Source organism: Notamacropus eugenii, chromosome 3 (assembly GCF_028372415.1).
Source record: "Notamacropus eugenii isolate mMacEug1 chromosome 3, mMacEug1.pri_v2, whole genome shotgun sequence".
NCBI classification, from domain to species: domain Eukaryota; kingdom Metazoa; phylum Chordata; class Mammalia; order Diprotodontia; family Macropodidae; genus Notamacropus; species Notamacropus eugenii.
In genome coordinates, this window is record NC_092874.1 from 296,475,852 (window position 1) to 296,546,189 (window position 70,338).

The following is a 70,338-nucleotide window of genomic DNA, read 5'->3' on the forward strand; positions in this document are numbered from 1 at the left end:
GAACGTGGGGCGGGCGGACAATGGGGCGCGGGGGCAAAGCGGTGGCGAGCTGGGGCGGGGGCGCGCGCGGGGAGTGGGTCCACGTAAACCTCGTGTGTGAATTCCACAAATACCTTAATACCTGTTTTATTTCTCAACATCCTTTATTTGGCTGCCGATTAGACTACCTTCTTATCCTCCCGCTCCAGCTCTTAAAAAAATGGAAATAACTTGAGAATGGTTGGAATCATTCGATTTCCCATAATTAGGTCTAACTCGCTTCAATATTTTAGATTCAAGTGTAAATTTCTGCGTGTGTGTGTGTGTGTGTGTGTGTGTGCGTGCGTGCGTGCGAGTGCATTGCAAGCAAGCTATGTTGCAGGTAAGAGAAAGTACAAGGAAGGGATTGGCATAAATGAGCTGATACAATCTTCTCCTTTACTTCTATTTTCTCTTTTGAGGAGAATGATCTCTGGGATAGGAAGGATCGGACACCACAATGGATAATGGGGAATGGAAGCCCCAGATCAGTGTGGAGGTGGTAAGTCCATTCAGCTCTGTATAATCTGAGAAGTTCTTGCTACATTGTAGGGACTGAGATACAGAAAGAGCAGTGAAGTGGCCTCTGTCCTCAGAGAGCGTCTCTTCTGTTCCGTGTACATGAATGAGTCAGTATGAGGATGGCGAGAACCCTGACAACTGGGGCAGGGAAGGCATCGGACAAGAGGAGGCTGCTGAGATAGGAGCATGAGGATCCTGAGCAGTCTTAGCTATGGGCTCGCCACCAGGTGGTGACTTTTGGCCATGGCAATTCCTAAACCAAAAAGACAAAATTTGTGGGCATCCCTCTTGCAGGACTCCAGTGATAACAGACAGTGTCAGAAAAGGAAGCAGAAGGTGGCTATGAAATTGCAGCTTTGAACCTCATTTTCTTTTGTATTTAAAAAAATACTTCTTTTCAGCATTCACTTTTATAAGGTTTTGAGTTCCACAATTATTTTCTCCTTTCGTCTCCCCTTCCCTTTCCCCAAGACAGAAAACGCTCTGATATAGGCTATATGTGGACAATCATATTACGCGCGTTTCCACATTAGTCATGTTGTGAAAGAAGAATCAGAAGAAAAGGGAAAAACGAGAAAGAAAAACAGAGAAAAATAGTGCTCTTAAATCTGCAGTCAGACTTCACAGTTCTTTGTCTGGAGGTCGATGTCATTTCTTCCAACGAGTCTTTTGGAATTGTCTTAGAGCCTTGTACTTCTCAGAAGAACGAAGTCTATCAAAGTTACTTATCACACAAAGTGGCTGTTACTGTGTACAATGTTCTCGTAGTTCTGCTCACTTCATTCAGCATGAGTTCATGTGAGCCTTTCCAGGTTTTTCTGAAATCAGCCTACTCATCACTCTCATAGCACAGTAGTATTCCACTCCATTCATACACCCCAGCTTGTTCAGCCATTTCCCAATCGATGAGCATCCCTTCAATTTCCAATACTTTGCTCTCACAAAAAGCTGCTATAAACATTTTTGTGCATGTGGGTCCTTTCCCTTCTTTATGATCTCTTTGGAATACAGACCTAGTAGTGGTATTGCTGGGTCAAAGGGTACATATAACACAGTTGTATAGTCCTTTGGGTATAGTTTGAACTTCAGTTGAACTGCACTTCCTTAAATGTGAGATCCTTCTCCATTGATTCCTATTCAGCATTCCATTGGAGGATAGCATGTGTATCAATATTGACATTTTTGCTATAAATGAAGCCACAGAAATCAGGAAATGGAAGGATGGCTCACAGGCTCTTTGAGAAATCAAGAAAAGGATTGATATCATTGGATCTAACAAACAAGAAGTGACTCAGGTGATTCAGCCTACTTACTTTACAGATCTCATTAGCCAAACGCAAATACAGCAGCTCCCGAAACCTCCTTGGAACTTTGGAGTCAACATCAGAGCAAAAGATGAGGTCAAGAAATTCTATGAAAAAAATGGTAGATTTCTCCAGATGAAGTCAATATACACCTTGATATTTGGTGATTTCAGTGCAAAGGTGGGCAGAGAAAATGGCAAAAAAGACATTGCAAAGTGTAACCTAGGATTAGGAAAGGAAAGAGTTCAGTCATCTATGTAGCAGAAATACTTGTTTCAGGAAGAGTTAGAAGAATTGAAAAAAATTTAATTGCAGGAATTTGAATTGTATATATTTATTATAAGGGTTTTTTTTCCCATAGATAAGGGAGACCAGAGGTGGATTTTCGTTAAAATGAAAAAACATGAGTGGGGTGGCGGAGCCAAGATGGGGGACTAGAAAAACACACTTATGTAGGGTCTCCCCACACAGCCCACAAAATACCTGTAGAGAGGGACTCTCAACAAATCGTGGAGCAGCAGAAGTGGAGAACAACAGACTGGAGGAGATTTTCAGCCTACGGTGACCTGAAAGGCCCACAGAAACTTCGTTTGTGCTAGACGCTGAGCGGAGCGTGGAGCCCAGCCTGGCCTTGCCCGCCTGATGTGGCGTGGAGCAACGCGATGAGACTCTGGAAGGAGGACACCTCAGGAGTGGAATTTCCAGTTGTGGAGTCTCCAGTTGCAGCAGCAGGTTCTCAGATCCCTCAACCCACAGGCGCCAAAGATCTGTGATGTGGTTTATTCAGTTGGCCAGGAAGGGAGAAGGGCCTTCCTATAGCTCCAGCAGCAGGCAGCAGCCACAGAGAGTGCACAGCAGCCCATACAGCGTAAAAACCCCTGGGGGCACTGAAGAGCTGAGTCTTACCTCAGCCCTGGGTGGAGGACCTGGCCTAGCTGGTCTTTGTCTCACACTGAATGGCGGCCCTGCCTGTTGGGGTCCCCTAGACCATTTACGGGAACCCCTGACCGCGACCCAAGGCTCTTGTCCAGCAAGAGGCCTTGATCTCGTGAGTAATGAAATGGGGCGGGAGACAAAGGTGGTGAAGACTCCGTTTATTTCATCTCATTCACATGCATATGTAGTCTTTATGTAAAACATTCCTAAGCCTTACGTTGAACCTATCAGCTATCACCTTTCACATTGAAACTATCACCTATCACCTTTCCTTATATGGGTGTCTTCTCCACTGGACATCCGGAGCCAGGACAAAGAACTGCCACGTTGCAAACAAAGACGAGACCCTTCCTCCTGAAATCCATCTAGTTCCACCCCTACTGACAAGCCCCTAGGTTATCTAGGCAGGCTCTCAGTATGGCGTCCTGAAATGGATAGGGGTTGGCTCTAACTCATCCCGTTACACCTGCCCATACAGCTTATCTGAAAATAAGCCCCCAGTGCTGACTTGATGGAACTGGAGGCTAGATGGCTGTGGAGAGGTAATTGCTAAGATTCTGGACATAAAAATCCCTTTCTGCGTCCAGAGCAGCACATGCTTGATCGTGCCACCTTGGAGCAACTGAGATCTCACAGATTCTCAAAGTATACCCTACTCTTGACAAAGGACCCAAGAGTCAAGTAACTGGTTGGGAAAATGCCCAAAAAATGGAAAAAAAAATAAGACCAGAGAAGGTTACTTTCGTGGTGAACAGACATCTCTTCCCATCCTTTCAGATGAGGAAGAACGAGGCTTACCATCAGGGAAAGACATAGAAGTCAAGGCTTCTGTATCCCAAACGTCCAAAATCAATATTCAAGGGGCTGAGGCCATGGAAGAGCTCAAAAAGGATTTTGAAAATCAAGTTAGAGAGGTGGAGGGAAAACTGGGAAGAGAAATGAGAGAGATGCAAGAAAAACAGGAAAAGCAGGTCAACACCTTGCTAAAAGAGAACCAAAAAGATGCTGAAGAAAATAACACCTTTAAAAATAGCCTAACTCAATTGGCAAAAGAATTTCAAAAAGCCAATGAGGAGAAGAATGCTTGAAAAAGCAGAATCAGTCAAATGGAAAAGGATGTCCAAAAGCTCACTGAAGAAAATAGTTCTTTCAAAATTAGAATGGAACAGATGGAGGCTAATGACATTATGAGAAACCAAGAAATCACAAAACAAAACCAAAAGAATGAACAAATGGAAGATAACATGAAATACCTCATTGGAAAAACACTGACCTAGAAAATAGATCCAGGAGAGACAATTTAAAAATTATGGGACTACCTGAAAGCCGTGATCAAAACAAGAGCCTGGACATCATCTTTCATGAAATTATCAAGGAAAACTGCCCTGATATTCTCGAATGAGAGGGCAAAATAAATATTGAAAGAATCCACCCATCACCACCTGAAAGACATCCAAAAAGAGAAACTCCTAGGAACATTGTGGCCAAATTCCAGAGTTCCCAGGTCAAGGAGAAAATATTGCAAGCAGCTGGAAAGAAACAATTCAAATATTGTGGCAATACAATCAGGATAACACAAGATCTAGCAGCTTCTACATTAAGGGATCAAAGAGCGTGGCATATGATATTCCCAAAGTCAAAGGAAGTAGGACCAAAACCAAGAATCACCTACCCAGCAAAACTGAGTATAATACTTCAGGGGAAACAATGGCCTTGCAACAAAATAGAGGACTTTCAAGCATTCTTGATGGAAAGACCAGAGCTGAAAAGAAAATCTGACTTTCAAACACAAGAATGAAGAGAAGCATGAAAAGGTAAACAGCAAAGAGAAGTCAAAGGGACTTACTAAAGTTGAACTGTTTACATTCCTACATGGAAAGACAATATTTGTAACTCTTGAAACTTTTCAGTATTTGGGGAGTTGGTAGGATTGCACACACAGACACGCACACGCACACACACACAGAGCACAGAGTGAATTAAATAGGATGGGATCATATCTTAAAGAAATGAAATTAAGCAGCAAGAGAAAAATGTATTGGGAGGAGAAAGGGAGAAATGGAATGGGGCAAATTATTTCTCATAAAAGAGGCAAGCAAAAGACTTTTCAGTGGAGGGAAAAAGAGGGGAGGAGAGAGAAAAACATGAAGCTTACTCTCATCACATTCGACTAAAGGAAGGAATAAAATGCACACTCGTTTTGGTATGAAAACCTATCCTACAATACAGGAAAGTGGGGGAGAATGGGATCAGCAGGGTGGGAGGGATGATAGAAGGGAGGGCAGTGGAAGGAGGGAGCAATTTGAAGTCAACACTTAGGGAGGGACAGGATCAAAAGAGAGAATAGAAGCAATGCGGGGCAGGATAGGATGGAGGGAAATATAGTTAGTCTTACACAACACGACTATTATGGAAGTCACTTGCAAAACTACACAGATATGGCCTATAGTGAATTGCTTGCCTTCCCAAAGGGAATGGTTGGGGAGGGAGGGATGAAGAGAAGTTGGAATTCAAAGTTTTAGGAACAACTGTCAAGTATTTTTCTTGCTACTAGGAAATAAGAAATACAGGTAATGGGGTATAGAAAGTTATCTGGCCCTACAGGACAAAAGAGAAGATGGGGACAAGGGAAGGGCAAGAAGAGAGGGCAGACTGGTGATTGGGGCAATTAGAATGCTTGGCGTTTTAGGGGGAAGGGGAGAAATGGGGAGAAAATTTGGAACCCAAAATTTTGTGAAAATGAATGTTAAAAGTTAAATAAATAAATTAATTTAAAACACAAAAACAAAAAACATGAGTGTAGGAAATCCCTGGATGTGGCAAATGCCAAACAATCTCAGCCTAAAATGTATCTTAATGGATAAGAAATGATTGGTTATCGATGTGGGAATCATTTCTGAATAATCTTTGCAGTCAAATCATCTTGTTAAAGCAGAGGACAAAACCCCCAAATTAGAGAGAAAGATAAGATGGCATGCAATCCAAATAGCTTCAACTTGACCCACTCAAGTAAGTGAAAAGTGGTGAAAAGTAGGAAACAGAGGAAGGAAAGGGCAGAAATTGAATCAACATAAAGCAATTGCCACCTAGAGGAGGTCAAAATATCCTAGAAAATATTTAGCCAAGCACCACCTGATCCCATTATCAAATAGAGAAATGTGGCAACCAAGGGCAACACAGGTTTAGAACATGACGTCGTTCCCAAAACCTGAATTAGGGCGATGGAAGATCATGAAGAAAGATCCCCTCTGCCTTTATAAAAACGGAGAAAAATTGTGGAAGGAAAAGCTAAATTTCCAGCAATCTAGGTGTGAGATTGAACCACCCCGAGAGTATATATCAAAAACGAAACTGCCAAGGAGATAACAAAAATACTAAAAATGCAACAGATGTGTTGGTGTTTGTGTAAGAAATGAGGTTACCATTGACCACATTTGGATGTTTCTGTCCCTCATGTCCTCTGCTGGATTGAGGAATGTTTATTGATTGGGTACTTTGTCTACAAGAGGCACATTCACTTCCTTTCTTTCACTCTCTTTATCCTCTGTAGTCTGGCCTCCAACCTCATTATTCCACCCAAACTGGTGACTTCTTGACTGTCCGATCCTCTCTCAGTCCCCTCTCAGTCCTCATCCTCCATCCATCACTCTGCAGCTTTTAATAGGATCATTCAGTCAATAAATATTTATTAAATACTTATCATGAACCAGGTGTGTTAAAAGGTAGGAATAGAAAGAAAGACAAAAACAGGGTGCCTGCCCTCAAGGGCCTCACAATCTGATGAGAGAGACAATGTGCAAAAAATGAGTACAAAGAATGTACTGAAAAAGAGGAAAAAGTCAGCAGAAGATAGAATTAAGGCGAGTTGGGGGAGGCTTCTTGTAGAAGGTCAGATTTTAACTGGTGCTTGAAGGGAGCTAGGGAAGCAGAGAAAAGGAGGGACAACATTCCCAGCATGGAAGATGGACGGTCATGTGCAAGGAAGAGTCAGGAGGCCTGTGTCACTGGATTGAAGAAGTGGGGAGTGAAGTGGGAGATGAGTGGAAAGGCAGGAGAGGGCTAGGTTAGGGAGGGTTTTGAACTCTCGTTCAGAGAGGATTCTGTATTTGATCCTGGAGGCAATAGAGAGTCACAGATTTATTGAGGAGTTGAGTGGCATAGACCTGCACCTCAGGAAAATCAGTTTGACAACTGGAAGGAGGAGGGAGAGACTTGAGGGAGGCACATCCACCAGGAAATACTGCAGTAGTGCAGGCATGACCTATCCTGTCTCTAGCTTTGACTTCTTCTAGTGGGTGGAATGCCTGTTAGTGAAGGTTGTTGTGTAAAGATGGCTAACTCTAAGAACCATACCAGCCACAACCAATCACAAAAATGGCACAGAAATGGCATCAGGAAACCTAAGTCACGGTGATACATGTCTCTGAGATGGGTCAACTCCAAGTTTCTGAGAAACACATGCTTTGCCAAGAAACACAAGAAGGAGCTGAAGAAGATGTAAATCAAAAAAACCAAACAATTCCCAAGGTCCAAGCAGAAGCCATGAAGCCACCAAGGCCTTCGAGGTCAAACTTCTTAGGGCTAAGATCCCTGAGGCGAGTGCCCAGCATGCTGGCCACAAGGTGGCCACTAAGCATCCAGGCCCTAGGGTTGCCACCAAACGTCCAGGCTTCAGGATCATGAAGCCTGACTCTAAGGCTCCAAAGCGCACTGACCTTAAGGTCACCAAGTCTGCCATCAAGGTCACCAAGTCTGATCCCACGGCAGCCAAGTCTGATTCTAAGGACACAGAGCCCAGTGATTCCAAGGCTGGGAAGCCTGCTGAGTCCAAACCCAAAGATGCTGGAGCTAAAATTGCTAGTCCCAAGCCTTCAAAAGAGATGTTTCAAAATGAAAGAACTTGTTTAAATCCTAAAACATCATTTTCCCCCAGCCATGGTATGATTCTTCACTACTTTGTACAAATAAAATAAATGGTGAGTCATAAGAAAACAACAGTGCACAGGAGATGAGGCCTGGACTAGGGTAGGGGCAGCATCAGAGAAGAAAGTTCTGTTTTTGAAAGATGCTGCAGAGGTGAGCCTGAGGAGAGATGGTGCCAAGGTGAAATCTGCAAGAGACGTTGAAGGGTGAAATCTGCATGACATATTGGAGAGGTGAAACCGATGAGAGATGCTGTAAAGATGAAATCTGTGAGAGATATTGGAGAGGTGAAATTGATGAGAGGTGCTGCAAAGCTGAAATGGACAAGAGATGTTGGAGAGGTGAAATTGATGACAAATGTTGCAAAGCTGAAATGGACAAGAGATGTTGGAGAGGTAAAACTGATCAGAGATGCTGCAAAGATGAAATCTGAGAGATGTTGAAGGGTGAAATCTGCAAGGGATGTTGGAGAGGTGAAACTGATGAGAGGTGCTGCAAAGCTGAAATCCACAAGAGATGCTGCAGAGGTAAATTGGACAATCTTTGGCAATCCCTTGGACAGAAGTTAGGATTTGAAGATGATGCCAAGGTTAGGAGCCTGGAAGATGGTGGTGCCCTCTACAGTAATAGGGAAGGTAGGAGGGGAAAGAATAGGGGGAAGATGAAGAGTTCTGTTTTGGACATGTTGAGCTGAAAATATCTACACGACATCCAATTTGTGGCATCAACAAAGCAACGAGAGATGAAAGACTGGAGGTCAGCACAGGGTTTTAGGCAGAATAGGTAGATTTGAGAAATCATGAGCATGGAGAGGGTGATTCAATCCATGGCAGCTGATGAGATCACTGAGTGAAGTAGAATGAAGAGAGAAGAGTAACGGACCCAGGATTGAATCCAGGGTCTTCTTCTCCTTCCCACTCTTTTCTCTCCAGGTTTTCATGAGTCCAACCTCACCTGTTTTTCTTCCTTCATGTTTGACTGCCCTTTCTCAGTCTCCTGGTCGGGATCTTCATCCAGGTCATGCCTGTTAAGAGGCTGGGCTCCATAGAGCTCTGTAAAATCTCTGCATCTCTGCCTACTGGATTGGACAGGTTACCTTTAGGTAATTGTAGGACCCAGATTAACTTACTTTCCTTTTTAAACTCTTCCCCCCCACCACTCCCCCCTTAAGTTAGAAGCATAGAGGCAAAGGTTTATTAACCTCACTCTCCCTTCTCTCCCATCTCAAGGTGAGCTCCAGCCTATTCTAAATGTCCCTTAGGTAACCCTGATTTTATGTTCTTGCCCCATTTGTGCTTTGTGCCTCAATGAGACATTATGGGCAAGTGACTCTGGACAGAGAATCCTGAACTCTCCCTTCCTGTTCACTGCTTTATATAAGGTGCATGAGTTCATCAAGCAGGTGGGAACTGCTCCATCAAGAAAGCCATTTCCAACCTCAGTTGAACAAGCACTTTTTCAGACTCTGAGCACTATCTCTCCTTTGGTCCACGAAGCAGTTTGTTTTCGTGACAGGAGGGCAGAACTGCACAGGATAAAAATGTGCATTTCCTGCCTACGCTGCCAAGATCCCAGATCCCTTGTAAAATGGTGTCTGATGAGCTGCTAGTCTTTGCTTGGATCAGAGCAATTCTGCAAAGTGCAGTCAGATTTTAGCAAAGTCTGAATCTCAGATGACAGGTGGATTTGGAAAGGGTTAACGGGTTACATTGCCCTACCTGTCGAGTGCTGGCTAATGAGCTGATGCCAGCTCCCTGGGAGGTCTCAGGGGAATTGTCCTGATTGCCCCAGGGATCTCCCCTTTTCTCCGTGCTTGTTCAGCATTTTTATCAACGACTTCAGTGAAATAGCACAAGGTGTGCTTGTCCAAATGTGCCAATGCTAGAGCTGGGAGGGAGGGGTGGAGATGTCACATGACTGATAGGATGGAGGAGGTTTCAGCTAGCTAAAATTTAGGATTCTATCCAAATGAAAATATCCAGTGGAGGTAAAAGCAGAGTCCTCAACAAGAATTAGAAAAGAAAAACCAATGAGTGGGGGAGGGTGATGCAGCCATGGCTCCTGTTAAAGGATTTGGGGATTTTAGGGGATAGCAGTGTCTGTGTGAATCACTAGTTAAACTTGATGGTTGGAATGACCAGTGCCTTCCTGAGGGGCATGGAGAGGCCTACGATCTAGGAAGGGGGGTCAGTAATAGGTCAGCCCAAGTCTGTCCTGAGGAGACCACAGCCAGAGGGCAGTGTTCAGGCCTGAGCATCACAGTGTGGGAAAGAAATGACCAAGGTGAGGTGCATTCAGAGAAGGGTGAACAGAAGGATGAAGGGCTCCAAGAACATGGTGTAAGGCCCTTGAGAAGCTGTCAGAGGACCATGAGAACTGTCTTCAGGTGGCACAGGAGATGGAACTCTGCACCTGGAAGCAGGAAGATCCAAGTTCAAATTCTCCCTCAGATACTTACCAGCTGTGTGACCCTGGACAAGTCATTTCACCTCTGTGCCTACATTTCCTCATCTGCAAAATGGGTCTAGAAATGGTGCCTACCTCACAGGGTTGTTGTGTGGATCAAAGGAGATATTTGTAAAGTGCTCGGCACAGTGGCTGGCACGCAGTAGCCACTCTCTAATGCTACTATTTGAAAAGTGATGTGGAAGGGGGATTAGCGTGTTCTGCTTGACCCAGGATGAAAGAACGAGGAATAGTGGGTGGAAGATGCCCAAAGATAGATTTCAGCCTGATTTCAGGACAAATTTCCCAACAACTTGAGCTGTCTGAAAGTGGAAGAGGACGGCTGGCAGTTTGTGATGTGTTTAACCCTTGCTGGAGCTGTCAAAGGCATGCTGGTGACCCCTTGTTGAGAAGGCTGTAGAGTATATTCTTTCTTTACACCTGAGTTGAAGTGAATAGCAATGCTCAGATAAAGTGTCTGCTGGGTGGCAGGCCTTGTGCTAGCTATGGGGGAGACCAAGGCAGACACAAAGCTCTTTTCCTTAGAAAGCTGTCCTGCTCCTGAAAGATGGAGCAGGCACACAGAGGAATGTCTGTCTGGATAGGTGTGTGTTTATGTATGGATATGCAGACACACACAAGGAAGTATAAAACATCAATTTGGGCACACTGAGGGAGGATTAAGACCAGGAGAGGCCTTGGGTGAGCTTTAAAGGAGCAGGCAGAAATGAGAAAGCCTCCTCTGGTTCCCTTACCCAGCTTTGCTTCTCCCAGCCCAGGCCTGGGCTTAGCTCCCTCTCGATGCCCAGGACAATCCCTCCCAGGCCTCACTCAGCAGCAAGGAAGCCGCCCTTTAACCAGGGAGTTTCTACCAGAATACCACCTTCTTTTCCCCACTACTCCAAGTTGGCCTCAAGAGCAACAGGTGGAGAAGGAGAAGCCACAGATCCCAGAGAAAATTTATATTTGCATAGGCATAAATTAGAATTTGTTGATTAAAAAATCAAAGTAAAGAATTAAACAGTAGCCTTTGTGATGGGGAAGAACTAAGACCCCATCTGTAGGTTCTTATGCAGGGCTGCTCAGACGCCAGCTTCCTGGTAAGCGAACAGAAGCAGAGGGAGCAAACTGGGTTGAGGGCCAGCTAGGGGTCAGCCTGCCACTGTCTGCTGGTGACCCCCAAAGCCTGCAGATGAGTGAGTGCCCCTGCTTGCTTCAGGGACCAGTGGCCAGCCCTGTGGTGTGAAGGCCTGCCTTCCCTCCTACAGTAAAAGGCAGGAAGGATGGCAATGTCACTGTGAGGATCCGTGCCTGACAGCCTGCCCCCCAGCCCAAGCTGGAGCTGGAGTGAATATCACCCTGGGCCCCAGGGGGAGGAAGCCGGAAATGAAGCCCATAGCTTTTCTGTCTGATAACAAAGAACAAAGAGATCTATGTATAAATATAAATATCTATCTATATACATAATACAATCGGCCCGCAGGGCCAAAGAATTTGCCCTTCCCCTCCCATCCCAGCCTTAACTCCAAAAAACTAACCCCGACTCTATCCCAATAAACTTAACACCAGGGAATTGTGGCCAGTCCCAGATACTTCAGATTTCAAAGACTGCCCCCATCATGCCCCATGGTAAAGAGAACTATGCATGCTACCATGGACGGGAGCTTTAGCCACCTGCTGGGGCATGCCCAAGACAGACTGTCTACCAGTCTGCCCTTTGGAACTGCCCAAGTTGTCATGCCCTCAATAAACCAAGTTCTTTGACCTAGACTCTTGGGCAAGGTAAGCTAAGGTGGCCTAAGCTGTGGTTCTGAGTGCTGCTGAGCATAATAAGGCCCTCATGATGTCTTGACTCACACCTTCAAGATATCATACATAGCTGTGTATACACCTCCTGAGGGCAGGCAGGGCCTGGTAGGGAGCTGGGCCACCTGACCCTCAAGAGGATGGGGAGTGAAACAAATAGCTGAGCTGGTGATCTCCTCTCCATCAGAGAGGGCAGGGTGGGGCCAAACTGCTCCATGGTGGTAGGCTCCCACCTTGTATCTCTCCCAGAAGCCACAGTGGCCATAAGGGATGAAGTGTGGGAGAGGGCGAGAAAGTGGGATGAAGTGCTTGCTGGGGGAGGGGAGGGGCTGAAGGGGGAAAGAGGGGAAAGGCCCTGGGGGGGAGAGGCTAATTGGCAGGCTTCCCATGGACCCGGAAGCGGTAAATGCAGGTGTACTCAGGGTGACCCCAGTTGCTTAAGATCCGAAGTTCGACCACCTGGTATGGGGCTGTGTCATTGCCCTGTGGGAAGAGGAGACTGGGGTCAGGAAGGCTCGTGATCCCTTGGTGGACATCCTGACCCCAGAGCCCGTCCCCCCCAGGCCTTCTTCAGTGGCTGAATGTTATCCCTCAGGTTGCTATCAGAACCATGGGGTCCTGGCTCAAACTGCAGCTCCTAGCAAAGCCACAGCATCCCCATGGCTGGTGAACTAGCCTTCAAGAGCACCAGCCTCCCTGGGACACTGTGGGGCCAGCCCTCCATACCTGAAAGTGGAAGGTCTGAATGGACTCCCCAGCATTATCATAGGTAAAGTGCCCGAGGGCCACCCCTTCCGACTGTGAATCTTCATTTAGCCCCTACAGAGAAGGAAAAGCAAAGGGAAGGGATGGATGGATGGATGGATGGATGGATGGATGGATGGATGGATGGATGGATAGATGGATGGGAGGGGGTTAGAGGAAAGGTCATGCTGTTAGGACATGAATCCAGATCAATCCAGGGAGGCAAAGGAAGGGGAGGTTGTGGAGGAGGAGGTGGAAGAGGAGGAGGAAGGGGGTGTAGGGGGGGATACATTGGGGAGAGTAAAGGGGAGAAAGCAAAAGCCACCATGATGTTTCCTTCTTTGGTCCCCTCACCTTCCAGCATCTCTCACTAACTCAGTAGACAGATCCTTTTCCCTCCAAGCCCCTGGCCTCCTTCTCTGCCTCTTCCCCTAAGCTGCTGAATGGCTTGGGACACACAATTTAATTGTAGGTGCCTCAGTTTCTTCATCTATCAGGATTTAGGTCCTGAAGCATCCTGTTCCCCTACACGTTTCTTCTTCTCCTCTGGCTCCACTTTTTTCACCCACATCCTCCTTATGAGGACATTCCAACTCTGCCCTAAGGAGGTGACTGTAGGGAATGGTGCTCATCATCCCCACTCAGCTCCCCCATGGGACACCTGGCCATGGAGGCACCCATGTATAAAGGAGTTGTATAAAAGGACCCTGAGACAGCATTGAAATCTTGACTGCTGTCAGCTGTCCTCTTCTGGCTTCTCTCTAAGAAGAGGGGGAGCAGGGAAAGGGCTGGTTGTGGAGTCCAGAGACCAGCCTCAATATCCCAGCTGTAAAATGGGCACATCCTTCCATTCCTCACCTCACAATGCTGCTGTTAAGAAATGGCTGTCAGGCATACTGGAATGGAGAGCTGCAAGGCTCAGATACTCACCAAGATGACAAAATCCTTGGGGGCGCTAGGGATGTTGCTGATGGGAGACAGGGCTTTGGGTACATGCTCCAAGGTGACAGCAGTGAGGTGGATGCGGGCAGATAATCGAACCACAGCAAAGCCCTGGGGGCCCCGGAATGCCCAGCAGTTGCCAGGGTAAACATCTGGCTGTGGGCAGAAGACAAGTCAGGTGACAAGTCAGGTGGGCAGCCAATGGAATAGATTTCCATTGTGTAATCCTCCCACCTTGAGAGCCCAGCCCCCACAGAAGGTGGGAGATGGCAGAGAGCCAAGCTGGGGGCCCTTTGTTCTGTCATACCTGGAGGATGGCTCTTGGGGACTGGAAATAGTACCACAAGGGGATGCCAAACAGACTGAGAAGGGCCGTCTTGGTATCATAGGTCTCTGAGCAGCGGCTACTGATGATGCTGGCCCCTGAAAGAACAAGAGGGAGAGAAGTGAGGTGGGGGCAGCTGAGGGCTGGCAGGACACAGAGGTAGTCCTGAAGATGAGGGGTCACTGCCAGGGCATCAGCCCTTCAACTGCCCCGTCCCATAAGGGGCATCATGAGTTTTTAATTCCTGCTGTCCCTTAATGGGCAACCATCATGTCCCCAGCCCTCTGGCTTTCTACAGGCTACCTACCTGAGGACTCCAGGGCATAATCCACTAGCCCAATGCGGTCTTCACTGTATCTCTTCAGGGCCTCATTCACAATCTGGTGCACATCCTAAAAGACAGGCATGGATGGACTCATGGGCCTAGCTGCCTGCAGAACTGGCCCAGCCCTTTCACCAGAGGGCCACGTGTGCTACCTGCTCTGCCAGGGCTTCCCCTTCCTTCCCTGGAGGCTCCTCTCAGGGCAAACCCATGACCTCCGACAGGCAGACAGGGAATGGGGCAGGCCTCACCTCCTCTGTGACCCCAGTCACTCCTTCCTTGTGAAGGGTCAGCCTCAGGCTGGCAGCAGCTTCACTGGCAGATTTGACCTGCCCTTCTGCCACCTGAGTGAGGATTCTGTGCTCCAGGTCCCGAAGTTGGGCCTGTACCTCCTCCAGCTGAAGAAGCCCAGCCTTAGCGCCCTTGTCTCGAAGAAGGTACTGACTGATCCAGGCTGGGAACTGAGACTCTACCTAGAAACCACCAGAGACCATCCACAAAACAGTAGAGGTAAGGAAGAAAGAGGGCCGGGACAGGGGACCTGGGGAGGGGGTGTCTAGAAAGACTCTGAGAGCTCAGAGCCTATGCATGTCTTCCTGGTGCCAGGGAAGGGACGGCTGTGAACCAAGTGACTGGCATTTTTCCACTGCTTTCAGGTCTACCAAAAAAGATCTCATTGGACCCCAGTGGACACCTTAGAGGGTTGGGTCTCCCTGGGCAGATGCTCAGGCAGCCCACCTTGGAGAGAGGGGCACATGTGGTCTAAGTGGTGGACTGGAGGACTCACATCACTGCGCAGGGCTGCCATCTTCTGTGGCCAAAGGTCTACTTCCTCTGCCACTGCAGCCTGTCTCTGGCTCAGGGCTGCCAGTTCCTGTCTCAGGCCAGCCAGCTGGGCCTCCAGTGGACCCATAGCCTTTAATATGTTTTCCTGGAGGGCTTCTTGGGCCAAACTAGACAGTGACAAAAGGAAAAGGGAAGGGCAGCCACTGGCTAGTGACACAGGATAGAGTCAAGCAGAACCACTATCAAAGGGAAAGAACAGAACCAGAGATCTGGGTGCAAGTCTTCCCTGACATTTACTCCCTGTGTGACCCTGGGCAAGTCATTTCCCTCCCAGGCCTCAGGACCCTCATCTGCTCTCTGAGGTCCTTACCAGCTGGGATTAATCCTATGGACATGCTAACCCAAGTATTCTGGCTCTACTGACACCCCCCCAGAGAATCTCAGTGGTGCTTTCTCTGGTCTAGTTTTCTAGCCTTCCTTCCCTCCTCTTCTCTTTGCCAGTTAGTTTGGGGCCTTACCTCTGCCATTCAGATTTTAGCTGGAGCACCCAGCTTTCCAGCTCCTGTAAGGAAGATGATGGCACAATGAGACTGATGAAAACACCAAACCACACTCTGGGGACTCATTGTCTCCTCTGGGTGGACCCTCTGTCTGCTAAGGAGGATCTGAGTCTCTGCAAACTGTTGGGCTCCAGAAATCTTGACCTTGAGTTTGGGCTAGACCTTTCAAAGACTGGACTCCTCTCTTATCATCCCACCAAGAGGAGGCATCTGACAGAGACCCCAACTCAGCTGAGATTAGGCATGAACCACTTTCCCTAGAGTGGTGAGGTCACTTCTCAGTCCCTGAAAAGAGTTTCAAACTCAGCTGTTGAGTTACAGTCTTCTCATTGACAATCTTATCCCTCCCTAGTCTTCATGCATGGATGTGCTCAGTACAGGAAAGGGGTTCCAGAAAGGAGCTACAGGAGGAGGCTTAGGTTGCTTTAGATCAGTAAGCTCTCTGCTTATCCTTCGGACAAGGGGATCCAGAGTCCTCAGACAGGAGCTCTCAGGGACAATGAGTCAATCGAATATGCTCCCATACAAGTATGGAATCTGGCCAGAAACCTGTAAGCAAGTGTTAGGTCTACTGACAGCAGCACCAACATTTCCAGCTACAAGTGACCTCCCCCAAGACGTCTCTGCCCCCTCTCCCCCCCCCCCGCCCCCCTTCATTCCCCCCCCCCCCCCCCGCCCTCCATCCCCTGTGTCTCTGCCTCCAGAAGCGTCAGAGCTTCTGGATTACCTGGGATGCCTGAGAAATCTTCTTTAGAACATTATCCAAATCTTGCCGATGTTCTGCCCTGAGGGTGGTGAGTGCTTCCTGGAGACCACAAAAAAGGAGACAGGCGTTCAACAAGACCCAGAGAACTTGGCAGGTCCTGCCAAGCCCAGAGTGCTGCCTCACCTCAAGACCTCTATGCCTTCCACTAGCTGGGCTTGCCGACCTGGTCTTCTTAGCAGAGCGTTCTCCTCACCTGGATGTGGGCAGTGGTGTCCCTACGGAAGTCCTTCTTCAGGGTGGGTTCCCATCGGCTCAACAGGCCCTCCAGGAGAGTTGAAATATCCTCGTGGCTCAGGCTTTTTCCACCTCCATTCCCACTGGCCCCCTGCAGCTCCAGCAACTCCAGCCTGATGGCCTCCTTCTGCCAACGTGCAGAGTATTCAGAAGCCAGAGTTTCCAGCCGCCTTTCTAGGGCATGAACCTTGGACAGGACATGCTGTTCAGCCTTGGGAACAAGGAGGAAAACACACAAAGATGAAAAGTCTCTTAGGAGGAGGAACAAGGAGCACTGGGCATTTGTTAAGCACCACTGTGTGCCCGAGGTGGGGCTGAGTGCTGAGAACACAAGGACCAAGAAGGAAACCTTTCTTGTGTACGAAGAACTTCCATTTGAATGGAGGAGACAAGGACATTAAAAGCCACCAGGTCGTTTAACTGCTGTCGGCAGATTTCTTCATTTCACACTTACGCTATTTACAAAAACGTAAGCATTGTTGGTCTCCGCCTGAGAATGGAAGTTCCTGGTCAATGGGAATGGTTTCATTTTGTGTACCTGTGTCCCCTAGGCCGGGACCCGGCACTGAGGAAGTGCTTAATAAATACATGTGGGTTGACAGGCTGACTGGAAGAAAGAGCACCAGAATGAATTCTCAGCATGGGGGCAGCCATTTGGGTAGGGTCACCGAGTGTGAAAGGAGTACAGAAGACCAATGAGGCTAAGGCTGGAAAGACAGGGTGGGGCTGTTTTCCTCTGGGGGGCAAAGGGGAGGCCCTGCCATTGACTGAGGAGGGAAGTCACTTGGTCTGCTCTGTTCTTAAGGAAAGTTCCTTTGAGAGCAGAGTGCAGAACAGACTGAAGGCAGGGAGGCCACTCAGGACACTGCGGCAGTGAGCCAGGAGAGTGATGAGGGAGGGCCAGGGTCACCAGGGTCGAAATGGCAAAGAAGCTGGGAGAGCTCAGGGCAAAAAGCCAGGTCAGAGACCTCCCCAAGAGGTACAAAGGAGGCTAAGCATGCAGAAGGTCCCCTCCCCACCAACCACACAGCACAGGGGCAGAACCAAGAGAACAGAGGGAGGGTGGGCATTTTTGATGAGCCCAGCCCACCTCCTCTCTAACCATCTAGATAATGTGCCAGACCACATTCTCATGAGGAAAGCCAAGAAAACATCCCTGTGTGTCATTTCTCCAGCCCAGGGAAGCTTAAGAAATAAGAGAGCTGTGGACACTGAGGTGGGGGCTGGCCAGGAGCCCAACATAATGGCAGCCAGGACAGTGGGAAGCATTTCATTGCCCAAGGATGGTAAAAGGGCTAGAACTGAATCCCTGAGCAGGAGCAGATCCCAGGCTATCCTGGGAGCATGAAGGGGGCCAAATGACTCTTCTAGGCTGAGAGGAGCAGTTATGAGTGAGCGAGGCCCTAGCTGAGCACTGATCAAGAAAGGGGTTCTGCAAAGAGGTTCTGGACCTGAGCCCCAGAGCACAGCTGGGGGCTCAATGTTCACTTTTAGTCCTGCAGTGGGATACCTCGGGTAGGAGACCCAGGCGCAAGAAGAGTCAATAAGTTCGGTCCCTCTGAACCTGCAGAACCTCAAAGTGTGCTAACAATGACTGAGTCCAATAACATTCTACAGAAACTCCAGCACCTGCAAGCCAGAAGACCTAAACCTGAGTCAGGAACTTGCACAACTCAGACAAGAATAGCAGTGAACAGATATCACCACTATGGAAGCACTGAAAGTTTGCGGACTGAACTAAGAAAGCCCAGAGGTGAGCTGAGCCCAATGCCAACATCAAGTTCATAGTCAAGAAATAGGCTGGAAGAATGAGTAAACAAAACTGAACCTGACCACAAAGGGCTACTATGGCTCAAGACAGAAAGACAGAAGAAGCCAATGACTTGAAGATATCTTTAAGCAAATCCTCCAAGAAAAAGGGTAGATTGGATAAGAGTTGAACAAGAATTCCTAGAAGAGTTAAAGAATGAGATAAAAATGAACAAAAAGTGATTTTAAGAGTGGAAGAGGAAAAATTTTTAAAAAGCGGTACAAGAAAGATATGAGAAAAGAATGAATAATTAGTAAAAGAGGCACAAAAATACTGAATTCCTTAAAAATTAGAACTGAGCAAATAGAAGCTAATAACTCTAGGAGACAACAACAAAAAATAAAATCAATTCAAGAGAAAATGTATAGGATCTCATACAAAACTCCAATGACCTAGAAATGGATTGAGGAGAGAGAATTGGAGAGTCATTTGTCTATCCAAAAGCCAGGAACAAAAAAGGAGCTCAACATAATATTTTAAGATATTACAAAGGAAAATGCCCAGATGTGTTAGAATCAGAGGGCAAAGTAGAACTTGAAACCACAAATCATTTCCTGAAAGAAACCCCTACATGAAAACTCCCAGCAACTGTTCTAAATCCAGAACTGCCAGGTCAAGGAGAAAATTCTGCAAATAGCCAGAGAGAAATAATCCAGTACTGTCAGGACACATGAGATTTAGAAGCTTCCACATTAAAGGAGTACAGGGCTTGGGATATCATATTCTGGAGTGGAAAAGATCTAGGATTAGAGCCCACAATAAGATTAAACTACCCAGCAAAACTGTGTATCGTCCTACAGGGGAATAAGGACCCTTCCTGAAATAGAGAACTTTCAAGCATTCCTGATGAAAAGACCAGAACAGAATAGAAAATTTGACATTCAAACACAGAACTCAGGAGAAGAATAATAAGGTGAACATGAGTGAGAAATCACAAGTCACTAAAAAAGGGCAAATTGTTTAGATCCCTTGTGTGGCAAGATGATACATGTAACCACTTCAGAATTTTATGATCACCACGGGTCCTAGAAGCAGTCTAAATAGATAGCGACCTGAATGACTGTATTATGTTGTGAGGATCTCAAAAGAATGGAAGGGTGGAGAAGAGAAATGCACTGGAAGGTTGTGGGGAAGGAGAGAAAGAATGGGGAAAGTTATCTCATAAATGGGGTGCACTAGAAAGAGTTTATACAATGGGAGGGACAGAAGAGGGGAACAGGCAACACGAACCTTATTCTCATCTGAACTGGTTGAAAGAGGGAAGAATACACATACACACACAATGAGATGGAGAGATTCATTTTACGCAAGGAGAAGTAGGAGGAAAAGCGTCTAAGAGAAAGGTGAGGGGGAGGGAAGAATGACGGGATAGATTAAGGGAGGCAAAGGTCAGAAACAAAAGACTACTGAAGAAGGGACAGAGTAAAAAACAAAAGGATGAGTGTAAAAGAATAGCATGGAAAAAAATATACATTTAATGAACACAACTGTGAATGGGAATGGGATGAACTCACTCATAAAATGGAAGAATACAGTTGAATGGATTAGAAACCAGAATCCAACAATATGTTATTTACAAGAAATATGCTTGAAACAGAAAGATACACAAATAGAGGAGTTGGAGAAAAAGAATGGATCTTACAGAATGGATCCTAAAGAATGGATGAGTCAAAGAACAAATCATAGAAATGGTTAACAATTTCATGGTGACAATGACATAACTAAATTTTGGGGATGCAGTCAATGCAGGACTTAGAGGGAAATGTATATTTTCAAATGCTTACATCAATCAAAGAGACAAAGAAACAGATTAAAGAATTAGACATGCAACTAAAATATTTAGAAAACCAACAGATTAATCCCTTCCCAATTAAACACCAAAATTAAAATCTTGAATCGATAGAAAGATGAACGAAATTGAAAGAACAAAACCCCAATGAACTAATAAATAAAACTATAAGCTTTGAGAAAAACAATTAAATAGATAAATCCTTGGCTAATTTAATTTTTACAAAAGAAAACCAAATTATTACATCAGAAAATGAAAACAGTGAATTTACAATCTATGAAGAGAAAATAAAAGTAATTACTAGGAGCTTTGTTGCCCAACTACATGCCAATAATAAAAATGAAAATCTAAATGAAATGAATTTTTCAAATATAAATAGTCCTGTTTAACAGAGCCCTTAAATAACCCCATCTTAGAAAAAGGAACGAAACAAGCTATAAATGATCTCTCTAAGAAAAAACCCCAGGACTAAATCAAATTTTTCCAAATGATTAAAAAGTAATCAATTCCAACACTAAATAAACGATTTGAAAAACAGGTAAAGATAGAATCTTATCAAATTCTTTCTATGACAAAAATATAATCTTGATACCCAAACCAAGGAGAGTCACGTCTCCCCAAGAGAGGGAACTATAGATCAATTTCATTAATGAATATTGATGAAAAATATTAAATGCTAAGAAAGGAGATTACAGGAATATATCACAAAGATATATTGTGACACTGTGACCAAGCTGGATTGATACCAAGAAGTTGGGCCTGGGTCAATTATTAGGAAAACTATAAATGTAACTGATTATATCAATAACATAAACAACAAATTTATATGATTTCAACAGGTGCAGACAAAGCTTTTGACAAAATGCCTCATCCCTGTTGAAAAACACTAGAAAGCACAGGAATAAATGGAGTCTTCTTTAAAATAAGTATTATCTAACTAAAACCAAGAGCAAGCATGATATGTAATGGGGATAAGCCTTCCCAGTAAGATCACGGTAAAGGAAGAAAGTCCATTGCCAACCATTGCTATTCAGTGTTGTACCAGTTACAGCAACTGCTAGATATAGCAATAAGGCAGAAAAGAAACTGAAGGGAAAAAACTGCAATGAGGAACCAAAACTATCTCTTTTGGTAGATGATACAATGGTTTACCAAGAGAACCCTAGAGAGTCATCTAAAAAACCAGTTTAAAACAAAACCAGTTCAAACAATTACTTAAAGAAAGTTGGAAGCCCATCAAAACCATCAACATTTCTATACATTAATCAAGAAAATCCAGCAGGAAGAGATAGAAAGAGAAATTCCATTGAAAATAACTGTATACAATTGTATACTGTATACAACCTGAGAGTTTGCCTGCCAAGACACACACAGGAACTATATGAACACAATTACAAAACATTCTTCATACGTAGAGATCTCAACAGTTGGAGATGTACTCACTCCTCGTGGGTAGGTCAAGCCAGTAGCATAAAAATGATAAAACTACCTAAATTAACTTATTCAGTGCCATACCAACTGAACCACTAAGAAAGTTCTTTGGTAGCAAAGAACTCATTGACAGAGGAGTGGCTTATGGATACAAGGAAATATGACTATGCTGTACGAAGCCACAACTCTGCTTAATTAGAAGACTTACATGAACTGGGGAAAAGTGGAATAAATGAATGAGGAGAACAAGAAAACAAGCACCACAGACAACCATGGAAATGGAAAGAACAGAGATGACACATGAGGATCTTCTTCCCTTCCCGTCCTGGCTAGGGTGGGAAATACTGGCAGGGAACCTGCATCTAATGCTGGGCTCGCCTGCTGTGTTCTGCTGAACTTTTCTTCCCCTTTTTGGTTTATTCTTTTGCTTAAGGGCTGGCTCTGTGGGAGGGCAAAATGGGAAGGATACACTGAGCAAGGTGGGTCACATGAAAGCAAAAGCTAGAGACAAGTCTTCAAAGTCAGTGGGATGTGTGCGTGTGTGTGTGTGTGTGTGTGTGTGTGTGTGTGTGTGTGTGTGTGTAAAGATGTACCTAATTCAAAATGATTTTCACTAGTAGATCACACAAGCTTTGCAGGGTTTTTCCAAATTCCCTGCTTCTCTTTCTGAGAAGACACACTGGGAAAGGTAGGTTAAGTAAAAACCAATGATATCAAGAAAACTTTTGGAAACACACAACACGATGAGGAGACATGAAAATGGTTTTCAGACTTTGTGGACATGGACAGGGTTAGAGTTGCTTTGCTTGTCCTGGCAAGGTAGAAGTTGTGGCACATTTCAGAGGCAGGAACAGCTTCCTAACAAGGTGAGTCACTGAAAGGGGAAGGAGCTGCCTCAAGAATTTGGGGGCCTCCACTCTCAGGAGTGAGCTGAAGAGGGAGGCTGAGGGCCCTTCCTGATGTTTGCCGTTTCACGGGGCCACTGTTTGTATCCTTTAGTCACCACCCTCTTCTTCTCTTGCGCCAGTGGCCTATTTTCAGATCCAGTGTTGCCTTTGGTTTCTTTGCTTGCCAAGAGCCGCTGGTCTCTGAGGGAGGCAGCCTCTAGGATTGCTGGCCTTCTCACTGGAATGTGATGTTTTGGGGCAGCAGTCAAACATCCTTAGGAAACGATGCTATGAGTCAGTGTTCCTTTTGCCGTGCCTGAGTGGTTGACACATCTGAAGAGGAAGGACTGGAGCTGTTGGAGCTGTACGGTATGTTTTTTCCCCTTTTGTCCCCCTTTCTTCTAACTTGCTGGATTTTGACCTTTGTGGGGCCCAGTCACTGATCTGGTCCTTGATGCTGAAATGATTCGTGTAACCAGCATTTCTCATTCCGTGAAGATGGTCCTTTGGTTTCGTTGTGACATCTTTTGGTGCTGATCATGTATCCTGTGCCTGGGGACTTTCTTACTGACAAATAATAGTTGTGTCTTCTTCCCTTGCACGTTGTTTTGTGGACTTAGTACAAGGACAGCCAACAAACACTGATACACTCCCACTAAGTGTAACAGGCTATGCCGAGTGTTGGGGTCACAAGGACAAAATGATCTTCTCAGCTTCCTCCTGGACTTCCTTTGCCCTCTGTTGCCTTATGCTCATTTGGAATAGCAACTATGGGGTTTTTTAGTTGCCTTTAAAAATGTGATGAAATCTAATCCTTGAGGCTGATTTGCCTCCTCCAAATTCTTCTGCCTGTGAGTGATCATTCCACTGATTGTTTTCCCCCCCACATCTGAAAAAAAAACTCCTTGCAGCTGACATGAGAAGTCAGACAAATCAAATTCTGACACTGGCTGTGTCCAAAATCGTGGACCTCATTGTGCATCTGACATCCAGCACCTCATCTGTTGCTGTTTCTAGAGCCATGTCCTTTATCCCACCACTCCATGTCACCCCTCAGATTACACTGGAATAATGTCAACCACTTAGACTGTGGTTGGACTGTGTGAGGACTGAGGGAGACCAAGTACTCTTTGTCCTTCTCTGAGGTCCCCTGACCTCTGTCCACAACCAGAAGGTGGCTGCAGAAGGCAAAGGTTGTTTGGTCTTTTTATCTGCTTCCCAAGTCATCATGACTCCCCAAATCCAATCACCTGGTGGCCAAGCTTCTGGTGGGCAGACACCAGGATCTGCACACAGCCTTCAAGTCTTCCCAGCTTGATCAACTCTGATAGTCTGGGCTCTGCTACCAATTTCTGGAGACCCCCCCCCCTCCAGAATCACTTCACTGTGTGACAAAGTGTTAGGGAAGGCCTTTTGGGGGAGGCAACTATGATTTCAGTTGAAGGCAGCGGGGGAACGCGGGAGGCTGAGTCTTGAGAGGTTGGCATTGAACTGCCCCAGGTCCCAAAGCTAGCAAGTGGCAAAGCTCAAACTTGAGCCCAGGTTTTCTGACCCTGGCTCCCCAGGGATCTGCATATCCAAGGTGAGAGAGTCTCCTAATGCTGCTTGTGAGTGGCCCTGGTGCAAAGATTGATGAGTTTGGAGATGGAAATCCATGGATAAATCGAGGTTACTAAATGAAGGCTTCATTATAGCCTGGATTTATATTCTCATCTCTTGCCCCACAGCACAGACCATTAAGAAGAGACTGTCACCACTGAGATGAATGACCTATCTTCTGCATGACACACACTTGGCACCCAAACAGCAAAGACAAAGAAATGGAAACTACTGGCTTGCCCCCGAACTGGGCAAGAGCTGAATAAATTATGGTGTAAGGATTGAATACAACCGTGCTCTAAGAAACAATGAAATAGGTGGTATTGAGAGAAACCTGAGAAGACTTTGTATGAACTGGTGCAGAGCAGAGTGAGAAGAACCACAAAGAAGCAACTTTGAAAGACTTTAGAACTCTGATCGATGCAGTGACCAAGTACTTTTCTGGAAAATGACCCAACTTCTGACGGAGAGATGGCCTCAGGAGGCAGAAGGAGACATAGATCTTTTAGACATGGCCAAAAAGGGACTGGTTTGCTTAACTCTGCACATTTGTTACAAGTGGTTTGCTTTTCATTTTTCTGAATGGGTGGGAGAGGGAGAAGGGAAATAAAACAGACTTTTGTTCATTACAAAATGGAAACAAAAGCAGCTTCCTCTGGCTAATCCTGCTTCCCCCTCCTCTGATGCCTCATAGTGCTGCAGAGCTGTTTCAAAGACAGCGCTAGGAGAGGACACCACCTGGAAGATCCTGCCAGGCCAGAACTGTCTTCAAAGATGGTATGGTAATAGTCTGTATGGCTGCCATAGAAGAAACAGCATAGCCAACTCCCTCTACTGCTTCACTCCCATCTGTCCTGGTAGATCTCCATTGTACCTAGTTGTTTCCTCATGACTCGGGGACTCCTTCAGGGCAGGGACTGTGGGCTTGTTTGTTTGGGTTTGAATTCTTTGTTTGAATTCCCATCCCTTAGCACAGTGCCTGACACACAGTAGGCCACACTTAAGAAATGGTAGTGGACTGAGTGATTCTGGGGTTGATTGGAACAGACTTGGTTGTGAGCAGACTGTCTGCCTGTCCTGCACAAAGTGTTCCTGGCACTCACCCAGGCACTCACCTGGAAATATGGGGTGGATTCTCCTGCTTCCCACACCTCCTCTCTCCTGTTGCTGCCCTTTGCTGCCCACCAGGACAGCATAGCAGGGTGGAATGTCTGTAGTCCATAGGGGTAAAAATACCAAGCACCTAGCACATGGGAGGAAAGGCTAATGAAGGCAGAGGCTGAGGCACCAGAAGGGAAACATGTCCAGGATGAGGACCTACACCTGGACTGTGTCTGGCAGTGTCACATCCACATGGGCTCAGACCCTGGCCCAAGGAAGGTGCATGCATTATGGGCCCCATGATCTGGAAGGCAAGACCCTTCAGGAAAGGCATCTCTCATGATCCTTTCAGGAGTCATTACACACTTTTGGATTATGAGAAAAATGAGGGACAAGAAGCAGCTGGGGAGAGGACATGGAGAAGTCCTGCCTCCTGGTCCCAAGCCTGGTCCACATACAGCCCTGTCTCTTCTGGAGGATCAGAGTGCTTTCAGGAGATGCCAGCTGAATAGAGGTCCTGGTAACTGACAGCTTGTGGTGTCACCATTCCCAAGCTGGGCTTCATCTCATAGTAGGGGGTAAGTGATGTCATGGTTCCTGAACAGAGTACAGCTCTTTTGGGACCATCCAGGGAGGACCACCCTGTCCATTCTCCCCAGTGAGAAGGGGCAAAGGCCTCCAGAGCTGGCATTGGCTGTGTCCTGCCCAGCTAACCCATTCATTGTGGACTCAGCTCTTCTACCAGTTCCCCCACCCTCAAGTGCCTTGACAGTGACCACTGAGGGGGCAGATCAAACACCCATGTAAAGCCAGCACTGTCATAGTAGGCATGCAGCATGAGTCTGGGAGGCCTGCATACAGAAGATGCACAAGAAAGGCTTGTGGGATTGGATCAAGAGGAGGAGACACAGGCCGTCTATCCCATTTCAGGCACAAGAACTTTCCCATACAAGGCCTGGGTCCCTTTTCCCCTAAAGGCTAAAGGCTCCCCTTCAAAGCTCTGTCTTCCAGACTTGCGTTCAGCAGCCCTGCCCCCAAGCCCTTGTCTGTCTGGGCTGGCAGGGTGCCCTGGGGACTCAGCAAGGCTCACCGTAAGCCAGCGAAGCCAGAAGCAACAGCATCAAGAGAAGCAGAAACAACTTCTTCAGAGTTGAAAAGCTCCTGGATTTCATGGGGATGAAGGAGGAGACATTAGTGCCTGGTCTTCCCCACCAGATTCCTGTGCGACCCTCCCTGAGCTGCTGAGGAAACCAACAAAGGGTGTGCCCCCACCCTGGGACAGCTACGATGGGGAGCTCTGGGCTTTTATGGACAGCCCTCGAGGTCAAGTGGAAGGAGAAAATTTGACCTTGGTCAAATGTGTGAATGTTGTTATGAAAGGTGACAGGGCTGGTGGAAGGCATCTCCCTCCCAGGGCTCTCAGGAATGTGCTTATATGCTAGTGAATTGGGCAGGCTTCTTTTGGCTAAATCATTTCAGTGCTTGTCAAATTGGGACTTGGAAGGAGTAAGCCCTGACAAGGTTGGCTAGTCTCCCTGGGCCTAGCCTGTGGCCCCAAGAATCCAGAGCTAGATAGGGAACCTGCAGCCTGGAGATCACATGTGGCACTTGAGGTCCTCAAGGGTGGCCCTTTGACTGAATCTAGACTTCCAAGAACAAATCTCCTTAAGAAAAGGATTTGTTCTGTAAAACTTGGCCTCAGTCCAAAGGTTGCACCCCAGGACCTAGAAGGCTACATGTGGCCTGGAGAGCGCAGGTTCCCTACCCCTGCTCTAGAGGCTCCTGGACACAGCCCTGGAGGCTGCCTGGAAACCTGGACATGACCCCCCACAGAGAAACTGTAAGGATGGCCTGGCTACCCGAAGGACTGGGAAGAGACTACAACCCCTGGGAGCTCAGGACTTTCCAACTGGCCAAGGTGAAGCCACCAGAGTCAGTGGAGATGAGAGGCAGGAACTACTGAGGGGACAGCTCCTCCAAGATACTCAGGAATAGAGCAGCACCTGTGCTCATGGGGATTGGCATGTGCTGGGGAAGGGTTAACAAGCAGTTCTGAAGGAGGTGAAGGCACACACAACTTGTCCCATCTTCTTCTTCAGTCTAGATACCCAGAGGAGCCCTGACTGGTAGCTGACACTCAGGAGCAGGTTCAAGCTGGTTCCAGCTGATTCCAGCACACCCCTGACCCTGACCTGACCTTCTGTCATAAGATTCATGGCACAAAAGTCTCAAAAGCTGAACTGAGCTCAAGCGTGGTGAAGCTTTTTCAAGCATGGGTTCTTTGGTTCTGGCAGAGCCCAGGGAGGCCTCACTGACCTGGTTAAGACAAAGACGTCCAGCAGGGAGGCAGCTGTGGTCAGGCGGTAGCAGGTAGTGCCCAGCCACCAGTAGAACAGGCCAAAGAGCCAACCTGTAAAAGTCCCAGCAGAGGGGTTCAAAGGCTTCGCCCTCCTATCCCAGAGTTAGCTTGCTCCCAGCCTGCCCACTCTGCAGCTGCTCCTTGAATCTCCCAAGGCTTTCTAGCTGTGCCTGGGGATCCTGCCATAAAAGCCTGTCTCCACACACTGTCCTAGGGTTAGCACCCAGGCCTGGTGTGCCCCAGCATAGGAATGAGGAAGCTCTTATGGGCCCACAGCAGGGACTGCCCTGGGCAGTGTGCCCACCCACTCCCAGAACCCACCTGGAAAAGTGATGGCCACCCACAAGAAAGCGCCAACTTGGGAGGCAGCATTCCTTAATGAGGATGCTGAGCCAGGCTGGTCCATAAGTGTGTGCCCTGCAGGAAAGTGAAGACATGAGGAGCCACCCAGAAGGAGACACAAGTGGGCCTCAGGCATCCCCATTACCATGCTGAGGCTTGGGCCCTCCCAACCTCCAAACCCCCACCTGGAGCCAGACTGCAGAGTTCTCTATCCTTTTATCTGAAATCTATGTTCTCCCCATCCCCCCTGGATGGGGCACCCTTCAAAGTACACGGGGCAGCGTCCAGGGGATGGAGTTCCAGTAGGCAGGAAGTGCTGCCTACCTGCAGAGTCATCCTCCGAGGAGTATCCTGAGGAAGATCCATAGATATCATAGGTGACTTTGCCCTCATTCAGTCCATTGATTTTACTCTTCTCAGCACCTCCCAGGCCTCTCCTCCTCCTCACCAAGTCCCCACCTGCACAGAGCATGGAGGTGCCTGATAAGCAGGGAGCTTCAGGCTTCCAGCAACAGCAGCTGCCAGAGGTGGAACACCTGGCAGAACTTTTCAGAATTCAGACTTCCCACCCCTTTGGGGGTCTGAACCCAGAAGCCCCCCCATGTGGTTTAGGGCAGGAATGGAGTTCTGCACAAGGGCAAAATCTGGCCCCCTTCCTATTTCTGTATGAGGTAAGAACACTTTTTATGTTTTTAAGTGTAATGGAACTTTACTGAAACATGTAAAGATGATTTTTAGCTCATTGGCTGCACAAAACCAGGTGGCCTTCTGCCTTAGGAGGCATGGTTATTGTCACCCAGATCTGGAAAAGTGCCATCTATGGGACTGAGGGGCTTCAGGAGAATGGAAGGATCTCCCACCTGGGAGGATCCAGGGAGATGAGCCAACCTGGAGGAGTAAGGTAACTCCCAACAGACACTAGCCTCCTTAGGAATCTTTAGAAGACAGGGAGGAGCTTCCTTCCTTCTCCCCAGCCCAAGCCCTCGGGTTTGTCAAGCTCTGGCCAGAGCTCACCACGTTCACTCCAGTAGACATCGCTGTCCAGCTGATCTTGTAGGATGGAGCTTTTGTCCACCGAGGCGACCCGGGGGCCCCTGACGTAGGACTCGCTGACCACTGATTCACTGTAGTAGGTAGTGTGAGGATTGGAAGCAGGGCCCAGGTGAGGGGCTGGTGAGAGGCGTTTCACACTGCCAGATTTCCTCTTCAGAGTCCTGGGGGGCGCCAAGCATGAAGAGCAAAGGAAAGAGGGTGAAGGAGATGAAGCAGGAGAAAAACAGGGGGAGAAAGGCCTGGAGGAGGAAGAGACTTTCAAGGAGCTTCTAGGATGAAAAGAAATGATCCCCAAAGCCCTCTTCTGTTCTTATTCCTTCAACAGATGAATCCTTTATAACATTGGAACAAATCCCCAGCTCCCATGGGCCAGGCAGGGCCTCTTTCCAAATGGAACCACCATGATGAGGTACAAGAGGAGCTAAAGCCACCTGAACCTGTCTCCTCCCCCACAGGTCCATCACCCCCATGGCTTCCTATGCTCTTGCTAGGCCCTGCAGCTCACCCCAGAAACCGTGGGTACTGGGCCACATGATGGTTGTTCCCTGCCCAGCTTTAAGCCTCAGTTTCTGGCCCTCTCAATGCTCAAAGTCACCCCTCCCTAGTTCCTGTTCTCAGAGAGTGAAGGCAGCAGCAGCCCAGGTTGGGGTAGAAGGGGAAGAGACGGTGCTGGGGACAGGAAATTCTCGCATTTGTGGGGAAAGAAAGCACTAGAGTGATGTTTCCACCAAAGATGGGGGCAGGAAAGAAAGGTGCACATGGAAGCTGGCCAGGCCCTTGGCTGCCCTGAGTGGTTGTGATCTGGAAGATGACCTAGGGTCGCTGTGGAGTGGCTTACCTTAAGGGACTGTCCTTGAAGGCAGTGTGCTGACCAGCCACCAGGGAACTTCCTCCACTGCTGCTGCTGCTGCTGCCTCCATCATCATCAACATGGTAACGATGGCTCAGGCGCTGACTGCGTCGAGACATCATCAAAATCTCACTCTAGAAGTGCTAGAAATTCCTGGAAGAAGCAAAAAGTAATGAGAAGCTGTGCTTACTGACTGACTAGGTGTGATTTTCTGGGACCCCCTGAGAAGAGCCTGATGGGGGAGACGTTGAAGGGGAGGGATGGATTCCTCCAAAAGGAAAGCTGGCTGCACTGGGACAGAGAGGCGCTTTCCTAAAGAGTTTCTGAAGTGTCTCCCAGACGCTGAGGGTGGCTGCTCACCAGGGCCAAGCCTGCCAGCTTTGTGCCTGAGCTGGCCGTGACATCTTCTTGCAGGTGGCTTCCCTGGTGAAGCGCTGCCCCCACTCTCTCTCCAGCCTCCATTTGGAATGTCTCCCTTGGTGTCTTTACTGAATCTGGGGTTTTGACACTTGCCTTGGGATTGTTCTCAGGTCGCTTCGCACACACACAATTTCCTTCTCGCCATAGTTGTTAACTCTGAGGGAAAGGCCTGCTTTCCCTTCCATGTCTTTGTTTCCCCTCATCCCCAACAGCACCCAGTTCTGTGATCATTCTGGAGGGTGGATGGGGTCCAAGCTAACCATCAGATACTAACCCCACCCCTTAGGTCATGTGTTTCTTTAGTAAGAGCCCTCAATGGACAACTGGATTATTGAACTCATTTTACAAATGAGTAAACAGACAAGTGGTAAATTCTCCAGGGGTCCCCATACCTCTTTGGAGGAAGAGCCTCCAAAGCAGGCCCTGGGCCTTCCTGTCCCCCAGCTCCCTCAGCTCCAACCTCACTGCCTCCTCAGGGATTTCTGAATTGTCAAGGATTGCACAAGCAAAGTTTCAGTGACAGAGGGCTGATACAAAAGGGAGGCTGTCCCAGCCTTAGGAGACATGGATGTCATGAACATGAATTAGACCACCCCTAACTCAGATTACAGACGAGACCAGGTTGTAGGGGATCTCAGCTTGGTTTCCTAGTCTATCCATGCTATAAAACCATCTCTAATATACCCAACCTTGATTTTGGAGGGCCTGTGACCTTTGCCAGAAGCTGTATTCTGGGGGTTACTGCTTTCATTTCCAAGATGCTTGCTTGGGTCGTGGGACAGAGACCCCAATGGATGTCTCTGCCAGTTGGGAGAACAAGAAGGCCTGGTTTGGCTAGCAGGGAGAGTTCCTACTAGACTTGTCCTAAAAAGCAAGAAACCACATGTCTCCCTGGCTAAGGAAGCCCATTTGGTCGACCCGTGAGCTTCTCTGAAGATGGGGTGCCCACTTGGCAAGGACAGGAAGAGGGAAATCGGCAGCAGCCAAGGCAGACAGCTGGCCTGATGTCCCTTGCTAGCTTCCACCCCCACATGGTAATCAAGTCTGCCCCACTGGAGTCTTTGAATGCCCACCCACTCGGGCATCAGCATCAGCTCTCACCCTCCCTCCCCCATGCTTGGGTGGAGTCTTTGCCCGAGGCCTCAAACAAAGCAGTACAGCTAGTAGTCAGGCTGTTGTGGATACAAACCTAACCACATCCCAGGGGAGGCCTGAAAAGGCTGTATGGGCACCCCCTAAATTGCCAAGGAAAGCCCCCGGTCTGCCAGGTAGCCTTATCTTCAGCATTCCAGTATCATAAAGACAGAGAATCTAAGCTCTTGACTATTCTGAATTCTACAGTCAAAGGGAAAAGCCAACCCTACCCTCTGTCATCATAATCTAATCCCTGCTCTGCCCTCCCCCCCTCAAAAAACCCCCATGTTTTGAACAGCACAAGGCATGGTTGCAGGCCCAGTAAAGGCAGAACTCTCTCTCTGCTACTACTTCCTATGCTGACCTACAACCATAGAATATTAGTATTGAAAGGGCCCTTGGAGATTTCAGAGGCAGTCACAGTACTGGCCCCCAATAAGGTGGCGCTCATCAAGAAGAGTCCTTTGTTTTCATGTGAGAGGATAAAAGCCCAGTTTAGAAAGATACTGCCTCATCTGCCATCACATGGTCACCAGCAGGGCCAGGGTGGTGTTAGAACCTGGGGCACCTGCCCCCTACATCCCTCTGCTTTATCCTGACTCACCCCACTCCATCCTGTTATGTGCAAATGAGAGCTGATTTTACCCAGAATCTCACTAGTCTCCCACAGTCTCCTGGGGACTGTCAGGCCAAGATGCTACCATCCCCCTGCCTTGAACCTTCACATGCCTCCCCAGCCAAGTGACTTTCATCTGAAGGCCACCTACTGTCTTGCTCTGGCAGTCACTGACCCACAGGGATGGACTCCTGTTGGCTCAGGCTGGTGAGCACACAGGATCTGCCCAGACTGTGAACAGAATTTGCAGGGCCAGAGATGGACAGACTCTTCCAGGCTGCCCAGAAAGGGCCTGGGGGATTGGTAAGGTTTCAACCACAAACATTGACACTTATCAATAGCTCCAGTGTGGAGCAGCCTGGCCTTCTCTCATCTGCCCAGCAATGACCCACAACACCCTCCACAGTCCTTTTCAGGAGCTGCTAACCCAACGAAAAGGGATCACTTGCACGTGCCGGGAGTCTGAGTTTGGTTCAGCTCTGCAAAGTTCAGGGGAAGTGGAGGGAAGTGGCCAGTGGCCTGAGAGGATTTCCTTCAGGGAGGAACTAGGAAGGGGGCCATGATGCTCCGGCAGGGTCACCCAGTGAGCCAGGGGCAGCAGGGCCTTCATCCTGGGAGGATCATCCCCGGGCTGGGGTTGCCCCACGTTAGAGGGTAAGCTGGAGGGCAGCTGGCCTCTGGCACTGGGAGGATGAGCCTGGCCAAGACCAGGCAAAGAGTGGGTGATGAGTCCCAGTCTGGCCAGCCAAGGGGGGCATCTGGGGCCAGGGGACAGGGTGCATCAGGTCTGGGCACGGGACTGTTGCCAGCTCTCCCACCCTCTCCAAATACACACAAGTCACACAGACACGTGTATGCACACACTCACTGGGAAAATCAACACAACTTTGGCCCAGAGGGAGGTGGAAAGGCATGCCAGGCCTTGGCACTGGGAAGTGAGTCCGGGCCTGGGCAACTCCATTTTGGGGTTGTTTGTGGGGAGAGGAAGCAAGGGGGCAAGCAGGCCTGGCACCGAGGGACCCAACTCGGTTACCGACATCCCTGGATGCTGGGGATTTGGGGGAGAGGTTAGGGGATGAACCAGAGGCAGCTGCACCAGGGGCAACTCTGGCGGGAGAGCTGTGCCCAGGTTTGGGGGGCAGACAAGGGGAGGGGCCGCCTCTGTGCCCAGGTTTGGGGGTGCGGCCGTGTCCTGGCACAGAGGAGGGCACCGTGCCCGAGCCCTGGCCCCTCCCCCGCCCCCTCCTCTCCCGGCCCTGACCCGCCCGGGTACATGCAGAGAAGGTACCTGCAGAAACGGCTCCGACCCTCCCCCGCCCGCCAGCCGCGATCGCGTCCGCGTCGGCCGCTACCGTGGACACGCGGGAGGAACATTGGGGGAACGCGGGGCGAACGTGGGGCGGGCGGACAATGGGGCGCGGGGGCAAAGCGGTGGCGAGCTGGGGCGGGGGCGCGCGCGGGGAGTGGGTCCACGTAAACCTCGTGTGTGAATTCCACAAATACCTTAATACCTGTTTTATTTCTCAACATCCTTTATTTGGCTGCCGATTAGACTACCTTCTTATCCTCCCGCTCCAGCTCTTAAAAAAATGGAAATAACTTGAGAATGGTTGGAATCATTCGATTTCCCATAATTAGGTCTAACTCGCTTCAATATTTTAGATTCAAGTGTAAATTTCTGCGTGTGTGTGTGTGTGTGTGTGTGTGTGCGTGCGTGCGTGCGAGTGCATTGCAAGCAAGCTATGTTGCAGGTAAGAGAAAGTACAAGGAAGGGATTGGCATAAATGAGCTGATACAATCTTCTCCTTTACTTCTATTTTCTCTTTTGAGGAGAATGATCTCTGGGATAGGAAGGATCGGACACCACAATGGATAATGGGGAATGGAAGCCCCAGATCAGTGTGGAGGTGGTAAGTCCATTCAGCTCTGTATAATCTGAGAAGTTCTTGCTACATTGTAGGGACTGAGATACAGAAAGAGCAGTGAAGTGGCCTCTGTCCTCAGAGAGCGTCTCTTCTGTTCCGTGTACATGAATGAGTCAGTATGAGGATGGCGAGAACCCTGACAACTGGGGCAGGGAAGGCATCGGACAAGAGGAGGCTGCTGAGATAGGAGCATGAGGATCCTGAGCAGTCTTAGCTATGGGCTCGCCACCAGGTGGTGACTTTTGGCCATGGCAATTCCTAAAACAAAAAGACAAAATTTGTGGGCATCCCTCTTGCAGGACTCCAGTGATAACAGACAGTGTCAGAAAAGGAAGCAGAAGGTGGCTATGAAATTGCAGCTTTGAACCTCATTTTCTTTTGTATTTAAAAAAATACTTCTTTTCAGCATTCACTTTTATAAGGTTTTGAGTTCCACAATTATTTTCTCCTTTCGTCTCCCCTTCCCTTTCCCCAAGACAGAAAACGCTCTGATATAGGCTATATGTGGACAATCATATTACGCGCGTTTCCACATTAGTCATGTTGTGAAAGAAGAATCAGAAGAAAAGGGAAAAACGAGAAAGAAAAACAGAGAAAAATAGTGCTCTTAAATCTGCAGTCAGACTTCACAGTTCTTTGTCTGGAGGTCGATGTCATTTCTTCCAACGAGTCTTTTGGAATTGTCTTAGAGCCTTGTACTTCTCAGAAGAACGAAGTCTATCAAAGTTACTTATCACACAAAGTGGCTGTTACTGTGTACAATGTTCTCGTAGTTCTGCTCACTTCATTCAGCATGAGTTCATGTGAGCCTTTCCAGGTTTTTCTGAAATCAGCCTACTCATCACTCTCATAGCACAGTAGTATTCCACTCCATTCATACACCCCAGCTTGTTCAGCCATTTCCCAATCGATGAGCATCCCTTCAATTTCCAATACTTTGCTCTCACAAAAAGCTGCTATAAACATTTTTGTGCATGTGGGTCCTTTCCCTTCTTTATGATCTCTTTGGAATACAGACCTAGTAGTGGTATTGCTGGGTCAAAGGGTACATATAACACAGTTGTATAGTCCTTTGGGTATAGTTTGAACTTCAGTTGAACTGCACTTCCTTAAATGTGAGATCCTTCTCCATTGATTCCTATTCAGCATTCCATTGGAGGATAGCATGTGTATCAATATTGACATTTTTGCTATAAATGAAGCCACAGAAATCAGGAAATGGAAGGATGGCTCACAGGCTCTTTGAGAAATCAAGAAAAGGATTGATATCATTGGATCTAACAAACAAGAAGTGACTCAGGTGATTCAGCCTACTTACTTTACAGATCTCATTAGCCAAACGCAAATACAGCAGCTCCCGAAACCTCCTTGGAACTTTGGAGTCAACATCAGAGCAAAAGATGAGGTCAAGAAATTCTATGAAAAAAATGGTAGATTTCTCCAGATGAAGTCAATATACACCTTGATATTTGGTGATTTCAGTGCAAAGGTGGGCAGAGAAAATGGCAAAAAAGACATTGCAAAGTGTAACCTAGGATTAGGAAAGGAAAGAGTTCAGTCATCTATGTAGCAGAAATACTTGTTTCAGGAAGAGTTAGAAGAATTGAAAAAAATTTAATTGCAGGAATTTGAATTGTATATATTTATTATAAGGGTTTTTTTTCCCATAGATAAGGGAGACCAGAGGTGGATTTTCGTTAAAATGAAAAAACATGAGTGGGGTGGCGGAGCCAAGATGGGGGACTAGAAAAACACACTTATGTAGGGTCTCCCCACACAGCCCACAAAATACCTGTAGAGAGGGACTCTCAACAAATCGTGGAGCAGCAGAAGTGGAGAACAACAGACTGGAGGAGATTTTCAGCCTACGGTGACCTGAAAGGCCCACAGAAACTTCGTTTGTGCTAGACGCTGAGCGGAGCGTGGAGCCCAGCCTGGCCTTGCCCGCCTGATGTGGCGTGGAGCAACGCGATGAGACTCTGGAAGGAGGACACCTCAGGAGTGGAATTTCCAGTTGTGGAGTCTCCAGTTGCAGCAGCAGGTTCTCAGATCCCTCAACCCACAGGCGCCAAAGATCTGTGATGTGGTTTATTCAGTTGGCCAGGAAGGGAGAAGGGCCTTCCTATAGCTCCAGCAGCAGGCAGCAGCCACAGAGAGTGCACAGCAGCTCATACAGCGTAAAAACCCCTGGGGGCACTGAAGAGCTGAGTCTTACCTCAGCCCTGGGTGGAGGACCTGGCCTAGCTGGTCTTTGTCTCACACTGAATGGCGGCCCTGCCTGTTGGGGTCCCCTAGACCATTTACGGGAACCCCTGACCGCGACCCAAGGCTCTTGTCCAGCAAGAGGCCTTGATCTCGTGAGTAATGAAATGGGGCGGGAGACAAAGGTGGTGAAGACTCCGTTTATTTCATCTCATTCACATGCATATGTAGTCTTTATGTAAAACATTCCTAAGCCTTACGTTGAACCTATCAGCTATCACCTTTCACATTGAAACTATCACCTATCACCTTTCCTTATATGGGTGTCTTCTCCACTGGACATCCGGAGCCAGGACAAAGAACTGCCACGTTGCAAACAAAGACGAGACCCTTCCTCCTGAAATCCATCTAGTTCCACCCCTACTGACAAGCCCCTAGGTTATCTAGGCAGGCTCTCAGTATGGCGTCCTGAAATGGATAGGGGTTGGCTCTAACTCATCCCGTTACACCTGCCCATACAGCTTATCTGAAAATAAGCCCCCAGTGCTGACTTGATGGAACTGGAGGCTAGATGGCTGTGGAGAGGTAATTGCTAAGATTCTGGACATAAAAATCCCTTTCTGCGTCCAGAGCAGCACATGCTTGATCGTGCCACCTTGGAGCAACTGAGATCTCACAGATTCTCAAAGTATACCCTACTCTTGACAAAGGACCCAAGAGTCAAGTAACTGGTTGGGAAAATGCCCAAAAAATGGAAAAAAAAATAAGACCAGAGAAGGTTACTTTCGTGGTGAACAGACATCTCTTCCCATCCTTTCAGATGAGGAAGAACGAGGCTTACCATCAGGGAAAGACATAGAAGTCAAGGCTTCTGTATCCCAAACGTCCAAAATCAATATTCAAGGGGCTGAGGCCATGGAAGAGCTCAAAAAGGATTTTGAAAATCAAGTTAGAGAGGTGGAGGGAAAACTGGGAAGAGAAATGAGAGAGATGCAAGAAAAACAGGAAAAGCAGGTCAACACCTTGCTAAAAGAGAACCAAAAAGATGCTGAAGAAAATAACACCTTTAAAAATAGCCTAACTCAATTGGCAAAAGAATTTCAAAAAGCCAATGAGGAGAAGAATGCTTGAAAAAGCAGAATCAGTCAAATGGAAAAGGATGTCCAAAAGCTCACTGAAGAAAATAGTTCTTTCAAAATTAGAATGGAACAGATGGAGGCTAATGACATTATGAGAAACCAAGAAATCACAAAACAAAACCAAAAGAATGAACAAATGGAAGATAACATGAAATACCTCATTGGAAAAACACTGACCTAGAAAATAGATCCAGGAGAGACAATTTAAAAATTATGGGACTACCTGAAAGCCGTGATCAAAACAAGAGCCTGGACATCATCTTTCATGAAATTATCAAGGAAAACTGCCCTGATATTCTCGAATGAGAGGGCAAAATAAATATTGAAAGAATCCACCCATCACCACCTGAAAGACATCCAAAAAGAGAAACTCCTAGGAACATTGTGGCCAAATTCCAGAGTTCCCAGGTCAAGGAGAAAATATTGCAAGCAGCTGGAAAGAAACAATTCAAATATTGTGGCAATACAATCAGGATAACACAAGATCTAGCAGCTTCTACATTAAGGGATCAAAGAGCGTGGCATATGATATTCCCAAAGTCAAAGGAAGTAGGACCAAAACCAAGAATCACCTACCCAGCAAAACTGAGTATAATACTTCAGGGGAAACAATGGCCTTGCAACAAAATAGAGGACTTTCAAGCATTCTTGATGGAAAGACCAGAGCTGAAAAGAAAATCTGACTTTCAAACACAAGAATGAAGAGAAGCATGAAAAGGTAAACAGCAAAGAGAAGTCAAAGGGACTTACTAAAGTTGAACTGTTTACATTCCTACATGGAAAGACAATATTTGTAACTCTTGAAACTTTTCAGTATTTGGGGAGTTGGTAGGATTGCACACACAGACACGCACACGCACACACACACAGAGCACAGAGTGAATTAAATAGGATGGGATCATATCTTAAAGAAATGAAATTAAGCAGCAAGAGAAAAATGTATTGGGAGGAGAAAGGGAGAAATGGAATGGGGCAAATTATTTCTCATAAAAGAGGCAAGCAAAAGACTTTTCAGTGGAGGGAAAAAGAGGGGAGGAGAGAGAAAAACATGAAGCTTACTCTCATCACATTCGACTAAAGGAAGGAATAAAATGCACACTCGTTTTGGTATGAAAACCTATCCTACAATACAGGAAAGTGGGGGAGAATGGGATCAGCAGGGTGGGAGGGATGATAGAAGGGAGGGCAGTGGAAGGAGGGAGCAATTTGAAGTCAACACTTAGGGAGGGACAGGATCAAAAGAGAGAATAGAAGCAATGCGGGGCAGGATAGGATGGAGGGAAATATAGTTAGTCTTACACAACACGACTATTATGGAAGTCACTTGCAAAACTACACAGATATGGCCTATAGTGAATTGCTTGCCTTCCCAAAGGGAATGGTTGGGGAGGGAGGGATGAAGAGAAGTTGGAATTCAAAGTTTTAGGAACAACTGTCAAGTATTTTTCTTGCTACTAGGAAATAAGAAATACAGGTAATGGGGTATAGAAAGTTATCTGGCCCTACAGGACAAAAGAGAAGATGGGGACAAGGGAAGGGCAAGAAGAGAGGGCAGACTGGTGATTGGGGCAATTAGAATGCTTGGCGTTTTAGGGGGAAGGGGAGAAATGGGGAGAAAATTTGGAACCCAAAATTTTGTGAAAATGAATGTTAAAAGTTAAATAAATAAATTAATTTAAAACACAAAAACAAAAAACATGAGTGTAGGAAATCCCTGGATGTGGCAAATGCCAAACAATCTCAGCCTAAAATGTATCTTAATGGATAAGAAATGATTGGTTATCGATGTGGGAATCATTTCTGAATAATCTTTGCAGTCAAATCATCTTGTTAAAGCAGAGGACAAAACCCCCAAATTAGAGAGAAAGATAAGATGGCATGCAATCCAAATAGCTTCAACTTGACCCACTCAAGTAAGTGAAAAGTGGTGAAAAGTAGGAAACAGAGGAAGGAAAGGGCAGAAATTGAATCAACATAAAGCAATTGCCACCTAGAGGAGGTCAAAATATCCTAGAAAATATTTAGCCAAGCACCACCTGATCCCATTATCAAATAGAGAAATGTGGCAACCAAGGGCAACACAGGTTTAGAACATGACGTCGTTCCCAAAACCTGAATTAGGGCGATGGAAGATCATGAAGAAAGATCCCCTCTGCCTTTATAAAAACGGAGAAAAATTGTGGAAGGAAAAGCTAAATTTCCAGCAATCTAGGTGTGAGATTGAACCACCCCGAGAGTATATATCAAAAACGAAACTGCCAAGGAGATAACAAAAATACTAAAAATGCAACAGATGTGTTGGTGTTTGTGTAAGAAATGAGGTTACCATTGACCACATTTGGATGTTTCTGTCCCTCATGTCCTCTGCTGGATTGAGGAATGTTTATTGATTGGGTACTTTGTCTACAAGAGGCACATTCACTTCCTTTCTTTCACTCTCTTTATCCTCTGTAGTCTGGCCTCCAACCTCATTATTCCACCCAAACTGGTGACTTCTTGACTGTCCGATCCTCTCTCAGTCCCCTCTCAGTCCTCATCCTCCATCCATCACTCTGCAGCTTTTAATAGGATCATTCAGTCAATAAATATTTATTAAATACTTATCATGAACCAGGTGTGTTAAAAGGTAGGAATAGAAAGAAAGACAAAAACAGGGTGCCTGCCCTCAAGGGCCTCACAATCTGATGAGAGAGACAATGTGCAAAAAATGAGTACAAAGAATGTACTGAAAAAGAGGAAAAAGTCAGCAGAAGATAGAATTAAGGCGAGTTGGGGGAGGCTTCTTGTAGAAGGTCAGATTTTAACTGGTGCTTGAAGGGAGCTAGGGAAGCAGAGAAAAGGAGGGACAACATTCCCAGCATGGAAGATGGACGGTCATGTGCAAGGAAGAGTCAGGAGGCCTGTGTCACTGGATTGAAGAAGTGGGGAGTGAAGTGGGAGATGAGTGGAAAGGCAGGAGAGGGCTAGGTTAGGGAGGGTTTTGAACTCTCGTTCAGAGAGGATTCTGTATTTGATCCTGGAGGCAATAGAGAGTCACAGATTTATTGAGGAGTTGAGTGGCATAGACCTGCACCTCAGGAAAATCAGTTTGACAACTGGAAGGAGGAGGGAGAGACTTGAGGGAGGCACATCCACCAGGAAATACTGCAGTAGTGCAGGCATGACCTATCCTGTCTCTAGCTTTGACTTCTTCTAGTGGGTGGAATGCCTGTTAGTGAAGGTTGTTGTGTAAAGATGGCTAACTCTAAGAACCATACCAGCCACAACCAATCACAAAAATGGCACAGAAATGGCATCAGGAAACCTAAGTCACGGTGATACATGTCTCTGAGATGGGTCAACTCCAAGTTTCTGAGAAACACATGCTTTGCCAAGAAACACAAGAAGGAGCTGAAGAAGATGTAAATCAAAAAAACCAAACAATTCCCAAGGTCCAAGCAGAAGCCATGAAGCCACCAAGGCCTTCGAGGTCAAACTTCTTAGGGCTAAGATCCCTGAGGCGAGTGCCCAGCATGCTGGCCACAAGGTGGCCACTAAGCATCCAGGCCCTAGGGTTGCCACCAAACGTCCAGGCTTCAGGATCATGAAGCCTGACTCTAAGGCTCCAAAGCGCACTGACCTTAAGGTCACCAAGTCTGCCATCAAGGTCACCAAGTCTGATCCCACGGCAGCCAAGTCTGATTCTAAGGACACAGAGCCCAGTGATTCCAAGGCTGGGAAGCCTGCTGAGTCCAAACCCAAAGATGCTGGAGCTAAAATTGCTAGTCCCAAGCCTTCAAAAGAGATGTTTCAAAATGAAAGAACTTGTTTAAATCCTAAAACATCATTTTCCCCCAGCCATGGTATGATTCTTCACTACTTTGTACAAATAAAATAAATGGTGAGTCATAAGAAAACAACAGTGCACAGGAGATGAGGCCTGGACTAGGGTAGGGGCAGCATCAGAGAAGAAAGTTCTGTTTTTGAAAGATGCTGCAGAGGTGAGCCTGAGGAGAGATGGTGCCAAGGTGAAATCTGCAAGAGACGTTGAAGGGTGAAATCTGCATGACATATTGGAGAGGTGAAACCGATGAGAGATGCTGTAAAGATGAAATCTGTGAGAGATATTGGAGAGGTGAAATTGATGAGAGGTGCTGCAAAGCTGAAATGGACAAGAGATGTTGGAGAGGTGAAATTGATGACAAATGTTGCAAAGCTGAAATGGACAAGAGATGTTGGAGAGGTAAAACTGATCAGAGATGCTGCAAAGATGAAATCTGAGAGATGTTGAAGGGTGAAATCTGCAAGGGATGTTGGAGAGGTGAAACTGATGAGAGGTGCTGCAAAGCTGAAATCCACAAGAGATGCTGCAGAGGTAAATTGGACAATCTTTGGCAATCCCTTGGACAGAAGTTAGGATTTGAAGATGATGCCAAGGTTAGGAGCCTGGAAGATGGTGGTGCCCTCTACAGTAATAGGGAAGGTAGGAGGGGAAAGAATAGGGGGAAGATGAAGAGTTCTGTTTTGGACATGTTGAGCTGAAAATATCTACACGACATCCAATTTGTGGCATCAACAAAGCAACGAGAGATGAAAGACTGGAGGTCAGCACAGGGTTTTAGGCAGAATAGGTAGATTTGAGAAATCATGAGCATGGAGAGGGTGATTCAATCCATGGCAGCTGATGAGATCACTGAGTGAAGTAGAATGAAGAGAGAAGAGTAACGGACCCAGGATTGAATCCAGGGTCTTCTTCTCCTTCCCACTCTTTTCTCTCCAGGTTTTCATGAGTCCAACCTCACCTGTTTTTCTTCCTTCATGTTTGACTGCCCTTTCTCAGTCTCCTGGTCGGGATCTTCATCCAGGTCATGCCTGTTAAGAGGCTGGGCTCCATAGAGCTCTGTAAAATCTCTGCATCTCTGCCTACTGGATTGGACAGGTTACCTTTAGGTAATTGTAGGACCCAGATTAACTTACTTTCCTTTTTAAACTCTTCCCCCCCACCACTCCCCCCTTAAGTTAGAAGCATAGAGGCAAAGGTTTATTAACCTCACTCTCCCTTCTCTCCCATCTCAAGGTGAGCTCCAGCCTATTCTAAATGTCCCTTAGGTAACCCTGATTTTATGTTCTTGCCCCATTTGTGCTTTGTGCCTCAATGAGACATTATGGGCAAGTGACTCTGGACAGAGAATCCTGAACTCTCCCTTCCTGTTCACTGCTTTATATAAGGTGCATGAGTTCATCAAGCAGGTGGGAACTGCTCCATCAAGAAAGCCATTTCCAACCTCAGTTGAACAAGCACTTTTTCAGACTCTGAGCACTATCTCTCCTTTGGTCCACGAAGCAGTTTGTTTTCGTGACAGGAGGGCAGAACTGCACAGGATAAAAATGTGCATTTCCTGCCTACGCTGCCAAGATCCCAGATCCCTTGTAAAATGGTGTCTGATGAGCTGCTAGTCTTTGCTTGGATCAGAGCAATTCTGCAAAGTGCAGTCAGATTTTAGCAAAGTCTGAATCTCAGATGACAGGTGGATTTGGAAAGGGTTAACGGGTTACATTGCCCTACCTGTCGAGTGCTGGCTAATGAGCTGATGCCAGCTCCCTGGGAGGTCTCAGGGGAATTGTCCTGATTGCCCCAGGGATCTCCCCTTTTCTCCGTGCTTGTTCAGCATTTTTATCAACGACTTCAGTGAAATAGCACAAGGTGTGCTTGTCCAAATGTGCCAATGCTAGAGCTGGGAGGGAGGGGTGGAGATGTCACATGACTGATAGGATGGAGGAGGTTTCAGCTAGCTAAAATTTAGGATTCTATCCAAATGAAAATATCCAGTGGAGGTAAAAGCAGAGTCCTCAACAAGAATTAGAAAAGAAAAACCAATGAGTGGGGGAGGGTGATGCAGCCATGGCTCCTGTTAAAGGATTTGGGGATTTTAGGGGATAGCAGTGTCTGTGTGAATCACTAGTTAAACTTGATGGTTGGAATGACCAGTGCCTTCCTGAGGGGCATGGAGAGGCCTACGATCTAGGAAGGGGGGTCAGTAATAGGTCAGCCCAAGTCTGTCCTGAGGAGACCACAGCCAGAGGGCAGTGTTCAGGCCTGAGCATCACAGTGTGGGAAAGAAATGACCAAGGTGAGGTGCATTCAGAGAAGGGTGAACAGAAGGATGAAGGGCTCCAAGAACATGGTGTAAGGCCCTTGAGAAGCTGTCAGAGGACCATGAGAACTGTCTTCAGGTGGCACAGGAGATGGAACTCTGCACCTGGAAGCAGGAAGATCCAAGTTCAAATTCTCCCTCAGATACTTACCAGCTGTGTGACCCTGGACAAGTCATTTCACCTCTGTGCCTACATTTCCTCATCTGCAAAATGGGTCTAGAAATGGTGCCTACCTCACAGGGTTGTTGTGTGGATCAAAGGAGATATTTGTAAAGTGCTCGGCACAGTGGCTGGCACGCAGTAGCCACTCTCTAATGCTACTATTTGAAAAGTGATGTGGAAGGGGGATTAGCGTGTTCTGCTTGACCCAGGATGAAAGAACGAGGAATAGTGGGTGGAAGATGCCCAAAGATAGATTTCAGCCTGATTTCAGGACAAATTTCCCAACAACTTGAGCTGTCTGAAAGTGGAAGAGGACGGCTGGCAGTTTGTGACGTGTTTAACCCTTGCTGGAGGCTGTCAAAGGCATGCTGGTGACCCCTTGTTGAGAAGGCTGTAGAGTATATTCTTTCTTTACACCTGAGTTGAAGTGAATAGCAATGCTCAGATAAAGTGTCTGCTGGGTGGCAGGCCTTGTGCTAGCTATGGGGGAGACCAAGGCAGACACAAAGCTCTTTTCCTTAGAAAGCTGTCCTGCTCCTGAAAGATGGAGCAGGCACACAGAGGAATGTCTGTCTGGATAGGTGTGCGTTTATGTATGGATATGCAGACACACACAAGGAAGTATAAAACATCAATTTGGGCGCACTGAGGGAGGATTAAGACCAGGAGAGGCCTTGGGTGAGCTTTAAAGGAGCAGGCAGAAATGAGAAAGCCTCCTCTGGTTCCCTTACCCAGCTTTGCTTCTCCCAGCCCAGGCCTGGGCTTAGCTCCTTCTCGATGCCCAGGACAATCCCTCCCAGGCCTCACTCAGCAGCAAGGAAGCCGCCCTTTAACCAGGGAGTTTCTACCAGAATACCACCTTCTTTTCCCCACTACTCCAAGTTGGCCTCAAGAGCAACAGGTGGACAAGGAGAAGCCACAGATCCCAGGGAAAATTTATATTTGCATAGGCATAAATTAGAATTTGTTGATTAAAAAATCAAAGTAAAGAATTAAACAGTAGCCTTTGTGATGGGGAAGAACTAAGACCCCATCTGTAGGTTCCTACGCAGGGCTGCTCAGACGCCAGCTTCCTGGTAAGCGAACAGAAGCAGAGGGAGCAAACTGGGTTGAGGGCCAGCTAGGGTCAGCCTGCCACTGTCTGCTGGTGACCCCCAAAGCCTGCAGATGAGTGAGTGCCCCTGCTTGCTTCAGGGACCAGTGGCCAGCCCTGTGGTGTGAAGGCCTGCCTTCCCTCCTACAGTAAAAGGCAGGAAGGATGGCAATGTCACTGTGAGGATCCGTGCCTGACAGCCTGCCCCCCAGCCCAAGCTGGAGCTGGAGTGAATATCACCCTGGGCCCCAGGGGGAGGAAGCCGGAAATGAAGCCCATAGCTTTTCTGTCTGATAACAAAGAACAAAGAGATCTATGTATAAATATAAATATCTATCTATATACATAATACAATCGGCCCGCAGGGCCAAAGAATTTGCCCTTCCCCTCCCATCCCAGCCTTAACTCCAAAAAACTAACCCCGACTCTATCCCAATAAACTTAACACCAGGGAATTGTGGCCAGTCCCAGATACTTCAGATTTCAAAGACTGCCCCCATCATGCCCCATGGTAAAGAGAACTATGCATGCTACCATGGACGGGAGCTTTAGCCACCTGCTGGGGCATGCCCAAGACAGACTGTCTACCAGTCTGCCCTTTGGAACTGCCCAAGTTGTCATGCCCTCAATAAACCAAGTTCTTTGACCTAGACTCTTGGGCAAGGTAAGCTAAGGTGGCCTAAGCTGTGGTTCTGAGTGCTGCTGAGCATAATAAGGCCCTCATGATGTCTTGACTCACACCTTCAAGATATCATACATAGCTGTGTATACACCTCCTGAGGGCAGGCAGGGCCTGGTAGGGAGCTGGGCCACCTGACCCTCAAGAGGATGGGGAGTGAAACAAATAGCTGAGCTGGTGATCTCCTCTCCATCAGAGAGGGCAGGGTGGGGCCAAACTGCTCCATGGTGGTAGGCTCCCACCTTGTATCTCTCCCAGAAGTCACAGTGGCCATAAGGGATGAAGTGTGGGAGAGGGCGAGAAAGTGGGATGAAGTGCTTGCTGGGGGAGGGGAGGGGCTGAAGGGGGAAAGAGGGGAAAGGCCCTGGGGGGGAGAGGCTAATTGGCAGGCTTCCCATGGACCCGGAAGCGGTAAATGCAGGTGTACTCAGGGTGACCCCAGTTGCTTAAGATCCGAAGTTCGACCACCTGGTATGGGGCTGTGTCATTGCCCTGTGGGAAGAGGAAACTGGGGTCAGGAAGGCTCGTGATCCCTTGGTGGACATCCTGACCCCAGAGCCCGTCCCCCCCAGGCCTTCTTCAGTGGCTGAATGTTATCCCTCAGGTTGCTATCAGAACCATGGGGTCCTGGCTCAAACTGCAGCTCCTAGCAAAGCCACAGCATCCCCATGGCTGGTGATCTAGCCTTCAAGAGCACCAGCCTCCCTGGGACACTGTGGGGCCAGCCCTCCATACCTGAAAGTGGAAGGTCTGAATGGACTCCCCAGCATTATCATAGGTAAAGTGCCCGAGGGCCACCCCTTCCGACTGTGAATCTTCATTTAGCCCCTACAGAGAAGGAAAAGCAAAGGGAAGGGATGGATGGATGGATGGATGGATGGATGGATGGATGGATGGATGGGAGGGGGTTAGAGGAAAGGTCATGCTGTTAAGACATGAATCCAGATCTATCCAGGGAGGCAAAGGAAGGGGAGGTTGTGGAGGAGAAGGTGGAAGAGGAGGAGGAAGGGGGTGTAGGGGGGGATACATTGGGGAGAGTAAAGGGGAGAAAGCAAAAGCCACCATGATGTTTCCTTCTTTGGTCCCCTCACCTTCCAGCATCTCTCACTAACTCAGTAGACAGATCCTTTTCCCTCCAAGCCCCTGGCCTCCTTCTCTGCCTCTTCCCCTAAGCTGCTGAATGGCTTTGGGACACACAATTTAATTGTAGGTGCCTCAGTTTCTTCATCTATCAGGATTTAGGTCCTGAAGCATCCTGTTCCCCTACACGTTTCTTCTTCTCCTCTGGCTCCACTTTTTTCACCCACATCCTCCTTATGAGGACATTCCAACTCTGCCCTAAGGAGGTGACTGTAGGGAATGGTGCTCATCATCCCCACTCAGCTCCCCCATGGGACACCTGGCCATGGAGGCACCCATGTATAAAGGAGTTGTATAAAAGGACCCTGAGACAGCATTGAAATCTTGACTGCTGTCAGCTGTCCTCTTCTGGCTTCTCTCTAAGAAGAGGGGGAGCAGGGAAAGGGCTGGTTGTGGAGTCCAGAGACCAGCCTCAATATCCCAGCTGTAAAATGGGCACATCCTTCCATTCCTCACCTCACAATGCTGCTGTTAAGAAATGGCTGTCAGGCATACGGGAATGGAGAGCTGCAAGGCTCAGATACTCACCAAGATGACAAAATCCTTGGGGGCGCTAGGGATGTTGCTGATGGGAGACAGGGCTTTGGGTACATGCTCCAAGGTGACAGCAGTGAGGTGGATGCGGGCAGATAATCGAACCACAGCAAAGCCCTGGGGGCCCCGGAATGCCCAGCAGTTGCCAGGGTAAACATCTGGCTGTGGGCAGAAGACAAGTCAGGTGACAAGTCAGGTGGGCAGCCAATGGAATAGATTTCCATTGTGTAATCCTCCCACCTTGAGAGCCCAGCCCCCACAGAAGGTGGGAGATGGCAGAGAGCCAAGCTGGGGGCCCTTTGTTCTGTCATACCTGGAGGATGGCTCTTGGGGACTGGAAATAGTACCACAAGGGGATGCCAAACAGACTGAGAAGGGCCGTCTTGGTATCATAGGTCTCTGAGCAGCGGCTACTGATGATGCTGGCCCCTGAAAGAACAAGAGGGAGAGAAGTGAGGTGGGGGCAGCTGAGGGCTGGCAGGACACAGAGGTAGTCCTGAAGATGAGGGGTCACTGCCAGGGCATCAGCCCTTCAACTGCCCCGTCCCATAAGGGGCATCATGAGTTTTTAATTCCTGCTGTCCCTTAATGGGCAACCATCATGTCCCCAGCCCTCTGGCTTTCTACAGGCTACCTACCTGAGGACTCCAGGGCATAATCCACTAGCCCAATGCGGTCTTCACTGTATCTCTTCAGGGCCTCATTCACAATCTGGTGCACATCCTAAAAGACAGGCATGGATGGACTCATGGGCCTAGCTGCCTGCAGAACTGGCCCAGCCCTTTCACCAGAGGGCCACGTGTGCTACCTGCTCTGCCAGGGCTTCCCCTTCCTTCCCTGGAGGCTCCTCTCAGGGCAAACCCATGACCTCCGACAGGCAGACAGGGAATGGGGCAGGCCTCACCTCCTCTGTGACCCCAGTCACTCCTTCCTTGTGAAGGGTCAGCCTCAGGCTGGCAGCAGCTTCACTGGCAGATTTGACCTGCCCTTCTGCCACCTGAGTGAGGATTCTGTGCTCCAGGTCCCGAAGTTGGGCCTGTACCTCCTCCAGCTGAAGAAGCCCAGCCTTAGCGCCCTTGTCTCGAAGAAGGTACTGACTGATCCAGGCTGGGAACTGAGACTCCACCTAGAAACCACCAGAGACCATCCACAAAACAGTAGAGGTAAGGAAGAAAGAGGGCCGGGACAGGGGACCTGGGGAGGGGGTGTCTAGAAAGACTCTGAGAGCTCAGAGCCTATGCATGTCTTCCTGGTGCCAGGGAAGGGACGGTTGTGAACCAAGTGACTGGCATTTTCCCACTGCTTTCAGGTCTACCAAAAAAGATCTCATTGGACCCCAGTGGACACCTTAGAGGGTTGGGTCTCCCTGGGCAGATGCTCAGGCAGCCCACCTTGGAGAGAGGGGCACATGTGGTCTAAGTGGTGGACTGGAGGACTCACATCACTGCGCAGGGCTGCCATCTTCTGTGGCCAAAGGTCTACTTCCTCTGCCGCTGCAGCCTGTCTCTGGCTCAGGGCTGCCAGTTCCTGTCTCAGGCCAGCCAGCTGGGCCTCCAGTGGACCCATAGCCTTTAATATGTTTTCCTGGAGGGCTTCTTGGGCCAAACTAGACAGTGACAAAAGGAAAAGGGAAGGGCAGCCACTGGCTAGTGACACAGGATAGAGTCAAGCAGAACCACTATCAAAGGGAAAGAACAGAACCAGAGATCTGGGTGCAAGTCTTCCCTGACATTTACTCCCTGTGTGACCCTGGGCAAGTCATTTCCCTCCCAGGCCTCAGGACCCTCATCTGCTCTCTGAGGTCCTTACCAGCTGGGATTAATCCTATGGACATGCTAACCCAAGTATTCTGGCTCTACTGACACCCCCCCAGAGAATCTCAGTGGTGCTTTCTCTGGTCTAGTTTTCTAGCCTTCCTTCCCTCCTCTTCTCTTTGCCAGTTAGTTTGGGGCCTTACCTCTGCCATTCAGATTTTAGCTGGAGCACCCAGCTTTCCAGCTCCTGTAAGGAAGATGATGGCACAATGAGACTGATGAAAACACCAAACCACACTCTGGGGACTCATTGTCTCCTCTGGGTGGACCCTCTGTCTGCTAAGGAGGATCTGAGTCTCTGCAAACTGTTGGGCTCCAGAAATCTTGACCTTGAGTTTGGGCTAGACCTTTCAAAGACTGGACTCCTCTCTTATCATCCCACCAAGAGGAGGCATCTGACAGAGACCCCAACTCAGCTGAGATTAGGCATGAACCACTTTCCCTAGAGTGGTGAGGTCACTTCTCAGTCCCTGAAAAGAGTTTCAAACTCAGCTGTTGAGTTACAGTCTTCTCATTGACAATCTTATCCCTCCCTAGTCTTCATGCATGGATGTGCTCAGTACAGGAAAGGGGTTCCAGAAAGGAGCTACAGGAGGAGGCTTAGGTTGCTTTAGATCAGTAAGCTCTCTGCTTATCCTTCGGACAAGGGGATCCAGAGTCCTCAGACAGGAGCTCTCAGGGACAATGAGTCAATCGAATATGCTCCCATACAAGTATGGAATCTGGCCAGAAACCTGTAAGCAAGTGTTAGGTCTACTGACAGCAGCACCAACATTTCCAGCTACAAGTGACCTCCCCCAAGACGTCTCTGCCCCCTCTCCCCCCCCCCCGCCCCCCCTTCATTCCCCCCCCCCCCCCCCGCCCTCCATCCCCTGTGTCTCTGCCTCCAGAAGCGTCAGAGCTTCTGGATTACCTGGGATGCCTGAGAAATCTTCTTTAGAACATTATCCAAATCTTGCCGATGTTCTGCCCTGAGGGTGGTGAGTGCTTCCTGGAGACCACAAAAAAGGAGACAGGCGTTCAACAAGACCCAGAGAACTTGGCAGGTCCTGCCAAGCCCAGAGTGCTGCCTCACCTCAAGACCTCTATGCCTTCCACTAGCTGGGCTTGCCGACCTGGTCTTCTTAGCAGAGCGTTCTCCTCACCTGGATGTGGGCAGTGGTGTCCCTACGGAAGTCCTTCTTCAGGGTGGGTTCCCATCGGCTCAACAGGCCCTCCAGGAGAGTTGAAATATCCTCGTGGCTCAGGCTTTTTCCACCTCCATTCCCACTGGCCCCCTGCAGCTCCAGCAACTCCAGCCTGATGGCCTCCTTCTGCCAACGTGCAGAGTATTCAGAAGCCAGAGTTTCCAGCCGCCTTTCTAGGGCATGAACCTTGGACAGGACATGCTGTTCAGCCTTGGGAACAAGGAGGAAAACACACAAAGATGAAAAGTCTCTTAGGAGGAGGAACAAGGAGCACTGGGCATTTGTTAAGCACCACTGTGTGCCCGAGGTGGGGCTGAGTGCTGAGAACACAAGGACCAAGAAGGAAACCTTTCTTGTGTACGAAGAACTTCCATTTGAATGGAGGAGACAAGGACATTAAAAGCCACCAGGTCGTTTAACTGCTGTCGGCAGATTTCTTCATTTCACACTTACGCTATTTACAAAAACGTAAGCATTGTTGGTCTCCGCCTGAGAATGGAAGTTCCTGGTCAATGGGAATGGTTTCATTTTGTGTACCTGTGTCCCCTAGGCCGGGACCCGGCACTGAGGAAGTGCTTAATAAATACATGTGGGTTGACAGGCTGACTGGAAGAAAGAGCACCAGAATGAATTCTCAGCATGGGGGCAGCCATTTGGGTAGGGTCACCGAGTGTGAAAGGAGTACAGAAGACCAATGAGGCTAAGGCTGGAAAGACAGGGTGGGGCTGTTTTCCTCTGGGGGGCAAAGGGGAGGCCCTGCCATTGACTGAGGAGGGAAGTCACTTGGTCTGCTCTGTTCTTAAGGAAAGTTCCTTTGAGAGCAGAGTGCAGAACAGACTGAAGGCAGGGAGGCCACTCAGGACACTGCGGCAGTGAGCCAGGAGAGTGATGAGGGAGGGCCAGGGTCACCAGGGTCGAAATGGCAAAGAAGCTGGGAGAGCTCAGGGCAAAAAGCCAGGTCAGAGACCTCCCCAAGAGGTACAAAGGAGGCTAAGCATGCAGAAGGTCCCCTCCCCACCAACCACACAGCACAGGGGCAGAACCAAGAGAACAGAGGGAGGGTGGGCATTTTTGATGAGCCCAGCCCACCTCCTCTCTAACCATCTAGATAATGTGCCAGACCACATTCTCATGAGGAAAGCCAAGAAAACATCCCTGTGTGTCATTTCTCCAGCCCAGGGAAGCTTAAGAAATAAGAGAGCTGTGGACACTGAGGTGGGGGCTGGCCAGGAGCCCAACATAATGGCAGCCAGGACAGTGGGAAGCATTTCATTGCCCAAGGATGGTAAAAGGGCTAGAACTGAATCCCTGAGCAGGAGCAGATCCCAGGCTATCCTGGGAGCATGAAGGGGGCCAAATGACTCTTCTAGGCTGAGAGGAGCAGTTATGAGTGAGCGAGGCCCTAGCTGAGCACTGATCAAGAAAGGGGTTCTGCAAAGAGGTTCTGGACCTGAGCCCCAGAGCACAGCTGGGGGCTCAATGTTCACTTTTAGTCCTGCAGTGGGATACCTCGGGTAGGAGACCCAGGCGCAAGAAGAGTCAATAAGTTCGGTCCCTCTGAACCTGCAGAACCTCAAAGTGTGCTAACAATGACTGAGTCCAATAACATTCTACAGAAACTCCAGCACCTGCAAGCCAGAAGACCTAAACCTGAGTCAGGAACTTGCACAACTCAGACAAGAATAGCAGTGAACAGATATCACCACTATGGAAGCACTGAAAGTTTGCGGACTGAACTAAGAAAGCCCAGAGGTGAGCTGAGCCCAATGCCAACATCAAGTTCATAGTCAAGAAATAGGCTGGAAGAATGAGTAAACAAAACTGAACCTGACCACAAAGGGCTACTATGGCTCAAGACAGAAAGACAGAAGAAGCCAATGACTTGAAGATATCTTTAAGCAAATCCTCCAAGAAAAAGGGTAGATTGGATAAGAGTTGAACAAGAATTCCTAGAAGAGTTAAAGAATGAGATAAAAATGAACAAAAAGTGATTTTAAGAGTGGAAGAGGAAAAATTTTTAAAAAGCGGTACAAGAAAGATATGAGAAAAGAATGAATAATTAGTAAAAGAGGCACAAAAATACTGAATTCCTTAAAAATTAGAACTGAGCAAATAGAAGCTAATAACTCTAGGAGACAACAACAAAAAATAAAATCAATTCAAGAGAAAATGTATAGGATCTCATACAAAACTCCAATGACCTAGAAATGGATTGAGGAGAGAGAATTGGAGAGTCATTTGTCTATCCAAAAGCCAGGAACAAAAAAGGAGCTCAACATAATATTTTAAGATATTACAAAGGAAAATGCCCAGATGTGTTAGAATCAGAGGGCAAAGTAGAACTTGAAACCACAAATCATTTCCTGAAAGAAACCCCTACATGAAAACTCCCAGCAACTGTTCTAAATCCAGAACTGCCAGGTCAAGGAGAAAATTCTGCAAATAGCCAGAGAGAAATAATCCAGTACTGTCAGGACACATGAGATTTAGAAGCTTCCACATTAAAGGAGTACAGGGCTTGGGATATCATATTCTGGAGTGGAAAAGATCTAGGATTAGAGCCCACAATAAGATTAAACTACCCAGCAAAACTGTGTATCGTCCTACAGGGGAATAAGGACCCTTCCTGAAATAGAGAACTTTCAAGCATTCCTGATGAAAAGACCAGAACAGAATAGAAAATTTGACATTCAAACACAGAACTCAGGAGAAGAATAATAAGGTGAACATGAGTGAGAAATCACAAGTCACTAAAAAAGGGCAAATTGTTTAGATCCCTTGTGTGGCAAGATGATACATGTAACCACTTCAGAATTTTATGATCACCACGGGTCCTAGAAGCAGTCTAAATAGATAGCGACCTGAATGACTGTATTATGTTGTGAGGATCTCAAAAGAATGGAAGGGTGGAGAAGAGAAATGCACTGGAAGGTTGTGGGGAAGGAGAGAAAGAATGGGGAAAGTTATCTCATAAATGGGGTGCACTAGAAAGAGTTTATACAATGGGAGGGACAGAAGAGGGGAACAGGCAACACGAACCTTATTCTCATCTGAACTGGTTGAAAGAGGGAAGAATACACATACACACACAATGAGATGGAGAGATTCATTTTACGCAAGGAGAAGTAGGAGGAAAAGCGTCTAAGAGAAAGGTGAGGGGGAGGGAAGAATGACGGGATAGATTAAGGGAGGCAAAGGTCAGAAACAAAAGACTACTGAAGAAGGGACAGAGTAAAAAACAAAAGGATGAGTGTAAAAGAATAGCATGGAAAAAAATATACATTTAATGAACACAACTGTGAATGGGAATGGGATGAACTCACTCATAAAATGGAAGAATACAGTTGAATGGATTAGAAACCAGAATCCAACAATATGTTATTTACAAGAAATATGCTTGAAACAGAAAGATACACAAATAGAGGAGTTGGAGAAAAAGAATGGATCTTACAGAATGGATCCTAAAGAATGGATGAGTCAAAGAACAAATCATAGAAATGGTTAACAATTTCATGGTGACAATGACATAACTAAATTTTGGGGATGCAGTCAATGCAGGACTTAGAGGGAAATGTATATTTTCAAATGCTTACATCAATCAAAGAGACAAAGAAACAGATTAAAGAATTAGACATGCAACTAAAATATTTAGAAAACCAACAGATTAATCCCTTCCCAATTAAACACCAAAATTAAAATCTTGAATCGATAGAAAGATGAACGAAATTGAAAGAACAAAACCCCAATGAACTAATAAATAAAACTATAAGCTTTGAGAAAAACAATTAAATAGATAAATCCTTGGCTAATTTAATTTTTACAAAAGAAAACCAAATTATTACATCAGAAAATGAAAACAGTGAATTTACAATCTATGAAGAGAAAATAAAAGTAATTACTAGGAGCTTTGTTGCCCAACTACATGCCAATAATAAAAATGAAAATCTAAATGAAATGAATTTTTCAAATGTAAATAGTCCTGTTTAACAGAGCCCTTAAATAACCCCATCTTAGAAAAAGGAACGAAACAAGCTATAAATGATCTCTCTAAGAAAAAACCCCAGGACTAAATCAAATTTTTCCAAATGATTAAAAAGTAATCAATTCCAACACTAAATAAACGATTTGAAAAACAGGTAAAGATAGAATCTTATCAAATTCTTTCTATGACAAAAATATAATCTTGATACCCAAACCAAGGAGAGTCACGTCTCCCCAAGAGAGGGAACTATAGATCAATTTCATTAATGAATATTGATGAAAAATATTAAATGCTAAGAAAGGAGATTACAGGAATATATCACAAAGATATATTGTGACACTGTGACCAAGCTGGATTGATACCAAGAAGTTGGGCCTGGGTCAATTATTAGGAAAACTATAAATGTAACTGATTATATCAATAACATAAACAACAAATTTATATGATTTCAACAGGTGCAGACAAAGCTTTTGACAAAATGCCTCATCCCTGTTGAAAAACACTAGAAAGCACAGGAATAAATGGAGTCTTCTTTAAAATAAGTATTATCTAACTAAAACCAAGAGCAAGCATGATATGTAATGGGGATAAGCCTTCCCAGTAAGATCACGGTAAAGGAAGAAAGTCCATTGCCAACCATTGCTATTCAGTGTTGTACCAGTTACAGCAACTGCTAGATATAGCAATAAGGCAGAAAAGAAACTGAAGGGAAAAAACTGCAATGAGGAACCAAAACTATCTCTTTTGGTAGATGATACAATGGTTTACCAAGAGAACCCTAGAGAGTCATCTAAAAAACCAGTTTAAAACAAAACCAGTTCAAACAATTACTTAAAGAAAGTTGGAAGCCCATCAAAACCATCAACATTTCTATACATTAATCAAGAAAATCCAGCAGGAAGAGATAGAAAGAGAAATTCCATTGAAAATAACTGTATACAATTGTATACTGTATACAACCTGAGAGTTTGCCTGCCAAGACACACACAGGAACTATATGAACACAATTACAAAACATTCTTCATACGTAGAGATCTCAACAGTTGGAGATGTACTCACTCCTCGTGGGTAGGTCAAGCCAGTAGCATAAAAATGATAAAACTACCTAAATTAACTTATTCAGTGCCATACCAACTGAACCACTAAGAAAGTTCTTTGGTAGCAAAGAACTCATTGACAGAGGAGTGGCTTATGGATACAAGGAAATATGACTATGCTGTACGAAGCCACAACTCTGCTTAATTAGAAGACTTACATGAACTGGGGAAAAGTGGAATAAATGAATGAGGAGAACAAGAAAACAAGCACCACAGACAACCATGGAAATGGAAAGAACAGAGATGACACATGAGGATCTTCTTCCCTTCCCGTCCTGGCTAGGGTGGGAAATACTGGCAGGGAACCTGCATCTAATGCTGGGCTCGCCTGCTGTGTTCTGCTGAACTTTTCTTCCCCTTTTTGGTTTATTCTTTTGCTTAAGGGCTGGCTCTGTGGGAGGGCAAAATGGGAAGGATACACTGAGCAAGGTGGGTCACATGAAAGCAAAAGCTAGAGACAAGTCTTCAAAGTCAGTGGGATGTGTGCGTGTGTGTGTGTGTGTGTGTGTGTGTGTGTGTGTGTGTGTGTGTGTGTGTAAAGATGTACCTAATTCAAAATGATTTTCACTAGTAGATCACACAAGCTTTGCAGGGTTTTTCCAAATTCCCTGCTTCTCTTTCTGAGAAGACACACTGGGAAAGGTAGGTTAAGTAAAAACCAATGATATCAAGAAAACTTTTGGAAACACACAACACGATGAGGAGACATGAAAATGGTTTTCAGACTTTGTGGACATGGACAGGGTTAGAGTTGCTTTGCTTGTCCTGGCAAGGTAGAAGTTGTGGCACATTTCAGAGGCAGGAACAGCTTCCTAACAAGGTGAGTCACTGAAAGGGGAAGGAGCTGCCTCAAGAATTTGGGGGCCTCCACTCTCAGGAGTGAGCTGAAGAGGGAGGCTGAGGGCCCTTCCTGATGTTTGCCGTTTCACGGGGCCACTGTTTGTATCCTTTAGTCACCACCCTCTTCTTCTCTTGCGCCAGTGGCCTATTTTCAGATCCAGTGTTGCCTTTGGTTTCTTTGCTTGCCAAGAGCCGCTGGTCTCTGAGGGAGGCAGCCTCTAGGATTGCTGGCCTTCTCACTGGAATGTGATGTTTTGGGGCAGCAGTCAAACATCCTTAGGAAACGATGCTATGAGTCAGTGTTCCTTTTGCCGTGCCTGAGTGGTTGACACATCTGAAGAGGAAGGACTGGAGCTGTTGGAGCTGTACGGTATGTTTTTTCCCCTTTTGTCCCCCTTTCTTCTAACTTGCTGGATTTTGACCTTTGTGGGGCCCAGTCACTGATCTGGTCCTTGATGCTGAAATGATTCGTGTAACCAGCATTTCTCATTCCGTGAAGATGGTCCTTTGGTTTCGTTGTGACATCTTTTGGTGCTGATCATGTATCCTGTGCCTGGGGACTTTCTTACTGACAAATAATAGTTGTGTCTTCTTCCCTTGCACGTTGTTTTGTGGACTTAGTACAAGGACAGCCAACAAACACTGATACACTCCCACTAAGTGTAACAGGCTATGCCGAGTGTTGGGGTCACAAGGACAAAATGATCTTCTCAGCTTCCTCCTGGACTTCCTTTGCCCTCTGTTGCCTTATGCTCATTTGGAATAGCAACTATGGGGTTTTTTAGTTGCCTTTAAAAATGTGATGAAATCTAATCCTTGAGGCTGATTTGCCTCCTCCAAATTCTTCTGCCTGTGAGTGATCATTCCACTGATTGTTTTCCCCCCCACATCTGAAAAAAAAACTCCTTGCAGCTGACATGAGAAGTCAGACAAATCAAATTCTGACACTGGCTGTGTCCAAAATCGTGGACCTCATTGTGCATCTGACATCCAGCACCTCATCTGTTGCTGTTTCTAGAGCCATGTCCTTTATCCCACCACTCCATGTCACCCCTCAGATTACACTGGAATAATGTCAACCACTTAGACTGTGGTTGGACTGTGTGAGGACTGAGGGAGACCAAGTACTCTTTGTCCTTCTCTGAGGTCCCCTGACCTCTGTCCACAACCAGAAGGTGGCTGCAGAAGGCAAAGGTTGTTTGGTCTTTTTATCTGCTTCCCAAGTCATCATGACTCCCCAAATCCAATCACCTGGTGGCCAAGCTTCTGGTGGGCAGACACCAGGATCTGCACACAGCCTTCAAGTCTTCCCAGCTTGATCAACTCTGATAGTCTGGGCTCTGCTACCAATTTCTGGAGACCCCCCCCCCCTCCAGAATCACTTCACTGTGTGACAAAGTGTTAGGGAAGGCCTTTTGGGGGAGGCAACTATGATTTCAGTTGAAGGCAGCGGGGGAACGCGGGAGGCTGAGTCTTGAGAGGTTGGCATTGAACTGCCCCAGGTCCCAAAGCTAGCAAGTGGCAAAGCTCAAACTTGAGCCCAGGTTTTCTGACCCTGGCTCCCCAGGGATCTGCATATCCAAGGTGAGAGAGTCTCCTAATGCTGCTTGTGAGTGGCCCTGGTGCAAAGATTGATGAGTTTGGAGATGGAAATCCATGGATAAATCGAGGTTACTAAATGAAGGCTTCATTATAGCCTGGATTTATATTCTCATCTCTTGCCCCACAGCACAGACCATTAAGAAGAGACTGTCACCACTGAGATGAATGACCTATCTTCTGCATGACACACACTTGGCACCCAAACAGCAAAGACAAAGAAATGGAAACTACTGGCTTGCCCCCGAACTGGGCAAGAGCTGAATAAATTATGGTGTAAGGATTGAATACAACCGTGCTCTAAGAAACAATGAAATAGGTGGTATTGAGAGAAACCTGAGAAGACTTTGTATGAACTGGTGCAGAGCAGAGTGAGAAGAACCACAAAGAAGCAACTTTGAAAGACTTTAGAACTCTGATCGATGCAGTGACCAAGTACTTTTCTGGAAAATGACCCAACTTCTGACGGAGAGATGGCCTCAGGAGGCAGAAGGAGACATAGATCTTTTAGACATGGCCAAAAAGGGACTGGTTTGCTTAACTCTGCACATTTGTTACAAGTGGTTTGCTTTTCATTTTTCTGAATGGGTGGGAGAGGGAGAAGGGAAATAAAACAGACTTTTGTTCATTACAAAATGGAAACAAAAGCAGCTTCCTCTGGCTAATCCTGCTTCCCCCTCCTCTGATGCCTCATAGTGCTGCAGAGCTGTTTCAAAGACAGCGCTAGGAGAGGACACCACCTGGAAGATCCTGCCAGGCCAGAACTGTCTTCAAAGATGGTATGGTAATAGTCTGTATGGCTGCCATAGAAGAAACAGCATAGCCAACTCCCTCTACTGCTTCACTCCCATCTGTCCTGGTAGATCTCCATTGTACCTAGTTGTTTCCTCATGACTCGGGGACTCCTTCAGGGCAGGGACTGTGGGCTTGTTTGTTTGGGTTTGAATTCTTTGTTTGAATTCCCATCCCTTAGCACAGTGCCTGACACACAGTAGGCCACACTTAAGAAATGGTAGTGGACTGAGTGATTCTGGGGTTGATTGGAACAGACTTGGTTGTGAGCAGACTGTCTGCCTGTCCTGCACAAAGTGTTCCTGGCACTCACCCAGGCACTCACCTGGAAATATGGGGTGGATTCTCCTGCTTCCCACACCTCCTCTCTCCTGTTGCTGCCCTTTGCTGCCCACCAGGACAGCATAGCAGGGTGGAATGTCTGTAGTCCATAGGGGTAAAAATACCAAGCACCTAGCACATGGGAGGAAAGGCTAATGAAGGCAGAGGCTGAGGCACCAGAAGGGAAACATGTCCAGGATGAGGACCTACACCTGGACTGTGTCTGGCAGTGTCACATCCACATGGGCTCAGACCCTGGCCCAAGGAAGGTGCATGCATTATGGGCCCCATGATCTGGAAGGCAAGACCCTTCAGGAAAGGCATCTCTCATGATCCTTTCAGGAGTCATTACACACTTTTGGATTATGAGAAAAATGAGGGACAAGAAGCAGCTGGGGAGAGGACATGGAGAAGTCCTGCCTCCTGGTCCCAAGCCTGGTCCACATACAGCCCTGTCTCTTCTGGAGGATCAGAGTGCTTTCAGGAGATGCCAGCTGAATAGAGGTCCTGGTAACTGACAGCTTGTGGTGTCACCATTCCCAAGCTGGGCTTCATCTCATAGTAGGGGGTAAGTGATGTCATGGTTCCTGAACAGAGTACAGCTCTTTTGGGACCATCCAGGGAGGACCACCCTGTCCATTCTCCCCAGTGAGAAGGGGCAAAGGCCTCCAGAGCTGGCATTGGCTGTGTCCTGCCCAGCTAACCCATTCATTGTGGACTCAGCTCTTCTACCAGTTCCCCCACCCTCAAGTGCCTTGACAGTGACCACTGAGGGGGCAGATCAAACACCCATGTAAAGCCAGCACTGTCATAGTAGGCATGCAGCATGAGTCTGGGAGGCCTGCATACAGAAGATGCACAAGAAAGGCTTGTGGGATTGGATCAAGAGGAGGAGACACAGGCCGTCTATCCCATTTCAGGCACAAGAACTTTCCCATACAAGGCCTGGGTCCCTTTTCCCCTAAAGGCTAAAGGCTCCCCTTCAAAGCTCTGTCTTCCAGACTTGCGTTCAGCAGCCCTGCCCCCAAGCCCTTGTCTGTCTGGGCTGGCAGGGTGCCCTGGGGACTCAGCAAGGCTCACCGTAAGCCAGCGAAGCCAGAAGCAACAGCATCAAGAGAAGCAGAAACAACTTCTTCAGAGTTGAAAAGCTCCTGGATTTCATGGGGATGAAGGAGGAGACATTAGTGCCTGGTCTTCCCCACCAGATTCCTGTGCGACCCTCCCTGAGCTGCTGAGGAAACCAACAAAGGGTGTGCCCCCACCCTGGGACAGCTACGATGGGGAGCTCTGGGCTTTTATGGACAGCCCTCGAGGTCAAGTGGAAGGAGAAAATTTGACCTTGGTCAAATGTGTGAATGTTGTTATGAAAGGTGACAGGGCTGGTGGAAGGCATCTCCCTCCCAGGGCTCTCAGGAATGTGCTTATATGCTAGTGAATTGGGCAGGCTTCTTTTGGCTAAATCATTTCAGTGCTTGTCAAATTGGGACTTGGAAGGAGTAAGCCCTGACAAGTTTGGCTAGTCTCCCTGGGCCTAGCCTGTGGCCCCAAGAATCCAGAGCTAGATAGGGAACCTGCAGCCTGGAGATCACATGTGGCACTTGAGGTCCTCAAGGGTGGCCCTTTGACTGAATCTAGACTTCCAAGAACAAATCTCCTTAAGAAAAGGATTTGTTCTGTAAAACTTGGCCTCAGTCCAAAGGTTGCACCCCAGGACCTAGAAGGCTACATGTGGCCTGGAGAGCGCAGGTTCCCTACCCCTGCTCTAGAGGCTCCTGGACACAGCCCTGGAGGCTGCCTGGAAACCTGGACATGACCCCCCACAGAGAAACTGTAAGGATGGCCTGGCTACCCGAAGGACTGGGAAGAGACTACAACCCCTGGGAGCTCAGGACTTTCCAACTGGCCAAGGTGAAGCCACCAGAGTCAGTGGAGATGAGAGGCAGGAACTACTGAGGGGACAGCTCCTCCAAGATACTCAGGAATAGAGCAGCACCTGTGCTCATGGGGATTGGCATGTGCTGGGGAAGGGTTAACAAGCAGTTCTGAAGGAGGTGAAGGCACACACAACTTGTCCCATCTTCTTCTTCAGTCTAGATACCCAGAGGAGCCCTGACTGGTAGCTGACACTCAGGAGCAGGTTCAAGCTGGTTCCAGCTGATTCCAGCACACCCCTGACCCTGACCTGACCTTCTGTCATAAGATTCATGGCACAAAAGTCTCAAAAGCTGAACTGAGCTCAAGCGTGGTGAAGCTTTTTCAAGCATGGGTTCTTTGGTTCTGGCAGAGCCCAGGGAGGCCTCACTGACCTGGTTAAGACAAAGACGTCCAGCAGGGAGGCAGCTGTGGTCAGGCGGTAGCAGGTAGTGCCCAGCCACCAGTAGAACAGGCCAAAGAGCCAACCTGTAAAAGTCCCAGCAGAGGGGTTCAAAGGCTTCGCCCTCCTATCCCAGAGTTAGCTTGCTCCCAGCCTGCCCACTCTGCAGCTGCTCCTTGAATCTCCCAAGGCTTTCTAGCTGTGCCTGGGGATCCTGCCATAAAAGCCTGTCTCCACACACTGTCCTAGGGTTAGCACCCAGGCCTGGTGTGCCCCAGCATAGGAATGAGGAAGCTCTTATGGGCCCACAGCAGGGACTGCCCTGGGCAGTGTGCCCACCCACTCCCAGAACCCACCTGGAAAAGTGATGGCCACCCACAAGAAAGCGCCAACTTGGGAGGCAGCATTCCTTAATGAGGATGCTGAGCCAGGCTGGTCCATAAGTGTGTGCCCTGCAGGAAAGTGAAGACATGAGGAGCCACCCAGAAGGAGACACAAGTGGGCCTCAGGCATCCCCATTACCATGCTGAGGCTTGGGCCCTCCCAACCTCCAAACCCCCACCTGGAGCCAGACTGCAGAGTTCTCTATCCTTTTATCTGAAATCTATGTTCTCCCCATCCCCCCTGGATGGGGCACCCTTCAAAGTACACGGGGCAGCGTCCAGGGGATGGAGTTCCAGTAGGCAGGAAGTGCTGCCTACCTGCAGAGTCATCCTCCGAGGAGTATCCTGAGGAAGATCCATAGATATCATAGGTGACTTTGCCCTCATTCAGTCCATTGATTTTACTCTTCTCAGCACCTCCCAGGCCTCTCCTCCTCCTCACCAAGTCCCCACCTGCACAGAGCATGGAGGTGCCTGATAAGCAGGGAGCTTCAGGCTTCCAGCAACAGCAGCTGCCAGAGGTGGAACACCTGGCAGAACTTTTCAGAATTCAGACTTCCCACCCCTTTGGGGGTCTGAACCCAGAAGCCCCCCCATGTGGTTTAGGGCAGGAATGGAGTTCTGCACAAGGGCAAAATCTGGCCCCCTTCCTATTTCTGTATGAGGTAAGAACACTTTTTATGTTTTTAAGTGTAATGGAACTTTACTGAAACATGTAAAGATGATTTTTAGCTCATTGGCTGCACAAAACCAGGTGGCCTTCTGCCTTAGGAGGCATGGTTATTGTCAGCCAGATCTGGAAAAGTGCCATCTATGGGACTGAGGGGCTTCAGGAGAATGGAAGGATCTCCCACCTGGGAGGATCCAGGGAGATGAGCCAACCTGGAGGAGTAAGGTAACTCCCAACAGACACTAGCCTCCTTAGGAATCTTTAGAAGACAGGGAGGAGCTTCCTTCCTTCTCCCCAGCCCAAGCCCTCGGGTTTGTCAAGCTCTGGCCAGAGCTCACCACGTTCACTCCAGTAGACATCGCTGTCCAGCTGATCTTGTAGGATGGAGCTTTTGTCCACCGAGGCGACCCGGGGGCCCCTGACGTAGGACTCGCTGACCACTGATTCACTGTAGTAGGTAGTGTGAGGATTGGAAGCAGGGCCCAGGTGAGGGGCTGGTGAGAGGCGTTTCACACTGCCAGATTTCCTCTTCAGAGTCCTGGGGGGCGCCAAGCATGAAGAGCAAAGGAAAGAGGGTGAAGGAGATGAAGCAGGAGAAAAACAGGGGGAGAAAGGCCTGGAGGAGGAAGAGACTTTCAAGGAGCTTCTAGGATGAAAAGAAATGATCCCCAAAGCCCTCTTCTGTTCTTATTCCTTCAACAGATGAATCCTTTATAACATTGGAACAAATCCCCAGCTCCCATGGGCCAGGCAGGGCCTCTTTCCAAATGGAACCACCATGATGAGGTACAAGAGGAGCTAAAGCCACCTGAACCTGTCTCCTCCCCCACAGGTCCATCACCCCCATGGCTTCCTATGCTCTTGCTAGGCCCTGCAGCTCACCCCAGAAACCGTGGGTACTGGGCCACATGATGGTTGTTCCCTGCCCAGCTTTAAGCCTCAGTTTCTGGCCCTCTCAATGCTCAAAGTCACCCCTCCCTAGTTCCTGTTCTCAGAGAGTGAAGGCAGCAGCAGCCCAGGTTGGGGTAGAAGGGGAAGAGACGGTGCTGGGGACAGGAAATTCTCGCATTTGTGGGGAAAGAAAGCACTAGAGTGATGTTTCCACCAAAGATGGGGGCAGGAAAGAAAGGTGCACATGGAAGCTGGCCAGGCCCTTGGCTGCCCTGAGTGGTTGTGATCTGGAAGATGACCTAGGGTCGCTGTGGAGTGGCTTACCTTAAGGGACTGTCCTTGAAGGCAGTGTGCTGACCAGCCACCAGGGAACTTCCTCCACTGCTGCTGCTGCTGCTGCCTCCATCATCATCAACATGGTAACGATGGCTCAGGCGCTGACTGCGTCGAGACATCATCAAAATCTCACTCTAGAAGTGCTAGAAATTCCTGGAAGAAGCAAAAAGTAATGAGAAGCTGTGCTTACTGACTGACTAGGTGTGATTTTCTGGGACCCCCTGAGAAGAGCCTGATGGGGGAGACGTTGAAGGGGAGGGATGGATTCCTCCAAAAGGAAAGCTGGCTGCACTGGGACAGAGAGGCGCTTTCCTAAAGAGTTTCTGAAGTGTCTCCCAGACGCTGAGGGTGGCTGCTCAGCAGGGCCAAGCCTGCCAGCTTTGTGCCTGAGCTGGCCGTGACATCTTCTTGCAGGTGGCTTCCCTGGTGAAGCGCTGCCCTCACTCTCTCTCCAACCTCCATTTGGAATGTCTCCCTTGGTGTCTTTACTGAATCTGGGGTTTTGACACTTGCCTTGGGATTGTTCTCAGGTCGCTTCACACACACACACAATTTCCTTCTCGCCATAGTTGTTAACTCTGAGGGAAAGGCCTGCTTTCCCTTCCATGTCTTTGTTTCCCCTCATCCCCAACAGCACCCAGTTCTGTGATCATTCTGGAGGGTGGATGGGGTCCAAGCTAACCATCAGATACTAACCCCACCCCTTAGGTCATGTGTTTCTTTAGTAAGAGCCCTCAATGGACAACTGGATTATTGAACTCATTTTACAAATGAGTAAACAGACAAGTGGTAAATTCTCCAGGGGTCCCCATACCTCTTTGGAGGAAGAGCCTCCAAAGCAGGCCCTGGGCCTTCCTGTCCCCCAGCTCCCTCAGCTCCAACCTCACTGCCTCCTCAGGGATTTCTGAATTGTCAAGGATTGCACAAGCAAAGTTTCAGTGACAGAGGGCTGATACAAAAGGGAGGCTGTCCCAGCCTTAGGAGACATGGATGTCATGAACATGAATTAGACCACCCCTAACTCAGATTACAGACGAGACCAGGTTGTAGGGGATCTCAGCTTGGTTTCCTAGTCTATCCATGCTATAAAACCATCTCTAATATACCCAACCTTGATTTTGGAGGGCCTGTGACCTTTGCCAGAAGCTGTATTCTGGGGGTTACTGCTTTCATTTCCAAGATGCTTGCTTGGGTCGTGGGACAGAGACCCCAATGGATGTCTCTGCCAGTTGGGAGAACAAGAAGGCCTGGTTTGGCTAGCAGGGAGAGTTCCTACTAGACTTGTCCTAAAAAGCAAGAAACCACATGTCTCCCTGGCTAAGGAAGCCCATTTGGTCGACCCGTGAGCTTCTCTGAAGATGGGGTGCCCACTTGGCAAGGACAGGAAGAGGGAAATCGGCAGCAGCCAAGGCAGACAGCTGGCCTGATGTCCCTTGCTAGCTTCCACCCCCACATGGTAATCAAGTCTGCCCCACTGGAGTCTTTGAATGCCCACCCACTCGGGCATCAGCATCAGCTCTCACCCTCCCTCCCCCATGCTTGGGTGGAGTCTTTGCCCGAGGCCTCAAACAAAGCAGTACAGCTAGTAGTCAGGCTGTTGTGGATACAAACCTAACCACATCCCAGGGGAGGCCTGAAAAGGCTGTATGGGCACCCCCTAAATTGCCAAGGAAAGCCCCCGGTCTGCCAGGTAGCCTTATCTTCAGCATTCCAGTATCATAAAGACAGAGAATCTAAGCTCTTGACTATTCTGAATTCTACAGTCAAAGGGAAAAGCCAACCCTACCCTCTGTCATCATAATCTAATCCCTGCTCTGCCCTCCCCCCCTCAAAAAACCCCCATGTTTTGAACAGCACAAGGCATGGTTGCAGGCCCAGTAAAGGCAGAACTCTCTCTCTGCTACTACTTCCTATGCTGACCTACAACCATAGAATATTAGTATTGAAAGGGCCCTTGGAGATTTCAGAGGCAGTCACAGTACTGGCCCCCAATAAGGTGGCGCTCATCAAGAAGAGTCCTTTGTTTTCATGTGAGAGGATAAAAGCCCAGTTTAGAAAGATACTGCCTCATCTGCCATCACATGGTCACCAGCAGGGCCAGGGTGGTGTTAGAACCTGGGGCACCTGCCCCCTACATCCCTCTGCTTTATCCTGACTCACCCCACTCCATCCTGTTATGTGCAAATGAGAGCTGATTTTACCCAGAATCTCACTAGTCTCCCACAGTCTCCTGGGGACTGTCAGGCCAAGATGCTACCATCCCCCTGCCTTGAACCTTCACATGCCTCCCCAGCCAAGTGACTTTCATCTGAAGGCCACCTACTGTCTTGCTCTGGCAGTCACTGACCCACAGGGATGGACTCCTGTTGGCTCAGGCTGGTGAGCACACAGGATCTGCCCAGACTGTGAACAGAATTTGCAGGGCCAGAGATGGACAGACTCTTCCAGGCTGCCCAGAAAGGGCCTGGGGGATTGGTAAGGTTTCAACCACAAACATTGACACTTATCAATAGCTCCAGTGTGGAGCAGCCTGGCCTTCTCTCATCTGCCCAGCAATGACCCACAACACCCTCCACAGTCCTTTTCAGGAGCTGCTAACCCAACGAAAAGGGATCACTTGCACGTGCCGGGAGTCTGAGTTTGGTTCAGCTCTGCAAAGTTCAGGGGAAGTGGAGGGAAGTGGCCAGTGGCCTGAGAGGATTTCCTTCAGGGAGGAACTAGGAAGGGGGCCATGATGCTCCGGCAGGGTCACCCAGTGAGCCAGGGGCAGCAGGGCCTTCATCCTGGGAGGATCATCCCCGGGCTGGGGTTGCCCCACGTTAGAGGGTAAGCTGGAGGGCAGCTGGCCTCTGGCACTGGGAGGATGAGCCTGGCCAAGACCAGGCAAAGAGTGGGTGATGAGTCCCAGTCTGGCCAGCCAAGGGGGGCATCTGGGGCCAGGGGACAGGGTGCATCAGGTCTGGGCACGGGACTGTTGCCAGCTCTCCCACCCTCTCCAAATACACACAAGTCACACAGACACGTGTATGCACACACTCACTGGGAAAATCAACACAACTTTGGCCCAGAGGGAGGTGGAAAGGCATGCCAGGCCTTGGCACTGGGAAGTGAGTCCGGGCCTGGGCAACTCCATTTTGGGGTTGTTTGTGGGGAGAGGAAGCAAGGGGGCAAGCAGGCCTGGCACCGAGGGACCCAACTCGGTTACCGACATCCCTGGATGCTGGGGATTTGGGGGAGAGGTTAGGGGATGAACCAGAGGCAGCTGCACCAGGGGCAACTCTGGCGGGAGAGCTGTGCCCAGGTTTGGGGGGCAGACAAGGGGAGGGGCCGCCTCTGTGCCCAGGTTTGGGGGTGCGGCCGTGTCCTGGCACAGAGGAGGGCACCGTGCCCGAGCCCTGGCCCCTCCCCCGCCCCCTCCTCTCCCGGCCCTGACCCGCCCGGGTACATGCAGAGAAGGTACCTGCAGAAACGGCTCCGACCCTCCCCCGCCCGCCAGCCGCGATCGCGTCCGCGTCGGCCGCTACCGTGGACACGCGGGAGGAACATTGGGGGAACGCGGGGCGAACGTGGGGCGGGCGGACAATGGGGCGCGGGGGCAAAGCGGTGGCGAGCTGGGGCGGGGGCGCGCGCGGGGAGTGGGTCCACGTAAACCTCGTGTGTGAATTCCACAAATACCTTAATACCTGTTTTATTTCTCAACATCCTTTATTTGGCTGCCGATTAGACTACCTTCTTATCCTCCCGCTCCAGCTCTTAAAAAAATGGAAATAACTTGAGAATGGTTGGAATCATTCGATTTCCCATAATTAGGTCTAACTCGCTTCAATATTTTAGATTCAAGTGTAAATTTCTGCGTGTGTGTGTGTGTGTGTGTGTGTGTGCGTGCGTGCGTGCGAGTGCATTGCAAGCAAGCTATGTTGCAGGTAAGAGAAAGTACAAGGAAGGGATTGGCATAAATGAGCTGATACAATCTTCTCCTTTACTTCTATTTTCTCTTTTGAGGAGAATGATCTCTGGGATAGGAAGGATCGGACACCACAATGGATAATGGGGAATGGAAGCCCCAGATCAGTGTGGAGGTGGTAAGTCCATTCAGCTCTGTATAATCTGAGAAGTTCTTGCTACATTGTAGGGACTGAGATACAGAAAGAGCAGTGAAGTGGCCTCTGTCCTCAGAGAGCGTCTCTTCTGTTCCGTGTACATGAATGAGTCAGTATGAGGATGGCGAGAACCCTGACAACTGGGGCAGGGAAGGCATCGGACAAGAGGAGGCTGCTGAGATAGGAGCATGAGGATCCTGAGCAGTCTTAGCTATGGGCTCGCCACCAGGTGGTGACTTTTGGCCATGGCAATTCCTAAAACAAAAAGACAAAATTTGTGGGCATCCCTCTTGCAGGACTCCAGTGATAACAGACAGTGTCAGAAAAGGAAGCAGAAGGTGGCTATGAAATTGCAGCTTTGAACCTCATTTTCTTTTGTATTTAAAAAAATACTTCTTTTCAGCATTCACTTTTATAAGGTTTTGAGTTCCACAATTATTTTCTCCTTTCGTCTCCCCTTCCCTTTCCCCAAGACAGAAAACGCTCTGATATAGGCTATATGTGGACAATCATATTACGCGCGTTTCCACATTAGTCATGTTGTGAAAGAAGAATCAGAAGAAAAGGGAAAAACGAGAAAGAAAAACAGAGAAAAATAGTGCTCTTAAATCTGCAGTCAGACTTCACAGTTCTTTGTCTGGAGGTCGATGTCATTTCTTCCAACGAGTCTTTTGGAATTGTCTTAGAGCCTTGTACTTCTCAGAAGAACGAAGTCTATCAAAGTTACTTATCACACAAAGTGGCTGTTACTGTGTACAATGTTCTCGTAGTTCTGCTCACTTCATTCAGCATGAGTTCATGTGAGCCTTTCCAGGTTTTTCTGAAATCAGCCTACTCATCACTCTCATAGCACAGTAGTATTCCACTCCATTCATACACCCCAGCTTGTTCAGCCATTTCCCAATCGATGAGCATCCCTTCAATTTCCAATACTTTGCTCTCACAAAAAGCTGCTATAAACATTTTTGTGCATGTGGGTCCTTTCCCTTCTTTATGATCTCTTTGGAATACAGACCTAGTAGTGGTATTGCTGGGTCAAAGGGTACATATAACACAGTTGTATAGTCCTTTGGGTATAGTTTGAACTTCAGTTGAACTGCACTTCCTTAAATGTGAGATCCTTCTCCATTGATTCCTATTCAGCATTCCATTGGAGGATAGCATGTGTATCAATATTGACATTTTTGCTATAAATGAAGCCACAGAAATCAGGAAATGGAAGGATGGCTCACAGGCTCTTTGAGAAATCAAGAAAAGGATTGATATCATTGGATCTAACAAACAAGAAGTGACTCAGGTGATTCAGCCTACTTACTTTACAGATCTCATTAGCCAAACGCAAATACAGCAGCTCCCGAAACCTCCTTGGAACTTTGGAGTCAACATCAGAGCAAAAGATGAGGTCAAGAAATTCTATGAAAAAAATGGTAGATTTCTCCAGATGAAGTCAATATACACCTTGATATTTGGTGATTTCAGTGCAAAGGTGGGCAGAGAAAATGGCAAAAAAGACATTGCAAAGTGTAACCTAGGATTAGGAAAGGAAAGAGTTCAGTCATCTATGTAGCAGAAATACTTGTTTCAGGAAGAGTTAGAAGAATTGAAAAAAATTTAATTGCAGGAATTTGAATTGTATATATTTATTATAAGGGTTTTTTTTCCCATAGATAAGGGAGACCAGAGGTGGATTTTCGTTAAAATGAAAAAACATGAGTGGGGTGGCGGAGCCAAGATGGGGGACTAGAAAAACACACTTATGTAGGGTCTCCCCACACAGCCCACAAAATACCTGTAGAGAGGGACTCTCAACAAATCGTGGAGCAGCAGAAGTGGAGAACAACAGACTGGAGGAGATTTTCAGCCTACGGTGACCTGAAAGGCCCACAGAAACTTCGTTTGTGCTAGACGCTGAGCGGAGCGTGGAGCCCAGCCTGGCCTTGCCCGCCTGATGTGGCGTGGAGCAACGCGATGAGACTCTGGAAGGAGGACACCTCAGGAGTGGAATTTCCAGTTGTGGAGTCTCCAGTTGCAGCAGCAGGTTCTCAGATCCCTCAACCCACAGGCGCCAAAGATCTGTGATGTGGTTTATTCAGTTGGCCAGGAAGGGAGAAGGGCCTTCCTATAGCTCCAGCAGCAGGCAGCAGCCACAGAGAGTGCACAGCAGCCCATACAGCGTAAAAACCCCTGGGGGCACTGAAGAGCTGAGTCTTACCTCAGCCCTGGGTGTAGGACCTGGCCTAGCTGGTCTTTGTCTCACACTGAATGGCGGCCCTGCCTGTTGGGGTCCCCTAGACCATTTACGGGAACCCCTGACCGCGACCCAAGGCTCTTGTCCAGCAAGAGGCCTTGATCTCGTGAGTAATGAAATGGGGCGGGAGACAAAGGTGGTGAAGACTCCGTTTATTTCATCTCATTCACATGCATATGTAGTCTTTATGTAAAACATTCCTAAGCCTTACGTTGAACCTATCAGCTATCACCTTTCACATTGAAACTATCACCTATCACCTTTCCTTATATGGGTGTCTTCTCCACTGGACATCCGGAGCCAGGACAAAGAACTGCCACGTTGCAAACAAAGACGAGACCCTTCCTCCTGAAATCCATCTAGTTCCACCCCTACTGACAAGCCCCTAGGTTATCTAGGCAGGCTCTCAGTATGGCGTCCTGAAATGGATAGGGGTTGGCTCTAACTCATCCCGTTACACCTGCCCATACAGCTTATCTGAAAATAAGCCCCCAGTGCTGACTTGATGGAACTGGAGGCTAGATGGCTGTGGAGAGGTAATTGCTAAGATTCTGGACATAAAAATCCCTTTCTGCGTCCAGAGCAGCACATGCTTGATCGTGCCACCTTGGAGCAACTGAGATCTCACAGATTCTCAAAGTATACCCTACTCTTGACAAAGGACCCAAGAGTCAAGTAACTGGTTGGGAAAATGCCCAAAAAATGGAAAAAAAAATAAGACCAGAGAAGGT

The 70,338-nt window shown here is 47.9% G+C and overlaps 2 protein-coding genes across 6 annotated transcripts; both read right to left on the minus strand.

The window, feature by feature from the left end:
• Positions 1-11,095: 11,095 nt before the first annotated feature.
• On the minus strand, positions 11,096-30,004 carry LOC140534737 (SUN domain-containing protein 2-like). 5 transcript variants are annotated; one of them, XM_072656148.1, is made up of 17 exons: positions 29,843-30,004; positions 28,975-29,165; positions 28,276-28,410; positions 27,931-28,026; positions 27,567-27,660; positions 26,341-26,411; positions 25,265-25,392; positions 16,593-16,844; positions 16,361-16,438; positions 15,592-15,635; positions 15,075-15,240; positions 14,539-14,760; positions 14,273-14,357; positions 13,948-14,063; positions 13,629-13,796; positions 12,681-12,773; positions 11,096-12,437 (listed from the first exon to the last, which is right to left on the minus strand). In XM_072656148.1, exons 1-17 carry the CDS (start codon positions 29,974-29,976, stop codon positions 12,324-12,326), a joined length of 2,187 nt encoding a protein of 728 aa, XP_072512249.1. In that variant the 5' UTR covers positions 29,977-30,004; the 3' UTR covers positions 11,096-12,323. The 5 variants fall into 5 exon arrangements, with proteins under 5 accessions (XP_072512249.1, XP_072512248.1, XP_072512250.1 ...); XM_072656147.1 differs by having other exon boundaries at positions 28,966-29,165; XM_072656149.1 differs by lacking the exon at positions 28,276-28,410.
• A 14,506-nt stretch (positions 30,005-44,510) lies between these two features.
• On the minus strand, positions 44,511-63,409 carry LOC140534738 (SUN domain-containing protein 2-like). Its single transcript, XM_072656152.1, has 17 exons — positions 63,248-63,409; positions 62,380-62,570; positions 61,681-61,815; positions 61,336-61,431; positions 60,972-61,065; positions 59,746-59,816; positions 58,670-58,797; positions 49,993-50,244; positions 49,761-49,838; positions 48,991-49,034; positions 48,474-48,639; positions 47,938-48,159; positions 47,672-47,756; positions 47,347-47,462; positions 47,028-47,195; positions 46,095-46,187; positions 44,511-45,851 (listed from the first exon to the last, which is right to left on the minus strand). Exons 1-17 carry the CDS (start codon positions 63,379-63,381, stop codon positions 45,738-45,740), a joined length of 2,187 nt encoding a protein of 728 aa, XP_072512253.1. The 5' UTR covers positions 63,382-63,409; the 3' UTR covers positions 44,511-45,737.
• Positions 63,410-70,338: the final 6,929 nt, after the last annotated feature.

What these genes read in the sequence shown, in the direction of transcription:
- LOC140534738 (XM_072656152.1), bottom strand. Translation starts at nt 63,381, where the DNA reads ATGATGTCTCGACGCAGTCAGCGCCTGAGCCATCGTTACCATGTTGAT. An exon ending in GACGTCTTTGTCTTAACCAG is followed by an intron (nt 59,817 to 60,971) that starts GTCAGTGAGGCC and finishes CATGAAATCCAG; the next exon opens with GAGCTTTTCAACTCTGAAGA. An exon ending in CCCCAAGAGCCATCCTCCAG is followed by an intron (nt 47,196 to 47,346) that starts GTATGACAGAAC and finishes TTCTGCCCACAG; the next exon opens with CCAGATGTTTACCCTGGCAA.
- LOC140534737 (XM_072656147.1), bottom strand. Translation starts at nt 29,976, where the DNA reads ATGATGTCTCGACGCAGTCAGCGCCTGAGCCATCGTTACCATGTTGAT. An exon ending in AATCCACCCCATATTTCCAG is followed by an intron (nt 16,845 to 25,264) that starts GTGAGTGCCTGG and finishes CTTGTTCCCAAG; the next exon opens with GCTGAACAGCATGTCCTGTC. An exon ending in ACACCACTGCCCACATCCAG is followed by an intron (nt 16,439 to 16,592) that starts GTGAGGAGAACG and finishes TGTGGTCTCCAG; the next exon opens with GAAGCACTCACCACCCTCAG.